The following is a 72089-nucleotide window of genomic DNA, read 5'->3' on the forward strand; positions in this document are numbered from 1 at the left end:
GACATAAAAAAAACTACGAATCAAGTGTAAACAAAGAAAAAAGAATCGAAATCACAAGACTCTCAACAAACACCATGACTCAAAAGCCATGGTTCTCAGTGCTTCCAAAGAAAAGATGAACCTGAGCCTTCTTCAGAATTTCATGGCACTCTCTTTGCCATGCAATACCCTACATCATATTGCCATAAACACATAGATGTAAGTGCATAAATAAACATAAAAATACATTAGTTACCTTACCTTTTTGTGCTAAGCAAGTTACTTGCAACTGAACACATCCATGCCATCTCTCAAGGGACTCCAATCATTTAACGAATCTATAAATGACTAGAATCAACTGTTATACCTGTCAAATAAATATTTATGAATATAACACATATCCTCATAATGTCAGAAAAATTCAATGTTAAGAAGACTTCCTTCATGCAAAGCACTGATTCGTTTGGAATTGCGGCTTCCAAACATAGCCAAAGGAAATTTCACCCAATTCCTTTCCTTCACCTTTTCTTTGCTGCAATTGAGTCTTATTATGCATTGTCACATCACCCAACTGTTAGTTATATAGAAACATCAACTATTACCTTGTGAAGCTAATACCAAGCATGTTTCCCTGCAGCTTCTCACACATGTTAGTCTTGTTGGAAATACTGAGAGGGGGGTGAATCAATATTTCCTTTTCTCACTATTGTTTTACTAGTTAAAACATATATGTTCAGAAACAAAAAATTAACAGCAGGAATAAATGCTTTTATTAATATAACTGTGTAGTAAAATAAATACAATAAATAGATTGTCACAATTGGTTGCCAAGCTCCAACTTGGACTTTGGTGAGGCTCCAACCTCCTGAGCACCAACTCTATTTTGCCAAGACACCAATCTTGGACTTAGGAGCACCAACTCCCAAGGACTTCAATCCTATTCAATTCTGAGGCTCCAACCTCTTTGGTATACACTGGTGTGCTGCTGCGCTCTTTTCAGCTTCCACTGCTTCTGCTGCCCCCTTTTCTTCTGCTGCTTCCACTATCTCATGCTCAGGTTATACCGTCCCCGAACAACAACAACTACATTCACTGTTTTTTGTTGTTTTTTTTTTCATATGCTCCATGCCTCTGTCCCTTCATTTCTTCTTTCTTATTGGCTCTTTGACTTCCTTTCTTCATAGGCTCTTAGCTTCCTTACTCCGTAGGCTCTTCGGTTTCCTCAGCGCTTGCTTGCCCTGTCAGTTACCTCTGTTTATCCAAACGTTCCAATAATCACAGGATACATACATCAAAATTATAACAACACTCCTGTTTTTCTCATGATCACAGGCATACACTGGAGCCACTTGACACTTTGGCTTCCATTTCTTTTTTTTTCCTTTTTTTTTTGTCTTATAGGCTTTATCAGTGCTTTTAATCACCCATCGGAAGCCACCACCCGAGCGTTTTAATCAACCATCGGAAGCCACCACCTGAGCACTTTAAATCAACCATCGGAAGCCTTATATCATATGCAATATATGGCCAACACTATAAAAACCCCGCATCCACATATATTTTAACACACAGGAAAATAACGTAATTCCTGTTCTCATTCAACAGATGCGGATCTCAATTCTTATCCGTCCACCTTTATAATTATCGGTGGATCCGGATTTCGGCGATCGCTACAAAACTGTTAAGGCCTGACCTCCGACGAGGTGCGGACTTGACACACGTTTAGGCTGCCTTTTATTATGATTTCGGTCCCAATGGATTTCAGCGACTTCCCTTCTGGCAGTTTCAAAGTCTAACGAACCTTGCGGACCCGACGACCCATTAAGCCATCCTCAATATAATACTTCAGCTCTGAATTTCGGAGCTCGTCACTTAACCGCGCTGAGGTTCCTTTCGGACCCGAAAAGGTTTAGATGCCACGCTATATATATTTTGGCGGGTCCGCTTATCGGCGGTCGCCACAGACAATAACACTCCCTCCTCTGAACACGACGAACCCGACGCTTTATAGGGAGCGTTGAATAATATTTCGGCTCCGATATATATCAGAGCTTTCACATGATAGTTCCAAGCCACTCCTCTGATGCGATATTTGGGTTCGGACCCGATATGGATCTGGACCAATCTGAGTAAGAATTCACGTCCGCTCTCATCCCTAAGGGTTCCGGGGTCTGGACCAATCTGAATAAGAATTCGCGTCCGCTCTCATCCCTAAGGGTTCCGATACGATATCGCTGCGATTTGCCTCCACTCTCGATAATTGTTAATACATGCATGTGTGGGTTTTCATTGCCCGAACAACGCCCGATAGTATTAATAAAGGCATATATGGCTCCTCTTGCGCTGGCACTCCTCCAATATGGCTCCTCTTGCTCTGATATATGTGGCTCCTCCGATTTGGTTCCTTTGGCTCCTTTTGATCCTCTTGGCTCCGATATGCTCTGTCTCCTCTTAAATATTGCCATATTGACATCAATGACAATCTGTTTCCAACAATCTCCCCCTTTGTTATTGATGGCAATATTCTTCTACTTTCTCCCCCTTTGACATCAATGGCAAAGGCATTCATACGAACTCCCCCTGTCAAGTTGCTCCCCCTGTCCTGCTGCATCTTTATGAATAAACTTGAGTGATGATAAAGAATAACCCCCATCTTTTGTCGCAGATGTTCGAATGCTTCCCGAGGAAGAGGTTTTGTGAAAATATCAGCTATCTGCTCCTTAGTGCTGATATATTCCAGAGCGATGTTTTGTTCAGCTACTTGCTCACGGAGGAAATGATACTTGATTGGTATGTGTTTGGTTCTTGAGTGTATCACTGGATTTTTGCTGAGACTGATAGCACTAGTGTTGTCACAATAAACGGTAATTGGTTGATCTGTACATATGTCAACATCTTTTAGCGCTTCCTTCATCCATAGTATCTGAGTACAACAGTCTGCTGCAGCAATATACTCGGCTTCAGTTGTGGATAATGATATGGATGACTGTTTTTTGCTGAGCTAGGATACCAAACAGTCTCCTAGGAAGAATGCATTTCCACTAGTACTTTTCCAATCATCTATATTTCCAGCCCATTTAGCATCGGTGTATGCAGTTACAGTCAGTGTTGAGTTCCTTGGGTACCAAAGACCGAAATCAGAAGTTCCCTTCGAATATCTGAGGATTCTTTTTACAGCTAATAAATGGGATTGTTTGGGAGCCGATTGTAATCTTCCCACCATTCCTACTGCTTGCATTATGTCTGGTCGTGTAGCTGTTAAGTATAGAAGGGCTCCAATCATTGACCTGTAATGAGTTGCATCTACTAGAGGGGAGTCATCATCTTTGCTCAGTTTGCAGTTTATGGTCATGGGAGTGCTCATGGGTGCACAGTCCTCCATTCCATATTTTTTGAGCATGTCTTTTAGATATTTGGCTTGAGATATACACAATCCTGCTCTGGTTTGAGATACTTGAAGTCCAAGGAAGTGGGACAGTTCTCCTATCATTGACATCTCAAATTCTTTTGCCATGCTTTGAGAAAATTCATGGCTCATTTCATCATTATTACTAGCAAAAATCAGATCATCGACATAAACAAGAGCAACTAGTAACTTACCTTGATTTGTCTTTATGTATAGATTGCTTCCAGCCACTCCCTTTTTGAAGCCTTGTTGTTGGAGATAGTTATCCAGTCTTGCATACCAAGCTCTAGGAGCTTGTTTCAACCCATACAAAGCCTTTTTCAACTTACAGACTAGGTCCTTTCCTGCTGTCAGATCAAAACCTTCTGGCTGCTCCATGTAGACTTCCTCCTTGAGTTCCCCATTTAGAAATGCTGATTTCACGTCCATTTGATAGATTTTGAATCCTTTCGAGCAAGAAAATGCTAAGAACATCCTGATAGCTTCCATACGGGCCACTGGTGCAAATGTCTCTTCAAAGTCAACTCCTTCAATTTTGAATAGCCTTTGCAGACAAGTCTTGCCTTGTTTCTGATAACCTATCCTTCCTCATTCATTTTATTTTTGAACACCCATTTGGTTTTTATTATGTTTTTGTCCTTTGGTTGAGATACCAGCTCCCATGTCTTGTTCTTCTCAATTTGGGACATTTCTTCTTCCATTGCTTTTACCCAATGAGGATCCTTACTTGCTTCTATGAATGTTTCTGGTTCTATCATAGATAGGAGGGCAATGGCTTTTCTCTTGGGTGAGGTTGTTGTCCTTCTTCTGGTCTGCACACCTTCATCTCTATCGCCAATGATTTGTTCTTCTGGATGGTATCTTGCTACATACTTCATCTTTGAAGGGGTATGAGGTGGTTCTCTTTCCTCTTCTTCTTCTTCATCATCTATCTCTTCTTCTTTAGGTTCTTGTTATTCAATGAGAAAGTCATCTTCCTGTTCTTCAATTTCCTTTTCTGGAAGATCTTCATCAACCTTTACATCGATGCTTTCCACTATTTTCTTCAGTCGAAAATTGTAGCACTTGTAAGCCTTGCTCCGTGGAGAGTATCCAAGAAATATCCCCTCATCAACCCGAGAATCAAATTTTCCAGGTGAACCATCATTTATTTTTATGAAGCACTTGCTTCCAAATATTTTGAAATACTTCACTGAAGCAGGTCTCCCTTTCCATAGCTCATAAGGAGTTTTGTCACAATTTGGTCTTAATTGAGTCTGATTCAATGTATAGACAGCGGTCCCTACTGCTTCCCTCCAGAATTCAGGTTGTAGGTCTGCTGCTAACAGTATGGTTCTTGCCATTTCTTGGATAGTTTGGTTTCGTCTTTCAACTACCCCATTTTGCTGAGGTGTTCTGGCAACCGAGTATTCCCTTTTAATTCCATGAATATTGCAGAACTCTCTGAACTCGTTTGATGTGAATTCTCCTCCTGTGTCTGTTCTGAGACACTTAATTTTTGAATCTTTTTCATTTTCTACAAGGGCTTTTAGATTCTTAAAACACTCAAAAGTTTCAGATTTATAATTTATGAAATATATCCACATCATTCTAGTATAATCATCAACAAATAATACAAAGTACCTTTCTCCTTGGAGTGCTTGATTTCTAGTTGGCCCACACACATCAGCATGTATGATCTCCAAGGGCTTTGATGTATAGTGTTCCTTTGTCTTGTGGCTGGTTCTGGTCTGTTTTCCATGTTGACATGGACCACACACTGCTTGCTTTGGTTTGGACAACCTTGGGATGTCTTGTACAGCTTTGATCTTGCTGATATTGACCAGATTTTCGAAGCTGGTATGTCCAAGTCTCTTGTGCCACAACCAACTCTCATCTGCCTGACTCAAGTAGCATTTGTTTTCCTGAATCTTGTTCAGAACGTAAATATTGTCTGGTGTTCTCACTCCTTTTGCCACAAGTTTCCCTGAGGCAGAGTTCCTTATTTCACAGTCTTTGGTGCTGAAAACAACCTTATGTCCTTGATCACAAATTTGGCTGACACTCAGAAGGTTGTGTTTGAGTCCATCAACCAGCAGAGCATCTTGAGATTTTCCTTTTCCATTGATCAGAGTAACTGTTCCTCTTCCTGCAATTTTGCCAGTTCTGCTTCCAAAGGACACATTCCCTTCCTTTTTGCTTAGTGAGATAAATTTCCTTCTATCTCCTGTCATGTGTCTGGAGCACCCACTATCCACAAACCACTTGTTTCCATTATTTTGCGCAAATAGAGCTAGGCCACATTTTTCCATTGCAGAGATCTTGCTACTCGTCTTTCTTACTTTGAGTGGGCAGTTTTGTTCATAGTGTCCATTATTGTAGCAAAAAGAGCAAGTCAGATCAAATTTAGTCAAGGGATCGAATGAATTGAAGGTTTTGATTTGTCCCTGTCTTTTGGGAGCATATGAGTTGATTACTCGGTCCTTTTGCGTTGTCTTTTCACTTCTGCGAGCCATACAGTGTCTAGCTTGGTGACCGAAGTTTTTACAGTGAAAACAGTGTCCAAGAAATATGGTTTTGAAGCAACCATGGTTTAATTCACTTTCCTTTCTGAGAATTACTCCTCCCTCGTCCTTTGGATTTTTGATGGGCCCTTGGTGGAGTACAGGTTTTTATTTGCTGTAGTGTCCATGATTCGACTCCACATTCTTCTTTGGAGTAACTCTTTCTTTATTCTTGGAATCTGGGATGCACTTTTGATAAGATACTTCTTCATCTTTTGGGTTGCAGGAAAGTGCATCAGCATAGCTTTTCACACTATTCTTAGTGCTTGAGGATTCTCCCTTGAAACCTATTCTAGACTTATCATGTTGAGGTTTTTGATTTTTCATAATAGTATCAAGTATTTGAGAGCTTTTACAACCCTTTTTAATTTGCTCCAACTCCTTTCTCAGAGATACTACTTCGGCCTCACGTTCTTCACAAGTCTCTTCTTTTTCCTTAAGATTTGTTTCCAAGAGATCTTCTCTCCTTCTTATTTCCTCGTTTTCCACTTTGAGAGAGATAATTTTGTTCCGTAGTTTCTCGTTCTCTTCAATGGCACTTATTAACAGTTCATCCACATTTCCTCCTGGCCTCGAGTCATCATCATCTATGAGTGCCATGAATAATGCTTCTTGGCTTTCATCATGATTGCTTTCCTCATCTGATTTCTTTTTGATGACCATAAACTCATCCTCATCAGACTCACCTTGCTTGGAGAGAAGGTTTTTCTTATTGAACCCTTTCTTTTTGTATGTCATTCTTTTAGAATTTCTTTCATCATCACTGTCATGTTTATGAGGACATTTTGCTGCATAATGACCTATTTTACCACATTTAAAACAGATAAGAGGATAATTGCCTTTAAGCTTAGATCCTCTCTTCAGCTTTCATACATATTGAGCCAATTCGGATTCCACATCTGACTCATCACTACAGTCATTCCTTTCTTTCCCTTTCTTTGACTTTGAGGCCTTGAATGCTGCATCTTTGGAGCTAGGTCCACCTTTCCTCATTTCATAGGCGGTGAGAATTCCATGGAGTTCATCCATTTTGAGGGTGTCAAGACCCTTTGATTCTTCTATAGCACTTATTTTGGAGTCAAATTTGTCTGGAAGAGACCTTAATACCTTTTGTACACTAGTACTTTCTTCAACTTTTTCGTCCAATATTTTCAGGGAATTTACCACTTCAGCTACTCGGAGGAGGTATGCTGCAATGTCTTCTTCCTCTTCCATCTTCAAACTTTCAAATTGTCTTCTGTGAGTTTGAAGCTTTGCCTTTTTGACTTTTGAGTCTCCATCGTACAAGCCGACTAGCTTCTCCCACATTTCTCTGGCAGAGTTACAGTGCATGATTTTTGTAAACTCGGAATCAGTGATTCCACTAGTGATAGAGTTCATGGCTTTTGCATTTGCAATGTAGGCTTTCCTCTCGTCTTGGTCTGTTGGAAGAGTGGAAGTCGCTCGGTATTCAGTTTGACAAAAATTCCAGACTTCAGGTCCAAGGGACATTAAATAGTAAGTCATTCTTTTCTTCCAAAACCCAAAGTTAGTGCCATCGAACAGAGGAGGCTTTCCTGATGCTTCATGATTTCTCATCATGGTTGCTGATCCTTCTTCAAGCTATTAGGCTAGAATGAAGAAACCTGCTCTGATACCAATTGTTGGAAATACTGAGAGGGGGGTGAATCAGTATTTCTTTTTCTCACTATTGTTTTATTAGTTAAAACATATATGTTCAGAAACACAAAATGAATAGCAGGAATAAACGCTTTTATTAATATAACTGTGCAGTAAAATAAATACAATAAATAGATTGTCACAATTGGTTGCCAAGCTCCAACTTGGACTTTGGTGAGGCTCCAACCTCCTGAGCACCAACTCTATTTTGCCAAGACACCAATCTTGGACTTAGGAGCACCAACTCCCAAGGACTTCAATCCTGTTCAATTCTGAGGCTCCAACCTCTTTGGCATACACTGGTGTGCTGTTGCGCTCTTTTCAGCTTCCACTGCTTCTGCTGCCCCCTTTTCTTCTGCTGCTTCCACTATCTCATGCTCAGGTTATACCGTCCCTGAACAACAACAACTACATTCACTGTTTTCTGCTGTTTTTTTTTTTCATATGCTCCATGCCTCTGTCCCTTCATTTCTTCTTCCTCATTGGCTCTTTGACTTCCTTTCTTCACAGGCTCTTCAGCTTCCTTACTCCGTAGGCTCTTCGGTTTCCTCAGCGCTTGCTTGCCCTGTCAGTTACCTCTATTTATCCAACCGTTCTAATAATCACAGGATACATACATCAAAATTATAACAACACTCCTGTTTTGCTCATGATTGCAGGCATACACTGGAGCTGCTTGACACTTTGGCTTCCATTTCTTTTTTTTCTTTTTTTTTTGTCTTACAGGCTTTATCGGTGCTTTTAATCACCCATCAGAAGCCACCACCCGAGCGTTTTAATCAACCATCGGAAGCCACCACCCGAGCACTTTAAATCAACCATCAGAAGCCTTATATCATATGCAATATATAGCCAACACTATAAAAACCCCGCAGCCACATATATTTTAACACACAGGAAAATAACGTAATTCTTGTTCTCATTCAACAGACGCAGATCTCAATTCTTATCCGTCCGCCTTTATAATTATCGGTGGATCTGAATTTCGGTGATCACTACAAAACTATTAAGGCCTGACCTTCGACGAGGTGCGGACTCGACACACCTTTAGGCTTCCTTTTATTATGATTTCGGTCCCGATGGATTTCAACGACTTCCCTCCTGGCAGTTTCAAAGTCTAACGGACCTCGTGGACCTGACGACCCATTAAGCCATCCTCAATATAATACTTCGGCTCCGAATTTCGAAGCTCGTCACTTAACCGCGCTGAGGTTCCTTTCGGACCCGAAAAGGTTTAGATGCCACGTTATATATATTTCGGCGGGTCCGCTTATCGGCGGTCGCCACAGACAATAACACTCCCTCCTCTGAACACGACGGACCCGACGCTTTATAGCGAGCGTTGAATAATATTTCGGCTCCGATATATATCAGAGCTTTCACATGATAGTTCCAAGCCACTCCTTCGATGCGATATTTGGGTTCGGACCCGATATGGGTCTGGACCAATCTGAGTAAGAATTCACGTCCACTCTCATCCCTAAGGGTTCCGGGGTCTGGACCAATCTGAATAAGAATTCGCGTCCGCTCTCATCCCTAAGGGTTCCGATACGATATCGCTGCAATTTTCCTCCACTCCCGATAATTGTTAATACATGCATATGTGGGTTTTCATTGCCCGAACAACGCCTGATAGTATTAATAAAGGCATATATGGCTCCTCTTGCACTGGCACTCCTCCGATATGGCTCCTCTTGCTCTGATATATGTGGCTCCTCCGATTTGGTTCCTCTGGCTCCTTTTGATCCTCTCGGCTCCGATATGCTCTGTCTCCTCCTCTTGAATATTGCCATATTGACATCAATGACAATCTGTGTCCAACAAGTCTCACGTTCCAACGATCAAGGCATCATGTATATTAATTTGGAATCAACATTTACCAAGTCTAACAACCATGTCATAATCCATACTCAACTCATAGTCATTAGACATAATGCTACAACTGTCACCTACTGACACTCAAGTACATATCAATTGTCTCATCACATATGTATTGGTACAACCATCTTAAAACAATATCATTTCGGCAAGACATATTATAGATGCATAGTCATATCATTTAAACAATCATACATTTAAAGAACATAATAGACACCAAACACTCAGACACAAAATAAACAACATAATCAAATATTCAAGCACCAAGTAGACGACATAAGAAAACTCATACCTTAATGTATCACATGAGAGGCTATCTTATTTTCACATTCAATCTAGATTAGCATGGTATAACTTCACAACATATCAACTCAAGCATGAATAAGATCATGATATCTATAACAGTAACTAGCTAACATGTTCACATAATAATCTCATAAATAATTACCATTCATACATAATAAACACATATGCACAATCAATCTAGATTAGTATGACATAATATCACAACATATTAGCTCATACATGAACGTCATAACCCTAACCATTTGCATAGACAAATCAAAATTAGTATGGTACATATAACATCAAGAACTTAATGCAATAACCCTAATCATTAACTAACTTATATCAACAACAAGTTAACATATAACATGCCAATCAACAACATATAACATAATCATCAAGTTGACTATCATAAAACAATAATAACAATGCACACAACCATAGGTTACTATCATTCATGACTATCTGACACATCTGCATATGACTACACTAATCAACTACAATTTATCAAACACGTAACCATAACAATAATAAAATGACAAGTATATAAGTAATGATAATTCTTATAACAACCATTAACCACATACCTGCATGCCCACTATATAAACCTATATGACGGTCTTCTCTTACGCCGAAGTTTTGTGCTACAATCTCACTCTGGTGATCTGCATCTCTTGCTCTATCTCAACCAACACATCAGCATCATAACAACCAACAACATCATCATGACCTAAAATGCATATAATGACCTCACAATGCATGTTTGAACTAATATACATGCATAACTATAACCATGACAATGCATGCATAATAAGATATGGACATTGACATGCATAACAAATGCATATACAACTGACATGCATTCATGACAAAAGCATCCCAACAACAAAATCACCAAACTTCACATGGTGATATCACCAACCCCACGATCAACAACATGCAAATGCAACAAGCACATGGACAACAAGGATAAGGAACACATATGCAACGGACATGAATTCATGACCAACACACCTCCAGGGAAAATTTTAGGGGTTAATATTCGCCCATGGGCTAATTTTCTATTCCTTTTCCAAAAAAAAGATTCGCTAATTTTGATTTTTTTGTAAAAATGATTCGCCCAAATTTTATAGAATGAAATTATTTTACCCTAAAAATCACTAAAAAATTATATATAGACTATATAAAAATATTTCCAAACATTTTATAGATTTCATATTATGGACTAGTGGGATTGGCCAAGGTGTCTCAACTTTAAGATAAATTTCCATCGCTAAAATTTTCCCTGCACACCGTCCATCTAGTTTGAGGGGTGAAACCATTCTTTGATACCACTCTGTGGTATCAGATATCACACAAAGAGAATGAAAACCAAAAACCACCCAAAGAGAATGGAACCCTGCTCTGATACCACTCTGTGACACACTCACTCCATATTTACCCAAGTAACAGTCCAACCAGGGTAAATATGCAATGAGAGACTAGTATAATGGGATTCAACCTCCTAGGTTACCTTAAGGAAGTAGAATTGATGAAAACACACCACACAAACCTTCCACATCAACAACAAAACTCTTAGGAGCCATCCCAACCACTCACGTAACCAACCCCTAAGACCAAATGAAGTTTTAGACCATTAAGCCTATAGGTGCTCCCTTGATATGGACATGCATGTGTCTAGGAGGCTCTGGACGCCCCTGTAACATGGGTATGCATGCACATGCGGACTTTTCTCCTTAGACCTGTGCCTGTGTCTCCAGGATTTGTGCCACTTTTTTAGGCGTAGAGACCAGATCACTTCCCAGAAATCAATGAAACTTTTAGAACTGAAATATAACAACTGAATAAGATATAAATGGAAATACTTGAACAAGGACTTGGCTGGACCTCTACTAGCCATGATAGGAAATTCATCAAACATGTCACAAATATGTAATCTATAGATTTAAATGACAGATCTGAGCATATGGATTTCACACTTATATGAGAATCACTAAGAATCATTGTTCCCATCTACCACTAGTTAGATTATCATCTATTAGGTCATAGATACATTTTTCATTCATTTACACACCAAAACATGAGGGCAGCCATTAATCGTCACTCTCATAGTACATGCTTATAACAAGCATAATAACAACATAAATATGAAGGATACATTAGTGATATAATCCACATATAAACAAATACATTTACACATAAGATGCCAAGGAAAGAAACTCCCATTAATGAATGTGAATGTCAACCTAGTATGGAACTAACACATTCTACCCAATCATAGATTGGCTAAGCCAAATCTCTCTTCTTCCAATCATCCCCGTGCCATACTCCAAGCATGAATGAGGTACTCAAACCAAAAGAACCAACCAAGGCATCCCAAAGCTAAACCACCTCACCCACATTAATAGAAATTAGGCTTTACCGCAATCCACACTAGATCACTAGGCCAAAGTAATAAACATGTAATAACATTATTTACCATGCTATCGAAGGGAAAATTTTAGGGGCTAATATTCGCACGTGGGCTAATTTTCCATTCTTTTTCCAAAAAATAGATTCACCAATTTCCATTTTTTTCTAAAATGATTCACCCAAATTTTATAGTACACCATTATTTTACCTTAAAAATCACCGAAATATTATAACAAATAATATAAAATCATTGCAAATATAAATATTTCTACAAAAATGTCAATATATTTTATTTTTAAATTTGCATATTAGGGACTGGTAAGTTTCGCAAGGCTTCTAAACTTTAAGATAAACTTCCATCCTTAAAATTTTCCCTGATGCTCTCCACCAGAGCATTAGAGTTAAAAAAACACGGATGCCATCGGATTTCTCCACATACACCATGAGGAATTTTCATGTCTCCCTATCTCCCTAGATTTACTGCAATCGAGAGTCTGATCCAAGGATCCGTAGACCCTAAACCAAGACTCCACCCTTTAAGCTTTATCGTATATCCCTCCATTCACCGACAAGGATTCCTAGGCCTAATAAAGGAAAACCACCTCTAGGGTTTACCATATATCCCGCCATTAACCGGTCCAAGATTACTTGGCCCATCGAGGCACACAATACCTTTCTTTACCACAACCCATGGTCTAGTTTAGGGGTCACTAAACTAGTCAGTTTACCATGATCCATATTCGAGTTCATGGATCACTAAACCATGTGTTATTTTATTAAGATATCCACCTCACTCAGCTTCGTATCCATCCGACATTCCAGCTCAACCAAAACATGAGAACCCCATCACATCATGGCTATCGGGAAATGGAAAGGCTAGGTTGAAAACATTGTGACACCTAGAAAAACCCATGCCATAACAACAAAGAACCACATGAAACACCATGCATACCAAATTGAGCAAGGAAGACACACATGAAAATTGATACCTGCAAAGAATCTTGATGTAGCTTCTTGATCCTGCTCTTCCTTGCTTGATTCTTCCTTCCTCTTGACTTCTTTGCCATTATTGACCCATTGCCAAAGCACTCCAAGAAAACTCTAAGTGTCCAAGAGTGAGAGAGAGAGAGAGAATAATGAGAGAGTTGAAAATCTCAGCAAAATCTTGAGCAAAAATCTTACCAACTAATCCTCAAAAGACTTTTTATTAATGAGGCCTCTATTGTGTTCATTTTCCATTATTTTCCTTCATTTTCCTCCTCATATGCAACCTATGACTTTTCACCTTTCTTTTTTCCTAATTTCCCTTATTTTCATAAATAAAATGCCAATTAATGCCACTTTCCCTTTACAAAGCCTTTTCCATTTCCTTCGCCAATTTTCTTATCCATAATAACTGAAATGAACACCCACTAGGATGTGTTTCCACCATTCAGCTTGGAATACGTGTCTAATGACCATGGTTGTATATTTTTTTACATGGATTTTTAACTAGGGTTGTTACAAGGAACACACATTTACCCATGGTACTTCAGCTAAGAGAGGCCTACTTCGGAAGAGGAAATAAATATTTTATGTGTGAGGCATATTCTAGCAATTTTAAAGTCCAGTAAACACCGAAGATGGTGTTTTCTTTAGGGGGAAGGATGTAATACCCCTTGGTTAAAAGTAAATATTTAATTTACTTTTAATGTAGAGACTTGGTAAATCGCCGGATACGAGGAACTGAGAAGCTTTAATGTTTATAGTTTTATTTTAATTTATTTAAAAAAAAATTATGACAAGTCTTGGAATTCATGAGAAAATACACTCGATGAAATTTTCAATTACTATATAGTAGAGGCAACTACTTCCTCTCTCTCTCCCTATAGATAAAACATCTTAGTGGGAAAAGAAGCCAAGGAACACAAGAGGAGAAGGATGGAGACATATTAGAGAAAAGAGATGAGTGGAAATCCTAAATGGGACACTGTGAAGGTGAAGAAACATGATGCCAATGGTGTATTCTTGAGTTGGACTGAGAGCCAGTGGAAACCCAAGAAAAAATCCTTAGTATATGAGTTCTAGGCTAGACTCAGTGGTCTTGACGCTTGAGAATATATCTTGAAAGGTCATTGTCTATCTACTGTTCTAGAATTCAAAAGGCTGGGGGGTAATTGTACATAGTTTACAATCTCATTGGATGGGAGGAGAGGTCTTTACCCATATAAAATTCCTTGATCGTTACCTGAAAAAATAATTGTAATATTGTTCGATGTGATGTATGTAGTCACTGTTATTTCTGTGACTATTATGGACTAAGAATTCTCCCTTTTAGAAAGATTTGTCATAATATAGAGAGACATAAAGTTAAAGTATTTACGAGTATAAATATTTTTGTTGAAATATTTGTTAATTGTTAGTAACTGTAAACGAAGGTTAAGACTTGGCAACATGCTTGTAACTCTATGCTGTGCATATAAATTAAGGAAATGAAATGCTATACCACAAAGACACAAATCTGTGAAATTTTATAATAGAAAATAAATTGGTTTCTTGTACCTTGAAACTACTCATTGAAAATCTAATATTGCATGTCCAAAGAATATTTCCAGTTCAGTTTAATAAAGGGCCAAGTAAGTAAAAGGTAATCTTGGAAGGAACAAATGGGAAATCTAGGAGTAGTTGAAATAAGAGTTAAAATATTAGCAATAATGATTTGAAGAACAAGTTTGTTCCAAACTTACGAATTAGATTTCGTAAAGGGACGATCCTTGTGCTGAATAATACTTGTAAATAAGTCCAATGGGAAAACACTAGTCCTACGATAAAAACCCAGGTTTTGTCCAACCCTAGAATAATCAAACAAATAATAATAATAATAATAATAATAATAATGATGAATAATTAAGCAAGTTTCATGACTAACTACAAGTTATTCCTATTAAAGGAATAGTGAAAAGATTAAATGAACACACCTATCTATCATCAATATGTTATTAAAAAAAACCAATATCATCATTGAAAAGTAAGTCTCTTATAACAGTATGAGCTTTCAACTCAAGAGGAGTATAAAAAGAAAATTCTTGAAGGTTATTATGCACAAATTTATAAGAAATCAAACAATCACTTAAAAATGCTTATGGTTGGCTTAGTTCCAAGCTAGCTGGTGAGAGTAGCCTAGAAGCCTAGAACAATTACCGAGTGAGGAATTAAATAAAAAATAAATACATAAAGTTGCACCTATGTAGGCTCCTCTTTACCCCATACATGAACCAGTTAACTAAGTCATGAATTAAGCACAAATTCTTCTCATGTTGACTAATAAACATAAAGAAAGCACAAATACAATTGTATTTTAACAAAAAATAATATAACTAGCACAAAAAAATCCCAAATAGAAAAGATATATATATATATATATATATATATATATATATATATATATAACAAAGGATACACCATTAGCCTTTTGAACAGTAATACTGGAAATAACACTATGCTTGGGTGTCTATGATCGAAAGGCCTAAAAAAAGAGTTATATAGTAACAATTATGGTATTATTTTTAACCCCCCTTATTAATTTTCTTAACAATATTTATTCTCTTAACATCTATTTTATAACTAAATTTAGAATTTTAAGTAATTTATAACTAAATTTAGAATATTAAATAATTTATAACTAATCTACCTTTTTAAAATTTTATTTACTTGTTTGACTAATCTCCAACGGCTAGTTTCAATCATTGCCCTTGGACAATGATGTATCCTTACTATTTATTCATGAAGATTGTATGATTTTTTCACCTTGTCCTGAGAATGAACTGGGATGAACCATCCTCACATTGGTTGGTTCGAAACATCAACGAAATCCTAATGATGTGATTAATCTGAAAGACATTTATCTACAATATGGGTCACATTGCTTGGTTCGAAACGTCGACCAAATCTTAATAATGTAAATGTGATTAATCAGAAAGAGATTTATCTACAATATGAGATCTCATATTGTGATAAATTCTTCGCAATTCATAAATATGCAAATATGTATAGAAAGATCACAAAGATAAGGATGAAACCCTTAGTCCAATCTCACAATATACACTTAGTTGTGACTAATTTATTCTCATGGACAATTTTTTAAAAGAACCCTTCCATAACAATTAACAGCGTAAAGTTATGCAGGCCGATGTTCGACCATAGAGAATAGGTTTGCCCAAGAACCTATAGGAAGAAAGTAATGAATTAAAAACCTCGAAGTATGTGAAACATAGCCAATCATAACTTCAAATTCGATATTGCCCCTAAATTCCTCACATGTGGACAAAAGGATTGGGACTTAGGTTAAAGAATTGGAACCGAAAAGTTCATACAAGGGAAATGAACTCAGAAAGGCTTGATAAAAGGAAAATTACCTTTCGAACCTTGTTCTACTATAGCGTTGGTGAATTCCACCTTCGTTCAAGTACCAACTATCAGTGGGAGAAATCGATAGATAGGAACACTTCTGAAATTACACTAGGAAAAATTTGTATATTGCTCTTGAGGGTTCTCCCAGAACATCACAAAAATAGAAGCTTGTATTCCACTGGAAAACGCTTGTGTACGAGAGTGTCGTCAGGAGGAAAACAAAAGGAATATATTTGTAAACACTAGAATAGAAGAAAGAAAACTATTCAATGAGATCATAGCGGCAACAATTACCATATATGAGTAGGAAACTTACCCATATGGAATTTAGATAATCAAAGAACTTATGGTTTTCAGAGGGTTGCAGAGCTCTCTCGTCAAACTAGCGAGGAGAAAATAACCGAAATGACCAGTGAGGATGTGGAGGTGGTTACCCTAACCAGTCTGTGCAAGGTATGAATCGTCAGACTAAGACATCCAGATCGACGCTGTGAGGCGAGACACCTAAACCCTGTCAATCTATCTCTGAACCCTCACCCTAATGACAGCTGGAGGGTGAAACAAATTCGAGAAATATAACTTAGAGATAATTAAATCATTTTGACCCCGTTCATTCATTTCCACCAAAACCCTATGGCGGAACCGGTAATGAAATAACGGAAATGACCAGCGAGGATGTGGAGGTGGTTACGCTAACCAGTCCGTGCAAGGCATGAACCGTCAGATTAAGACATCCAGATCGACGCTGTGAGGCGAGACACCTAAACCCCGTCAATCTATCTCTGAACCCTCACCCTTATGACAGCTGGAGGGTGAAACAAATTCGATAAACATAACTTAGAGATAATTAAATCATTTTGACCCCGTTCATTCATTTCCACCAAAACCCTATGGCGGAACCGGTAATTAACATATCCTTGTACATACAGTCATCCAAGCATAACCCAAAGAATATAAAATGTGCCACTAATCGAATATAACCAAGGTTAAATACAGTACTTATAAATTAAAGAAATTTCATACTACACAATGCTTGCTGTTGTTAGGTTATGGTAAAAGTGGATAATTGGTATTCAATCATAATAATTAAAAAAAAATTCTAATATGTGTTACACTTTATATATAAAATACAAATTTTATAGTTTTTTCAAGTTGATAGTAAAATTAACATATAAATATTTGTTATATTAAATTAATATTTTCCATATATATATATATATATATATATATATATATATATATATATATATATTATTATTTCAATAATAACAATAAATAATAACCATAAAAAAAATATCTATATAACATAAACCTATTTTACCATCGTATCCATTGAGTGAATAAGGATTAAATTGTAAAAGGAAAGTTAATGTTAAAAAATCTTGAAAAAGAGTTTACATTTTGTTAAATTTGATCTAAATACACATAGTAAGATGTCATACGAGTAGATAAGAGAACATATACTAAAAATATCTATATAACATAAATCTATTTTAACATCGTATCCATTGAGTGAATAAGGATTAAATTGTAAAAGGAAAGTTAATGTTAAAAAATCTTGAAAAAGAGTTTACATTTTGTTAAATTTGATCTAAATACACATAGTAAGATGTTATACGAGTAGATAAGAGAACATATACTGAGAAGTATTTTCTATTCAGTAGTTTTTTATTATTAAAATATAGAGTTTCTTATTTTTAAAATATAGAGTTTTTTACTTTATGGTTTCTATATTTAAATGATATAGATTAACTTAACGATTTACTTATTTATTTATGAAGAATGTTTTTTCTTCTAAATATTATTTTACAAAATAAAATACAAAATATAATAAATTTATTTAAACGATTTTAATTATCATAAATAACTTAAATAAAAAATATAATATTATAATATTCTAGTAATATTATGTTATTAAAATATTTGTCACAGTAACAAATTTTTGACTTTTTAATTTTACAAAGTTGTGGTTATCTCTCACTTTTTTTTTTTAAATTGAAAGAAAATGTTTAAAAATTGTCATCAATCTCTATTATTAAATTCAAATAAATCATATAAATCGTACTAAATTTTAATAATAATAACAATTATCGCCATCAATATTAAAAAATCTTAAAAATAATATATAATTAATACAGAAAAATTCCATTATAAATTTCAACTAACAGTGGTGAACAGTATAATGGATCATTACCGGTGATGCTGGTAAGAAATAAAACACCAGCCCACAATTGTGCAACAAATATCAAAGATGGGCGAAATGTACATTGAGATCATCTACACGATGGCACCATGTCAGAAAACCTTATTTCCAACAGAAGTATGGGAACCTCGAGCTCCCTAGGCAGCTTCAAAATATGAAAATAAAAACAATTCAAATATAAGATTTATATGGGTGTGATGTAATTTATTGAAATTGTGTATTGCAAATAAAAATGTATTAGAAGAATTTACATGGTATTGGAACAATGGTGATTGGTTATTAGTCCCTGCCTGGGACTCTTAGCGATCGATTGTGCGTTGACGGCGTATTAATCTCTTGTTTGACCAAAAAATATTGTTGTGCATCACAACTTTAACCAAAGTTTTCATATTAGAAAATAATATAAAATTTATTATGTAATTTTTGATTGGTCAACAAACTTGGGAGTCTTATTGTGGGCTTCGTAGCTTTCAAGACATTATGTTCGGGGTAAAAATAAGATAGCCAAAGTTTTCAGAGATGAAAAGTTTTTGTTATCCAAAGTTTCCTCATATTGCCGCGCTGAACATTTTATCAACGTGTCCTGCATGCAGTGTCCTGCATCCTGCAAGTGCCAGCTATTTGCATATGTAGAGGCATCCACGGTGGTGTTCAAATGCCTTGTCCATTCAGAGCAACGAGTGTCGAGCAACTAATTCTCCGGAGTAAGTTCAGAGCAAAGAGTGTGGAGCAGCTAGTTTGAGGAGCAGAGGAGCAGAGAGCGTCGAACGGAGCTTCACCTTTACAACTTGTAAGTTCCATTTTACAATGACTTGATATTACTTTCCACGATTACAGAAGTTCCACAATTACAGTAGTTGTTTTTGTTCATGCTATTTCTTTGGTTTGGCTTCGGCCAGTTTTTGTGCAGCTAGTAGACACTTTTTCCATGAGCATGAAGGCAAGAAAAGTTGTTTTAGGACTGGTAGGAGCTCTTACCTTCCTTATCTGTCGCTACTGACTTCGTTGCCCCCGAAAAGGGTCCTTGCCTTGAAACCGCAATTGTATGCTGCCAGTCGCGGTTGACCCATCATCGCAGGCCGAAGTATACTGCCCGGGAAGCTCTAAATGCCTTAGCCCCGTATTATCAGGACAGATGCTTCGAACCTTTAGCTTGGTTGGAAGGAAGGATCGAGCTTGCCCCATTAGCTCGCTTGGATAGCTACAACAGCTTTCCCCCTGTTTCCCCGCTACAGACAATTTACCCTGGCAATTACCCCGCTTCAATCCCCTTGTTGCCAAAGCTCCGTGTCATCTATATGCGAGCAGTCCCGTGAATTTCTTTAGGTGAACGAGTACATTTCTTTAGGCGAAGGGTAGATTTCCAGTCTCGGAACATACACACGTTTAAGTTTAAAACAAGTCTCTTAAAAAAGAATTAAAAAAATATTCTAACAAATTATTATTATATCCTTTAAACTTTTCCGAAAATACATAGATTATGATCTTAAACATTCTATTGAGATTTGCGTCTGCCGGGACTCGAATCCGGGTCTATCGCGGGTCCTGATTGGTTGTAATAATCACTGTCTGTAATCGTAGGTTTAGCCTAAATCTGGCAGGGTCTATTCTTTGGAAGGCAATTATCCTCGCCATTTTATTGAATTTTTTTTCCAGAAATTTTAGAAATGATCCTAAACGTTCAATTGAGATTTGCGTCTACCCGGAGTCAAACCCGAGTCTAAGGTTTATAGCCAGGAAGGCACTGATGCTCACCGTAACTAAAAATACAGTGTGTCTGCCCGGATTCGAACTCGGGGCTAAGGTTTATAGCCAGGAAGGTACTTATGTTCAGGGATGGAATTTGATAGCAAATTGGCCGTTACAAGGTGATTTGCCCAAAATTATTTTTTTGATAAAAGCTAAAACGATTATTAATCCAAAGAAATAAATATTCAAGAAATCTATTTCAGCTGTGTCTTGCATCCGTATTTTAATTTTAATGCTTATTTTTCTCTCTTAAATTAATTGGCCAAGTTTTTTACAAAGAGCTTTTACTAAAATCAGTTTAGTTGACTTGAAACTGGGAAAAAAATTAAACTTAACAGGACTGGAATGTATTAATGTATCGAACAAAGATTAAAAGTAGTAAACACTGTTAAATGAACACACATAATCTACAATCTGCAGTATAACAACAAGAAGATCCATAAGCAAGAATTTTCCATACGCATGCCGAGTAGCCTCCCCTTGTCTGTAATAGACCTCGAGTTAGGTCAACCCTCCCCCAACCGCCCCGTAAATGCAATTTCTCGGTCATCTGGCGCATTCCCGGGTTCAGGGTTAAGCCTTGTAATATCCAGTGGTGAACCCGGAACTCCTGCACATTCAAAAGAGATAGAGGTAAAGACGTTGGGTATGCATGAAGGACGAGAGGCAGGCAGCTGGTAAAATTGTGGGCCCCACGGTAGTTTACGTGTGTGAAATATGTTTTTGTATTATACATTTCTTTTTGCATGTGTGACAAGTGTCTATTTAAAAGATTTGTCTTTAACTTGTTTAAAAGCTCTATCTTTACTTTGTTACAGTTTACCTTGTTACGATACAGTTTGTCTTTGCTTTTATACATTACGGTTTCAGACCAGTGAATTGCTACAGCGGTTGAGGTCCAGTTCAATTTGACAGCGTTTGCACTTCAATTGGTGATCTGTTGCAAACGCACTTCAATTGGCGATCTGTTGCAAACCGCAGTATTCTGGTATGTGTTATTCTTTCACAATATTCAGATATGAAGTGCCAGGGTGAAAGGCCTTCATAAAATCAACACAGAAGCAGTATAGCTTCAAATGATTCTGTCTAGCCTCCTAAATGCTAGCTCAAACAATGAATATGTGATGCATTGTCTGGTGCTCAATTAGCCTGTCTAATCTTTCCTTTCTTAAGTAGACTTGATTGAATACACTCTTTTGATGTTCCCTTGTCTCCTTTCTAGCCTTCCATCATTGGTTTATCTAAACATATATTGAGGTGTGTGTTTGATCCACTTCTAACTGGTTTATCAACTAAGCATATTTTTTATTTATGTTTCGAACTGTTATTTTAGTTTGAAATCATTGGTATTCTGAATTGCCGTTGCGTATAGTGCTGTTTACCAAGTTAAATCACACCCACCATTGATAACTTTGGTTTTGATTGTATTGTGGACAACACATTGATTCATCCTACGAAATGAAATCAGTTTGCTGTGATACCGTTTATCAGTCAGCAAGAAGGATGGGTAATGTACACTCTTCAATATCGAAGAATACACTTACTCAACATAGTAGCTCTGACTTCTGTTAGGTTGTTATTGCATGCTAAATTCATTGCCATTGTTAGGAAAAAATAAATGATACATAGAGGAACCTGAGGTTTTCTCAAGAGAGAGGTGACACTATACTTGCTTATTCTCGAGCGTTTGTATTTTTGTTCTGGAATGTTCTACATACATCTAAGAGAGAGGGGACGGTAGAATGTTGTATCCAGGAGAATGTGATCTGTATACTTTTTGCATGCATGAAATTTTTTAAGGGATTTTATTCTACTTTCAGTAATATATTCTGAACTTTTAGAGTGCGAGCATGACTTAAATCCTACTCCGAAGGATGTGGTCCCAATTTTTTGAGAGATTGCTTGCATCTCATAGATTGAGTTATTAAGACATATAATGTTTCTTAGACAGAGAAGTTAGATACTGCCTATGCTGAGAACAGAGGAAAGTAATTTTGTAGGGAGTTTTCAGGTTGCATTACATTATTAGTGGATGTTCAATGAACTAAGTTCGAGTTTCTAAACCATGTGGACAAGGTATTTTTGAAAGTGCCGAGTATGATATTGCCTACGTGGTAGCTTTAACCATAATGAAGCTTATTTTGTTGCCTGAAGGTAACATTCTCAAAATTATAGACAGCAGAGCCATGAACTCGCTCGAGGTAATTTCATTCTTATTCTGTCACACTTAATTGAGTTTATAGAGGGGTTTCTGTGTTTGCAGAATGAATAAGTCATGCCCAAGATTTTAGTGTTTTATTATACTTACATGAGATAAGAAATCATTGAGATTTATCCTTCAATACTTATTGTAGATCCATACATGGAATAAAAATCCATTGTGATCTGCGCAAGTCTGATGACTACCTAACAGAGAGAGGGGATGGTAGAATGTTGTATCCAGGAGAATGTGATCTGTATACTTTTTGCATCCATGAAATTTTTTAAGGGATTTTATTCTACTTTCAGTAAGATATTCTGAACTTTTGGAGTGTGAGCATGACTTAAATCCTACTCTGAAGGATGTGGTCCCATTTTTTTGAGAGATTGCTTGCATCTCATAGATTGAGTTATTAAGACATATAATGTTTCTTAGACAGAGAAGTTACATACTGCCTATGCTGAGAACAGAGGAAAGTAATTTTGTAGGGCGTTTTCAAGTTGCATTACATTATTAGTGGATGTTAACTTTGTAGTGCAAGTGGGCATGATAGTGTTTAACCAATGTTTCCTCACTATTTAATTGGGCAAGAAGAATGCACCTCTTATTGCAGCCTCTTTTTACATTAAGTGATCAGTGCATTAACTTTACCACTTTAACCAAAGTTCTAGCTTTAAATTTATTATATAAATTTTGGAAGATCATATCCTAAGTTTTATTTTGAGGCCAACAGTTTTTCTTGAGGCACACATTTATTTTGAGGCCATCTGTGTTTTTGCATGTAGTCACATTCATAGAGGCATCCACCTGTGGGTTGCAACAAATTGTATATAATATCATTACGAGGTAGGTGGTGACAGTTTGTGAGTGTTTTTGCATGACGAGGTAGGTGGTGACTGTCTGTGAGTGTTTTTCATGTAGTCACATTGATAATAGAGGCGTCGTCGTGTGGCTTTCAACAAATTGTATACAACCTGTTCAATTCACATCAGAGCTAGAAGTGAAGCCGAGAGCCTACTTGCACTTCTTCGTTGATCCACTGTTTGACTGAACACTTCCTTAGTTAATTGGCACTTCTTCATTGATCCGCCGCTTCACCCAAAGCTTATCTTATCTGGTTAATTTGTGCCAGGAGATACAATTTCGAAATTCAATTAATTTTTTTTGTCAGCATAAAAAACCATCAACTTTTCATTATAAAAATAATTACAGTAGCTTGTTTCTGTTATGCTTCTCCAAAAAACAATTTTGAATTTTGAAATTCATTTAAATTGTAATTTCTTAATGATATCGCAATTTCTTAATTACTTAATTCACATGGACTTACCAAAATGAGGTATGAAAAGAGGAGTAAGTCGTCTTTAGGGACTTATGGAAACCTGTTACTCGGAACGGGTATATGTTACCTAGGACTATGCCCCGTTTCTGATTGTCTGCCGAAGCTTGCAATACATTCGTGAGTATTCATTGATTTAAAACAGGGAGTGTGCTATTGCTTTACCAATTGACGTCCATAATTAAGTTATGCCTCAATGTGTGGGTTGCGTGGCCAATTTAGGACACATCATTTATATTTTCAATGACCGTCGGATGTGGCCACAACCAGCTCAGGGCGGATATAGTCTTTGGTCTTTTTCTTGCTTCATTCATTCATTGATTCATCAACTGAACTATTATTTAATTTAATTTAGAATAAATTAATATTGGATGATTGTAAGATGATAGCGATCAATTTTAGCAAAATATTTTTACATTTTAACATGTTCTTTGTGTTTTTTTATTTATTTCATTCATTGATTGCTCAACTTCACCTTTGTGTTTTTTTTTACTTCATTCATTCATTGGTTAAGCAACTTCATATTTGTTAATTTATAATAGTATAAATTAATATTTGGAAAGTGTACCATGACAGTTGAGAAATTGTTATATAGGTAAATTCAGGATTGAAATTTTGGTTAAAAGAGTCAATGATTAATCATCATTTACATAGATAAATAAAATGTTATTTGAATATAAAATAAATTGTTATATAGGTAAATTCATGATTGAAATTTTGGTTAAAAGAGTCGATGATTAATCATCATTTACCATAGATAAATGTTATTTGAATATAAAAAGTTTTGGATTGATTTAAAATTTAACAATATGTGAATTTTATAATAAATAAAATGATTTAAATGAATTTAAAAAAATGAATATCAACATTGCATATTACTGATAATACAACAATTATAACAATTTACATGACAATATTACTGTAATACAACAATTTACGATTCATAACCAACGTTGTATATCATGTGAAATTAATTAATATTTCTACCTGATTCATAACAATCATGTGCAATTAATTAATGTTTTTATAAATACATCTTTCCTGATTCATAACAAATTTATTAATATTTTTGCAAATAACAAATTTATTAATATTTTTACAAATAACAAATTTATTAATATTTTTACAAATACATCTTTCCTGATTCATAACAAGCGTTATATATGTTAAATTAATTAATATTTTTAGAGATACATATTTCATTTGTTTTTCACATACAAATAAATGGTAACAACACAATAACCTTGCATAGGCAAGTAGGAAACCTCATAAAATTTCCGTGTAATTCCCAGATATATACAATTTCCAATTACTTCATTTAAATGCAGTCTGCTAGTGTAGTCCATAATTTCCAAAGTACATGTTAGCCCATTTACTGCACGTAGAACACAACCCACTCAGCAATATATTGCAATCCAATCTAGGAAATACAAAACAAACCACTATTGCTGAAAACTTTTATTTCCAATACCTTTTATTTGCATGGTATCTTTAGAACTGTGTCACCATTTGTGGATGTGCATTAATCCTTGCAATAGATAGCAGATGTTAATCCTTATTGGGCGAGTATGATATTGCCTACGTGGTAGCTTTAACCATAATGAAGCTAATTTTGTTTCCTGAAGGTAACATTCTCAAAATTATAGACAGTAGAGCCATGAACTCGCTCGAGGTAATTTCATTCTTATTCTGTCACATTTAATTGAGTTTATAGAGGGGTTTCTATGTTTGCAGAATGAATAAGTCATGCCCAAGATTTTAGTGTTTTATTATACTTACATGAGATAAGAAATCATTGAGATTTATCCTTCAATACTTATTGTAGATCCATACATGGAATAAAAATCCATTGTGATCTGCGTAAGTCTGATGACTACCTAACTGGATTGAGCTTGATAATGTTGTCTCCGCCGTGGTTGCTTGCTTTGTTTTTCATCTTGCAGGGAAAATATAGAACAATATTGTATCTATCTAGAAAATACAAATCTTCGATTTTGGATTTCCTGTGAAGAAGACTAATGTATCGATTCGTTGGCTGTGTAATGATTTGATCTCCAAATTCATTCTTAAGAAATTATGACTGTAAGTTGAACTATCCACTTGGTTTTATCTAATAAGTAACATCTACTCGTTAATATGCAATTTGTACAAACCCGGTAAAACTCAGATTTTTTGTGAAATTTTCTGGATCTCCTGTCAAATCGGCTACTTTTGCGACTTCATATTTGCACCACTGTTTGTAATTAAGGCATTACCACCAACTCACTTAGCTCATATTTCATGATTCCATCCAAGATTCCCATACATCAGTTCTTACCGGATGCAGTTTGTTTCCTTGGGTTAATAAATGGGGTGGGTCATGGGGTGGCTAGTTTATGGCTTTTCTAGCTGCTTTCTATATAATCTAGTATAGGAGGAGAACGCATTTTTTCTAATTTCAAGAAGATATTCTGAACTTTTGGAGTGCGAGCATGACTTAAATCCTACTCTGAAGGATGTGGTGCCAATTTTTTGAGAGATTGCTTGCATCTCATAGATTGAGTTGTTAAGACATATAATGTTTCTTAGACAGAGAAGTTAGAACATGAAGCGTGTCTAACTAGTATCAAACCCTGCTTGACAGTTTCATGCCCAATTCATTGTTGGTAAGTTAAAAACTGAATTTAAATTTGCTAAGGAGTAGAAGCCTGACTAAAGGCCAGTTTATATTTTATTTCCAAATAGGCTGCATGTTCAGCTATCACATCTTGCAGCACTTGGTTATGCAGGAATACTTTTGTTGTACTCTCTCATTGGTTAGAGGACTTTTGGGCTAAGCAGTGTCCACAGGTTTGTTGTCCTGTAAGGGAAAAAACTCCTGCCCTGATCATGCAATTTAGTTCATTCCTTTATATCAAAATTATCTGGGCAGCTGAATCTGCCATGAACCTAGAAGGTTCTCAAAACCTCCTCCTCAAGGGATTCCAATCAACGATAAGGGATTCTTCCTGTATTTAAAATGAGAAATTTGGAACCATATTTAAATACCTGAGGCATCTTCACAGTCATTTTGTTAGGTAAGCGTTTAGACAAAAGCTTCATTGCCTTTGGAGCTTCTTTGTTACTCCCTGCCTCCCAAAGTTATGCTGCATTTTTCCATTATGTCTTTCCACTGCTTCCTCAATTTGACAGCGTTTGCACTTCAATTGGCGATCTGTTGCAAACTGCAGTATTCTGGTATGCGTTATTCTTTGACAATATTCACATATAAAGAGGAAGGGTGAAAGGAATTCATAAAATAAACACAGAAGCAATACAACTTCAAGTGATTCGGTCTAGCCTCCTAAATGCTAGCTCAAACAATGAATATGTGATGCACTTTCTAGTGCTCAATTAGCCCGTCTAATCTTTTCTTTCTTAAGTAGATTTGATTGACTACACTCTTTTGATGTTTCCTCGTCTCGTTTCTAGCTTTCCATCATTGGTCTATCTAAACATATATTGACGTTTGCGTTTGATCCACTTCTAACTATTTTATCAACTAAGCATATCTTTATAAACATTTAGTAATATTTAGTAAACATATTATTTCAATTGTCTGAATCATGGTGCCTATTTCTTTCACGGTTGCATATATATCCAGAACTAAATTCGTTTAATCATTGTAGTTAGGGTCACTTCTGATATTCCAGTTTAAACCAAAATAGAATATGGTATTTAAGAGACTTCCAAACACAACTATTCTTTAATATAAGTTATTTAATTTAGTCTAACATTTTTTAGGGGTAAATAAAACAATTCAAATTTACTAGACAAGTTTGCAAATTATTCACCAAAAGGGGCATAGATTCTAGAGTGCAGCCTAGCCTGGAGTCTCCTAGGACCTGAAGTATCCATATCAACATAGATTTCCCTTCAATCTCTTCTCGAATTGGATCGGTGTTTAGTGGGTTTTCATGCTAGTAGGCATTACGCTTTTGATAGATTAATGTGCCCCATATTGTCCATGCCAAGATGCTTGAGTATGTGATAAAAAACAATGTTGATGTCCATTGAGATATTTTCCATTGAGATAAGCCATGATCGTATCTCACCTTTCATATTCTTTGGCTTTGGTTAATGGCTTGTCTTCCAACAGTGGACTTCATCAACACAAAAATCATATATTTAACCATAAAGAACTCTCTTTGTCTCTGTTGGTAGACAACTCTACATTCATTGACATGTTGAATGTTTGGTGGGAGGAAGATAGAAGGAGTTTCATTTTTATCAATATTTTATTGTTTTCATACCTACTCCCCCTTTTCAAGACTAACATGGTTTAAACAAAAAGACAAACAGGGCCAGTCCTCTGCACCAATAATGTTTTCATGGCTTGCAAAACAATTTGTAGCTAAGTAAACTACTGCAAAAGAAGCCATGTACATACACGTTAAGAGGATTCTAAATAAAATAAAATCATAGAATTCATACAGATATTGCTTTGAAGATGCAAAGTGAAAAGAATTTAGTAAGACAACATACATGCTCACAGAGTTTTGATCCCGTAGTAACCATTAATGACATCTTACCTACTTGTGGTCTGGCATAATTAGTCAATAGGGGTCCCTGTCGACCATCCAATACCTGCAAGCATTGTATGACTATTCAAATTAAGGACTGCAACAAGGAAACAACAATTTCTTAATGAATTAAAATTGTTTTTTTTCCTAAACAATTTTAGATGCACTCTAAAAATTAAATAAATTGGTAGTATATGAACAGTTGTTATTCCTTACAGCATTGGCATATTTCTTATTCCAGTGAAGCTTCTAGAGTTGTATTTGAACCGTACAAGGGCCAATTTCTACAGCGTGTTTTGTTTGTTATAGACCCAATTGCATATACAAGAATATTCCTAAAACCAGATGTTGAGAAGTTAATGAATAAACCTAAGCACAAAATCAATGGATTGCGTGGGGATGAGGTGAGGTACTGTGTAGGCACTGGAAGTCCTGTCACACATAACAGATGATTCTTGTCTTCTTTTCAAGGGATACCCACCCAAATCATAATGATAAAAACCACAACAGAGTATAAACCTTGTAATCATTTCATCAATGTTGTATTCAAGGTAAATATAATGTAAAAGAGATCCCCTTATTTCAAGGGGAGCAAGTTGGTCTCCTTGCATAGCTTGGTGATTAGAAAAGGAGGCTAAAATTTCAAAAACGGATTAAATAAAGTGGGAATGGCCAGATGACAAAGTTGGTATTAGTTGTTTGTTTCCACCTACTGCCAACCGAAGCCTGAAAGGAAGGCACCTGAGGTTTTCTCAAGAGAGAGGTGACACTAGCCTCATACATCTAATGATTTATGTGAGATATTATATAAGGATAATGCCATATCGTTTTTGGAAGAAACACAAAAAGCCCTCTTCTCTTTCATGAAAATGGATATTACCTTTTACATATTTATAAAAAAAGGATTGTGATGATAAAGTAGTTTCAATGAACACTCGTCAACATCCAAGAATACACTTACTCAACATAGTAGCTCTAAAGTTGTGCTACTCTCTGAAATAGTTACTGAAGGCCAAGGTATTTTTGAAAGTGGCGAGTATGATATTGCCTACTCTGAGAATAGAGGAAAGTAATTTTGTAGGGTGTTTTCAAGTGAACTTTCAAGAGGCCACCTATAACCAACATCTCTTTAGTTTTCCAAGTTGCATTACATTATTAGTAGGCTTGTCATGTTGGTTCAGATGTCAATAGCTAACTACAGAGGAAGGTAGAATGTTGTAGAAAAAATAGAAAGAATCATATTCTCATATATATGCCCTTCATCAACCATTGTGTGTCTATGAAGCAGAGTGAATGTTTTTATACATATTTTTTCTGTCTAAATTAATTAAAAAAACAGATGGAGATCCATGTCAATCAGATCGTTCCATTCCATCCTGTTACATCAATTTTCTAAAAGATAACAAAAATTAGGCATAAGTTCATTTAATAAGCTATGTGGCAAGTGTTGATTGAGTCATCATATTTTTTTAGTTTCCTATCTTCTATTTTTACTCATCTTCATGACAAAATATGATTGTTTATTGTCTTTCCAATTCATGGGAAACAATTTCTCGGTTCACTGATACCTTGGAATACTTGTCATAGAATTATAGCATAATTTCTCAAGAGTTGCAACAAAAACCATGGGGGGAGTTGTAGCATCCCTACTGAGGCAAGATCCACGTCATAGTGAGGTGGGAGTTGTTGCAAACAAATTTGTATCAATGATGGCAACAAATCAAAGTTGTAGCAATTATGTCCATAACTCAAATAAATTTGTATAAAATACACTCAAGAATTGAAACACCTATACTGAAGTAGAGTTGGAAATACTACACATAGGAGTTGCAATAACTATTTAGCAAGTTTCAACACTTATTCTACCATTGTTAAAAATATAAGCATTTCATAAGAATAAACACTGAAATGGAATTTTAATAGGATAATCATAGATTGACCAAAAATGAATCATTGTGTATGAACAAGGTATTAATATGAGATGGAAATGAGAAAAATATCGACAAAAATGTATTGGACAAGTGCTAAAAATATGAAAATTTGGGCACTAGCAATCTCCCGCTAACTAAATTCATTACATGTATGTATGCAACCAATATTCAAACTGATTTTGAGAAGGTGATGCTCCTATGGACGTTGTTGAGTTTGTAATCAGTCTAATGTATGTCATGTGCATGTGAATATCCTCATCTTTCTTGAATTTCCTTCTATTGGTCTAATTATTCTCTTTTAGGCAACTTGTACTCCTTCATGTATTCCTTGGTTAGAAGCTAGATCATTGGATAGTGAAAATTTAGACCTATCAATCCATATCCATAGTTTTTAATGCACTTATTATACCTATGCACTCTCTACTTTCAATAAGATATTCTGAACTTTTGGAGTGCGAGCATGACTTAAATCCTACTCCGAAGGATGTGGTCCCAATTTTTTGAGAGATTGCTTGCATCTCATAGATTGAGTTGTTAAGACATATAATGTTTCTTAGACAAAGAATTTAGAACATGACCTGAAGTTGCAAGTCTCTTTATAGTTTAGTATATTAGCCTTAATGAGCCATCAAACAATAAATAATTAGTTATATAATATTAGATTGCACATCAAATTTAAAATTCCACCCTCTAAAACATGTATATCAAGCATGTTATCAAGTAATTCAAAAATCTCAATATCATAGCCTATCATTATCAATTATTAAACGCTTATTGAAAATGATAGCATTGACGCCTATTTCAACTCTGGAAACTACCATTCCTCACTAACCAATAGATGAATTTACATTGTTATAAGTCGATGTCATCATTTATACTATAATAGTTAATATTTCCTAGTGGGTACACCTCATATTTACCTTATCATAAGAGTAACCCTAACTCTATCAGAATTATAATATAGATATAGGTTGTCAAATTATCAAGCTAAGTATCAAGGATGAATTTCAATAACATAATTTCTGCATGTGTGTAATTTCACTGTGTCCATAGCTCTCTTCACTTAATATATATAATTTATATTGTGGCTGCTTGAAACAAATATAATGTAAAAGAGATCCCCTTAATTCAAGGGGAGCCAGTTGGTCTCCTTGCACAACTTGGTGATTAGAAAAGCAGGCTAAAATTTCAAAAACGGATTAAATATAGTGGGAATGGCCAGATGACAAAGTTGGCATTAGTTGTTTGTTTCCACCTACTGCCAACCGAAGCCTGAAAGGAAGGCACTCGAGGTTTTCTCAAGAGAGAGGTGACACTAGCCTCATAGATCTAATGATTTATGTGAGATATTATATAAGGATAATTCCATATCTTCTTTGGAAGAAACACAAAAAGCCTTCTTCTCTTTCATGAAAATGGATATTACCTTTTACATATTTATAAAAAAAGGATTGTGATGATAAAGTAGTTTCAGTGAACACTCGTCAACATCCAAGAATACACTTACTCAACATAGTAGCTCTAAAGTTGTGCTACTCTCTGAAATAGTTACTGAAGGCCAAGGTATTTTTGAAACTGGCGAGTATGATATTGCCTACTCTGAGAACAGAGGAAAGTAATTTTGTAGGGCGTTTTCAAGTGAACTTTCAAGAGGCCACCTATAACCAACATCTCTTTAGTTTTCCAAGTTGCATTACATTATTAGTAGGCTTGTCATGTTGGTTGAGATGTCAATAGCTAACTACAGAGGACAGTAGAATGTTGTATCCAGGAGAATGTGATCTGTATATAGTAGAATGTTGTATCCAGGAGAATGTGATCTGTATACTTTTTGTATGCATGAAATTTTTTAAGGGATTTTATTCTACTTTCAATAAGATATTCTGAACTTTTGGAGTGCGAGCATGACTTAAATCCTACTCCGAAGGATGTGGTCCCAATTTTTTGAGAGATTGCTTGCATGTCATAGATTGAGTTGTTAAGACATATAATGTTTCTTAGACAGAGAAGTTAGAACATGACCTGAAGTTGCAAGTCTCTTTATAGTTTAGTAGATTAGCCTTAATGAGCCATCAAACAATAAATAATTAGTTATATAATATTAGATTGCACATCAAATTTAAAATTCCACCCTATGAAACATGTATATCGAGCATGTTATCAAGTAATTCAAAAATGTCTATATCATAGCCTATCATTATTAATTATTAAACATTTATTGAAAATGATAGCATTTACGCCTATTTCAACTCTGGAAACTACCATTCCTCACTCATAAGAGTAACCCTAACTCTATCAGAATTATAATATAAATATAGGTTGTCAAATTATCAAGCTAAGTATCAAGGGTGAATTTCAATAACATAATTGCCGCATGTGTGTAATTTCACTGTGTCCAAAGCTCTCTTCGCTTAATATATATAATTTAGATTGTGGCTCCTTGAAACTACAAATGAATGGTTTATTGCATCGATGCATTGTTATGGTCATATAATAATAAAAGAAAATGAAATACGAGTAACTTAGAAGGCCAAAGTGATAGACATTGGACATACTATAAAGAAACCCTTTGACTTTTTTCCTTTATCTCCAATGGTAATGTAAAGGCCTGGGTAGGTGTATTTTCTATTATAACTCCTAGGAGGATGTTTCACATCTTTTCATATTCTGCCCTATGTTTATGGAGGTTTTGAGTAGCTTAATGTAACATGTTCAGGGTTTTAAGCACCTTTGATTCATTGGATTCCTTATTCAAGTGGTGGTTTGATCGAAAAAGTAGATATAAAGCATTACCTTTATTTGTAGTATGGGATAGGCAGAAGGCTCGAAATCTTGAAATATTTGAAAATAAACCTCCAATTGTCCATAATATTTGTTCACAATCATTAGTATTATTATGTGAGAGGGCTCTCCCCAAGTGGATTGTTCAAGAGGCTCTGCGGGCTAATCGCACTACGGCCAAGGTGACCCAATCCACCTTCAATGTCACAACCTGCCATGTTTCAAAACCCCTTTCCAATGCAAGGCTATGTAGCCACTCTAGGATCCACTTATTCTAGTCAAACTGTTACTCCCACAGTCATGCCTCATGGGACCTTTTAGATCCTTTACATGAACGAAGTGGACGTTCATCTCCAAACCCAAAACCTTCCGTATGACATACCTCCTGTTTATTGTTCATATGAATATGAATGATTGAAATTATATAAGATAGATTTATGTTGATTATTTATGCATACTTATTGTTTGGTAAATTTTGTTCTATGGCCTTCATTTTTTGAATAAAAGAAGGATGGAAACAAAAGCATGATTATGGACAATAGGACAAAGTCATAAAATGTGAAGTAATATATAATCATATAATAGATTAAACTAAAAAGTTTCCCATCAACCTAGAAGGTTCTCAAAACCTCCTCCTCAAGGGATTCCAAGCAACGATTAAGGATTCTTCCTGTATTTAAAATGAGAAATTTGGAAGAATATTTAAATATCTGAGGCATCTTCACAGTCATTTTGTTAGGTAAGAGTTTAGACAAAAGCTTCATTGCCTTTGGAGCTTCTTTGTCACTCCCTGCCTCCCAAAGTTATGCTGCATTTTTTCATTATGTCTTTCCACTGCTTCCTTTTGTCAAGTTATATTGTTCTGCAAAGCAATTTCCCCATTTCCAATTCCTTATTTATTTATAAATATGACTTGTTGCTAGAAATTTGGTATTTTTCTGGCAACATAATGCAAAAGCCTATTGTTTTAATATATATATATTGTTCAAAACAATCATCTTCACTTTTTGCTAATTTGATCAATATTTTTTGCAAAGCTGTAGAAGACAATTGCAGAAGGCAAGTCTGGTAAGCAATTGCAAATGATGGAAGAAATAATAGATGTTGACAGTTACAAATTCAGATTACAATGCATTTTGCCTGACAGCATTGATACTGTCTTAAAAAGAAATGGTCTTTTTAGACTAAATGCATTTTCATATACTGTAGGAGATTGTCTATTTGACTCATTCGAAATGCTTCTACATTTTCGTTATACTTCAAATGAACTACGAAATGGGTTAATAGAACATTTTCTTTTTTGCTTAAACAATAATGATGTTGAAGCAATAGAGTCATATGAGTATGAACTAGCACTTGACTTCCTATATGAGTTACATGGAATTAATGATATTGGTACATATCTTCATAGAATGCATTGTTATGCATCTACAAATATAAAGGAGTCTGATCGAGGTTTATGGGGCGATACCTTTTTCATACGTTGGTTAGCTAAATGGCTAGATGTAGAAATTGCAGTTTGGTCATTGACAAGAAAAACAAGATATTTTCTTTTTAATCAACATGAAAATACAATTCCATATTGCATTCTCTTTCATGATGCAAATCCTGTTAGTGGTCATTATGAACCATTGCTTTACCAAAAGTTTCCAATATGCATTTGCAGCCAGTCTAATATCTACCTGTCATATATTTGCAAAGATATTGAAAGCCATTGGATGCATATTGCAGATAATATGCTTTTAAATGAATTAACGATCGCAAAGCAAATGACATCTAATTGTGGTGAAAGTCTCTTTAATACAATTTTCTATTTAGTGGCAACAGAATTCGATGCACAGTGTTTGCGACTTTACATTGTCCAATCTTTTTGCAATGCACTTATGGATAAGAATCGAGATGCATTACATTGTTTAGAACAATACCTAGTACTTGATGTGATACACTATGCAAATAACAACTGGCAACAATATCTCATAAATATGGCAATGCCATATGGGAAAGGAGAGGTAGAAGGTGGACCATTCTGCTTGCAATGGATATCTGTGATATTCAAAGTCAATATCTAGGTATGGTCCTCTGTTGCTAATAACTTTGTCAGTTACAGTTCTGCTTATTCGACATGCAATCATATTGTTAACATCATGTCATTCAGGACAGATACATCACATATTCACTACCACGCAATGATACAAAAATATGTTCATAATTCTCAACAAGTGTACATGGAAGCAAAAGAGGATTGTAATCAATTGCATCATAAGCATATATACTAGGAAAACAACAATGTATATCTCAAGTACATTTTAACAATAATATTGCATTTGAGATAGCATCTCATTTAGAACAAATGCAGCCAACTAAGCATCGTAGGCTCAATTATCACAAACTAAAGCAATTCATACGTACAAAACGCAAATGCACCAATGTACATAACAATGATAACATCTTTTGTCATAAGCATGTACTCCAAAATCAACAATCTAGTCCTCGGATACATCTCAATAACAAGATTGAATATGAAATAGCATCTTGCTTACAAAAATTGCCCAGGTGTCATAAGCTTAGTAATCACCAAATGAAGCAATTCATACGTACAAGAAGCAAATGCAATGACATATGAAAAAAAGCATCTTCTAATAAGAAGTCAAGAATGACAAGAAAGAAAGATGCAGTATAGATTTATATGGAACAAGTCGAGGACACACCTAGGAATACATGTGCAGTTTGTACCAGATTGCATTTTGCAAAAAATATCAGATTCTTCACTATAGAGTTGCAAAAAAAGCATATGAATTTGACATTGAACAATAGGACCTTCAGCAATGAAAACATATGTGTTGCTTGCAAAAAAGCACTCAAGAATGGAAAGCTTCCACAATTTGCAACACCTGAACAAATAAGACGTAACATTCCATTTCCAACTATAAATACACTTTCAAATCTAGAAGAAAGACTTGTGTCATTGAGAATTGCATTTGCACAAATCAGATAATGGGGATATAGGCAATCACAAATTGGCTTAACAGGATCAATTATCAATGTACCAGTTCATATGGACGTTGTGCAAAAAGCATCGCCACAATATCTAAGTGATAAAATGACAATTGCAGTTGCATTAAAAAGACGATTGCAATACAAAAATGCATACCAAACAGGTAAAGTACGTCCAATTATTGTCATGAAAGCATTGAATGAACTATGCTCTAGAAGTCTTTATAAAGCTGAGAACTATTGTATAAATGAGAATTGAGCCCATGTTTTACAAGAGAATAATGAATACATTGTACAAAATTCAAATAGGGACAATGAAAGTGATACAGACAGTGATGCAAATAACGAAGCACCTACTGAAACATTGGTGCATGGATTAATAGAGTCACAACGCATCTACGATTTGCAAGATAAGATTATTGAACTAGCACCTGCTAAAGGACAACGACCACTGGGGATTTTCAAGGACAAATATGCAGAAGAAATGAACTTTCCAACATTATTTTATGGCGATGCACGTGATCATGACATCACAAACATGTTTAGCTACCAAAAAATTGTACAATGGGAATTGTTACGAGCAAGTGGTGACTTCTCATATCATACAACAAATTTGTTTTTCAAGGCAATGCGAATAATAATTGATAAAGTGCTTTCTTGCATATGGGTATGAATAAGAAAAGGACAACTAAAAGGCAGGAAAATATTAGCAAAAGATGTCAAGTATCGAGCAAATTTTGAAAAGTTATTGAAATCTGATATTGGATACATAGATTTCAAAAACATTCGCATATCTTCTGATCATTTGGAACAAATTAAGAAAAACATATTTGCAATGATACGACATTTGGGACCTACAAATTTCTTTGTGACATTTACAAGTGCAGAACATCGATGGAAACCATTAGTAGATACACTGGTCACATTGTTTAGAAATAAATCAAGTAAAAATGCTATTGATATATTAGAAGATGATGACATTGACTACCTTATAAGAAAATATCCAGTCAGATGTAGCCAGTACTATAGACATAGAATTAATGCTGTAAAGCGAATGATATGTCAAGATACTACATTCTTTGAAAAAATATCTGATTACTATTTCGTAACAGAATTTCAAAATAGAGGAAATGAACATGAACATGGACTGTTATGGATAGAGAATGCTCCAATTTATGGAAAACAAAGCAATTCAGAAATTGAGAAGTTTCTTGACAATTACATAACTTGTAATACAGATCATTTGGAGCCAGATGTTGCTAAATTGCATAAACATCACCATACAAGAAGTTGTAAGAAGCGAAAAAATTCAAACTGCAGATACAACTTCCCCATGCCACCAATGAAATCAACAATGATCATCGAGCCAACCAATGCACAAAATAAAAAAATCGTCGAGAAATCAATATCACTTTTGGCATTCTTGGAGCAAACAAACTACAATGATTCAATAACCCATGACAATTTCCTCTTGGAAATAGGACTAACAGAAAGTGAGTACATAGAACTATTACAACATACAATAAAGCAACCAACAATTTTCCTGAAATGAAAACCTTCACACATTTGGAATAACAGTTTTGCAAAGGCTATGCCTACTTTATGGAATGAAAATACAGATGCACAATTTGTGCTAAATGCATATGCCGCAGCATCATATTGTAGTTCATATATCACCAAAATTGACAAGTCTATGACAAATGCATTTAGAAGAATATGCAAAGAGCATCAGAAAAATGAAATTGATGTTATCTAAATGATTCGTAAACTTGGAAATACATTACTCAATCTGTAACAAATGTCAGCTCAACAAGCAGTGCATATAGCACTTTCATTGCCATTGAGTTGTATTTCAAGGGAATGTATATTCATAAACACATCTCCAGTTGATGAACGCACATTTATGCTTAAACCGCCTATTCTTTTGAAACAAGAACTTGATGATTCAGAAGATGTTATGTGCCATTCCATTATTGACTACTACATTGGACGCCCAAGTTCCATTAGCAAAATCTGCCTTGCAGAATTTGTATCAAATTACAGGAAAGATGGCACACCCATATCTAAAAGGAAAAAACCAAATGTTATACGATTTGTCAAATATAACAAACACAATGATATTGAAAACTTATATCGAGAGAAATTATTATTATATATGCCATTTGAAAATTGTGAAAATACATTGAAACAAGAATTGCCTACGTGGCTCTCTGCATATACATTACATGAAAAAACAATTCAAGCCAATGAAGCCAAATTTACATATAACATCAATCCAACATAGGGTGATTTAGAGACTGCAACAAATGAGCAAATTAGTTCTTTGAATACTAACCAAATGAATATGCGAAACCAAGAGAACAGTTTCCATTATGAAGAATATGATTTGCAATTGGACTTGCAATTTCCAAAACAGTTTGAAATGAAGAAAAAAATCAATCTTGGATTTCAAATTACTGCCCATCCATTTTTAATGGAGAACAATGAGTATAACAAACTTACAAGAATGTTGAACAAAGAGCAACAAGCAATTGTAAAAGACGTTGCAATTAAAAAAAAAAACCCCCAAGGAACCAATTTACCTTTTTATTACAGGTGGAGCAGGCGTAGGTAAAACAGTCACAGCAAAAGCAATTTTCCAAATGCTTATACGAATTTATGATTCACAAAACACAACTGATCCTATGAAACCAAAAGGTCTAATATTAGCATACACAGGAAAGGCTGCATATAATGCAGGTGGAACAACAATCCATTCTGCATTGCTAATGCCTTTTAACAAGTCTCATCTGTTCCCACTCATCAAAGAAGTATTGGAGAACTTATCAAAGCTATATCAAGAATTGCAGCTAGCTTTCATAGATGAGGTATCAATGATTGGTAGTCGGTTCTTATATTCTATTGACAGTAGATTCAGAAACATAAAACATGTCCAAACCAAATACTTTGGCAACATTGACATCATATTTTGTGGTGATTTCTATCAAGCACAACCTATTCAAGACTCTTATTTTTTTAACAACCAATAATCAACAATCAAACAATAACACATGATTTCTAGAAGGATAATGTCAAGTGCTTCTAATTGCATATGACTATGTGACAAACAAATGAGAGATTCATATCCGTTTTAAATAGAATGCGAACAAATTGTCAAACATATGATGATATAACATATATGAATTCAAGTTGCATGCGCCCTGTACCAAATGATCCGACATTTCCCTATTTATTTTACAAAAACAAAGATGTTGCAATGCATAACAAGAAAATGCTAATGCTCATGTCTGGCAAAGAAATTTTAATTAATGCAATTGATGAAAATGAGGAGAATAATGACAATTTCCCAACACATCAACATACAGCTATTTTTCCTTTGCAACTTCTGATAAAGTTGAACATGTTAGTTGAAATGTATGCTTGCAATTATGATGCACCAGATGGGCTAGTAAATGGTGCAGATGGAATAATTAAATCATATACCCATACAGATAAGGTCGATGTTCTATGGATTAAGTTCCACGACCCTAATATTGGTCATCGACAATCTAGAAAAATGGCTTATTTGTATACTTCAGACATAGCACATAATTGGACACCAATACTGCAAATATCAAAAGCAATGCCTATCACATCAAAGATGGCCCAGTTGAAAATACGGAAACAATTTCCAATTCAACTTGCATGTGCATTCACAATACATAGATCACAAGGCTTAACCTTGGATAGGCTTGCATTCGACCCTACTGGAATACAAGTGCATGGCCTAGTATACACAACACTATCACGTGTCAGAAACATAGAATCATTGTATTTGCTTAATCCTCTTAAAGACAATAATTTTAAGGTTAAGCAAAAAGTAAATTGTGAAATGCAACGTTTGGAAACCACTGCAAAATGGCCATTAGAATATGACTCTTCATCAATACAATCATTGCGATCCATCCTTATTCTTTCATTGAACACTCGTAATCTTCATGCACATCTTACTGACGTATGCAATGATTATGACACAATGCAATCTTATATCTTATGCTTACAAGAAACACATATGTCATTGTGTATGCAAAATGAATATTTCAAAAATTTCAATTGCATCTCAAGTTGCATTAAGCATGGAGTAATGATATTGATAAAGAAAAATATCATTATCCTTGAACATACCCATTTTGAAGAGCAACTTGTAGAAGCATTGCTCGCAAAAATAAAAGTTCACGGATTACAAATTGCAGTGCTCAATATATATGCATCGCCACATGCAAATGTAAACAATATTTTGAATGTCATTGCAAAATCTTTATGCCACTTAGATCTAAACAATATCATAATTATATTAGGGGACTTCAATATTGATATGCTACATTGCAATCAAAAAACAAAGAAGCTAGAAACCTACATGAAAAACTACAATCTTCATTTCCTTATTGACAAAACTAATATCATGCATAAATCATTCATTGACCATGTTTGGGCAAATCTAGCTAATATAAAATATAGAATTTTCATATTGGATACATATTGGTCTGATCATGATACAATATCTCTTGTCCTTCAGCTATGATATACACATGAAACAGTTTACAAAATTGCAAATTTTGACATTTTTGCAATACCTCATTGTTTTTACCATTTCTATTTTACTAAAGCATATTACAATATTCTTTTTGTACTAAACCAAATAATAACACTATACATACTATGCATTCTATCGTACATTTACATATATGACCTCATATATTCATCAATGCAAATTATGCCAATGAAACCCTTTTCAATTAAGCAACACAAGCATCCTATCATAAATTTCCAGATATGACCTCATCTATTTATGAATGCAGATTGTACCAGTAAAACCTTTTTCAATTGAACAAAACGACCAAGAAAAAAGAACAACAACATGGAACATAAACAAACAGAGTATATTCTTCTTGCCTTTCCTTTCCTATGGATCTTATGTTCTTGTTCACTTTTTACTTTTATATGTTCTTTTAATTTGCACTGAATATATCTTACTATTCTATAACATAGCATAAATCTTGAAAGAGGAAAAGAAACAATTGAAGAAATAGAATGCATAACCCAATTAGAAAGGGCAAGCCAACCGCTTGTTTTGCGAAGGTATGTCTATGACAACTATACATATATGCTAATTTGTATTTAGAATATTAATGGTTACTATATATGCATTCTATTTTTTCATATGTATGGTTCTATGGTTTTAATGTTCTTGTTGACTTTTTACTTCTATATGCTCTTTCAAATTGAACTAAATATATGTTGCTATTCTATAACATAGCATAAATTCTGAAAAAGGAAAAGAAACAATTGAAGAAATAGAGGGCATAGCTCAAATAGAAAAGGCAAGCCAACCGCTTGTTTTGAAAAGGTATGTCTATGACAACTATACAAATATGCTATTTTCTATTTAGAATATTAATGTTTATTATATATGCATTCTCTTTTTACATATGTATATTTAAATCTATATAAATTAGAAAATGTTGGACGAGTGGAGAAAGCACTTGTAGTAAGTCCCCCCAGACAATGCAGCAAGAAGACATGTACAGGTTAGATATCATAATTTGTTTATTGATTGCTTATCACAAAATACATGTGATAATAGCCAAATCATATTGAAATGTGCATTTACTTGTGTTAGTCCAACTGAAACAATCACAACAAAACTTGATTCAACAAATGTACAAAATGATACATCAAAAAGGTATGCATATGAAACACAACATTGTAATCTATTTATACTTATTCAGTTTTTAGGAGAAACATAGCATTGTAGAAATGTTTATAGCAGTATCTAACTAAGCAATTTTTATAGGCAAAAATAGATACTGCCAATTAAAGTATCAATTGAAGATCTCAATAGTCGTAGAATTGGGCAGCTATTTTTTGGAGACATAATGGTTGTCTATTCTGCATTCCTTGATAAAGCAAACAAATCACGTCAAATATTACGAGCTGATTTGACAGATGCTCAAGGAATGATGACTATAACGTTAACTGTACCTGCACATTTAGAGGAGCGACATGAACAGAAAATTTTGCAAGGCAATAGCATCTCAATTACAAATTTCAGGATATTGCCTAAAACTGTTTATGATCGCGGTGACTGTGACAAAATAATTTTGCTTAATGAATCAAGTATCATAGAAACTGTACCTGAAGTTTTCAAAGAATATCGCTTCATTCCCAGTACATCCATTAGGCAATTTGCAAACAAAAAAGAAATGTACCCAATTGGCACAATCGCTGCAGCCGTTACACTTGCCAAACGGGTTGGATTGCATTACATACTCCATACCAAAGATGGAGATTCTGAAAATGAAAATGCAACTATATGTATTTGCATGTCACTTATTCCTAATTTTCAGTAGATAACATGCATCACTTCAATATAAAGTTATTGTAATTTGTCTATAGTTATTGTAATTTCTCTCTTGCACTTGCAATTTTTCAACACATACAAACAATGTACTTGCATATTACTTTGTACTTGCATATTACTTTTCGTACTTGCATATTACTTTTCGTATTTTTCAATAGATAACAATTTCTCTCTTGCAGTTGCAATTGTTTGACATGTATGAACAATTTTTCCTTTCAATGGAAAAACAACTACAGAAAGGAGACTTCCCCCTCATCCTTTTCAAAAATTTAACAAAAAATGTAAACACAAAAGAAATAATATTCAGAGCATCAAAGTCAACGTTCATGACTGAACTTAACATAGATGCAGTAAACAATCTCAGAAAACTAGCTACATCTACCTATGCTGTAAGTATAACAATAATGGTGTTTTTACTAGCTTTGCATTTCCCATGTAATAATGTAGATTAACGTTTGAATATTTTATAAACAGGTCGAAGGTATTCTGATGGCAACAAATCCATATTCAACTCCTTTCGAACCTGTTTGTGCAATTTGTAACTCCCCAGTCAATTCATCCATAGCGATAACCAATGGGACAATTTTCTGTTCACAATGCAATGATAATTGCCCTTTCATCTACAAGCATTGTATAAATGTCGTAATAGAATCCATTACAACTAACTTTGTACAGTGCATTATTAGGCAGCCCTTATTACATGACTTACTTCCTCATTTAAAAGCAATGTCACATGAGGCATATTTGCAATAGAAAGCTACCATTGTATACGTGTTACGTGACTTCAAAATTCACAGTAAGTTCACACTCAATGAAGATAGTGAACTATTACATGTCGGCTAACAAATGGAAGGTACATCAACATATGCCTCAACATATTTTGTCTCAAATATGTCCTCTCTTCAATTCACAATGTTATCATTTTATTATAACTAACTATTTGTTATACACATTACAAAATCGAGGAACATGGCAGCCTTCACGTACACAGCAAATGCAAAAGTGATATGAATATGTTTCTTCAGATTATGGTCTTACTGTAATAGAACTATTTAACTTGCAATTTCCACTCATTTACCAAGAAAATGTACTTTCAATATTTTAAATTCCATTGCTACTTCAAATCGCTAAGAGAAGATTTTAAATTTCTGTTGTCGCTTCAAATTTTAGTCATAATGAGCTTGTTGTAAGCCATCTTGTTTTGTTAGTGTTTGTTTCTTGGGTAATGTGTGTAAGGGTTCAGGAAAGAACGCTGGAAAGTCTTTATGCATGTGTGTTTGTACTGTTTCTATTTCTGTCCTGTATTTCAAATGAAAGGCATCCTGCAACATGGTTGAAGCTTGACAATCAGACATTTTCTTGTCCGCCTTTTGATAGCGATCAATCTTAGCAAAATATTTTTACATTTTAACATGTTCTTTGTGTTTTTTTACATTACATATTACTGTAATACAACAATTTACATGAAAATATTACTGTAATACAACAGTTTACATGAATGAGATTCATAACCAGCGTTGTATATCATGTGAAATTAATTAGCAAAATATTTTTGAATGAGATTCATAATCAGCGTTGTATATCATGTGAAATTAATTAGCAAAATATTTTTACATTTTAACATGTTCTTTGTGTTTTTTTACATTACATATTACTGTAATACAACAATTTACATGAATGAGATTCATAACCAGCGTTGTATATCATGTGAAATTTATTAATATTTTTACAAATACATCATCTTTCCTGATTCATAACAATCATGTGAAATTAATTAATATTTTTATAAATACATCTTTCCTAATTCATAACAAATTAATTAATATTTTTACAAATACATCTTTCCTGATTCATAACAATCATGTGAAATTAATCAATACTTTTATCAATTTATCTGTCCTGATTCATAACAAATTAATTAATATTTTTACAAATACATCTTTCCTGATTCATAACAAATTAACTAATATTTTTACAAATACATCTTTCCTGATTCATAGCAAGCGTTATATATGTTAAATTAATTAATATGGCAAGATAGGAAACCTCATAAAATTTCTGTGTAATTCTCAGATATATACAATTTCCAATTACTTCATTTAAATGCAGTCTGGTAGTGTCGTCCATAATTTCCAAAGTACATGTTAGCTCATTTACTGCACGTAGAACACAACCCACTCAGCAATATATTGCAATCCAATCTAGGAAATACAAAACAAACCACTATTGCTGAAAACTTATATTGCCGATACCTTTTATTTGCATGATATCTTTAGAACTGTGTCACCATCTGTGGATGTGCATTAATCCTTGCAACAGATAGCAGATGTTAATCCTTATTGGGCAGGTATACCGTCCACAACCTTATATACATTGGGTTGGATTATAGGGAATTGCAATTATGGCATAGTGCTATACAAAATCTACTGATAACTAGCTATGATGAGAGAGCTTTCCTAATCAATGGACAGTGTCCGTTATTAATTTCTGGCTCCCGCATTATTGTTAACATCATTATTAGATAAGCTTATGTAATAATAATAAAAAATTAATAATAATAAAATATAAATAATTTTATGTGTATATATATTAACATAATTTGTTTGGTAGAGTTTGATGTTGCATAGGAGTTGTTCACCAAAAAAATGAAATATACATACCTACTTATACACAAAACACACATGAAAATTGATACCTCTATATGCATAAATGAGCATCTAAATACTTTAGTCCTTTGAGGTATGCATTTTACATCTAGATTAAACATACTACATTTTGAGTTTGAAATTGATAGATTATTTTACTTTTTAATGTTGATTTCAGTTTAAAAGATTATATGTATTTTTAAAATTAAACCAATTGTCAAACAATTGATCGCCTTATTTTTCATTAAATTCTAAAATATTTTTAAAATTTGCAAAGCTATCGTCTAAAAATATTGATTAATCGAGCAAATCATTTCTTAGTTGTTCAAATAGAACTTCAAATATTACATAGACTTAACCATAAATATATATTTATGGAATTTTGATGTAAAATTGGAAAGTTCCACTGACATTAATAAAGTGCACATTTAAAAATTTATTTTAATATTTAAAAAAAAAAAAAAACACTCTTATAAATTATTCAATAATTTCTAATTAAATAGTTTTATGTGATTGTACCCTTCGAAGATGAATATTTCTTTCAGAGTGAAATGTGGTGGATAAACAAGTACCCATATATGAAATGGACGCGTTATATAATACGTGTCATGCTGCATGTCGTTCGAATACTAAAGCTTATCCAATAGAACATACCTCAAAGTACCAGAGGAACCTATATATATATATATATATATATATATATATATATATATATATATATATATATATATATATATATATATATATATATATATATATATATATATATATATATATATATATATATATATATATATATATATATATATATATATATAATATATATATACGTCATTGTCTCAATGGAGCACATCATGTTGCAGATTGTTCGGAATAGAATAGAGATATCAACCAGTGAAAAGGGTGATCCCAGAGTAATAGGTAGTTAATTATCTGGTAGGAAAAGTGAGTTCGGATGACACTCCAATGTCAGAAGAAGCTCAAATGAAGCTCAAACGTGGAGCCATGAAAGGAGGGCTCAGCACCGCAGAGGTTTGTATTGCATTTGGTATTATTTTACCTATGTTTCTGTTTATTGTTAACTGTACAATTTGCTTAAATTTTTTTCATGCTATTAAACAGATGTGATCCAATCTTATTGCCAGGTCTAAAGACTGGGCAATAAATGTTATTCAGACATATGTCTCTTGCAATGGGCATGAGCCAAAGCAACATCAGGTAATAACCATTTAAAATATTTTAACAATCTTGAAATATATGTTTTACTTTGAACTGAAATTTTTGTAACGAATTACACATTGACTTTGCAACGCCATCCAAACAGCAAGATATTTCAAGGAAGATAGCAAGTTTGTTCGGCAAAGGCAGATTGAAGCTTTGTTGTTCGGTTTAGTTTAGCGAAACAGAATGGGTCTTCCTCAGAGGTCAGTTGCTTTTCCTTTCTCCAAACCTGCACTTTCTACATATTTTTATCATAAATTACATCTGGTATCTGTGGACAACAGCAAGGTTGTCCTTATTTCAACATATCTCTTGCTCTTGGTTTAAACAATCAATTATCAGATGTCATTCCTATGCATCAAAAGGTAACTCGTTAGTTAATCACTGTATCCATCTTGATATGCATATTCTTTTTCACTGAAAGTAAAGCTTTTTTCAGTGTAGCTTTAAGATATTAGAACAGCAGCAAGGTTGTCCTTATTTTAACATATTCTTAAATGGTAACTCAAGAATATCTCTTGCTCTTGGTTTAAACAATCAATTATCAGATGTCATTCCTGTGCATCAAAAGGTAACTCGTTAGTTAATCACTGTATCCGTCTTGATATGCATATTCTTTTTCACTCAAAGTAAAGCATTTTTCAGTGTAGCTTTAAGATATTAATGTTCAGAAGCTACTTCATGCAAAAAACTTATATATAGGACTTTCGATATAATATATATATATATATATTTCCATTTTCGACGTTGTGTACACACAAACTGTACCAATGGTAATGTCTCATATTGTTGATTCATAATTTGACCACAAATCACGATTGTTGTATTTATGACAATATTATGGCTATCTGTAATTTTTATAATGGTTCCTAGGGTTTCATACCTGCCAATATCTTAAATCACGGTTACCTATTATATATTATTTCTAACTGCAATTGAATAAACGATTAACTATGATTTTATATGATTAATTATAATTAACTATATTTAATTATATTTTTTTATTAATTATATAAATATGTATAACAATAATTTGTAAATATTATAAATAATCCCTACCGGATTGGTATGACTCCCTTGCATTGAGAAATTAAGTCTAATTAGTAAAAACCAACCTCAGTAGTACTAGCTAGAGATTCATTAAAGAACTACCAGGGTTTCACTCTTGACTTTTTCTGTGATCTCAATCATTAAAATATGCTCTTTAGTTTGTGTATCAACAGTTTCAAGACCTATGCTACCCGATGGTGAGAGTGAGCTCGGCTCGTGCAGATCTCACTTGGACTTGGATTTGCCTACGTTGCTAGTTCTGAGTTGCTATGATGTTATAATAGTACAATTTTCAATTTTCAAAATCCATAGGTTTCGAATAGAACCCTATGTCTATGCAACGAGAAATTGCAGCCTGTCACACTCAACTGCCAAAACCTCACTTGCAATCTAACACCAAGATTTTATTTAAGATTTGCCTCCGATGTCAGATAGACCACTTAATTGCACTGATTGCTCACTTAACTGCACCAATTGCATATCAAATTCCGCACATCACCGTCGATTTGACAGCTCTAGGTGAACTATTTCAGTTCCATTTCAAATCAGACAGTATATGTATTTATGAGTTGCTCCAATTGCATATCAAATTCCGCACATCATCGTCGATTTGACAGCTCTAGGTGAACTATTTCAGTTCCATTTCAAATCGGACAGTATATGTATTTATGAGTTGCATGCCATACCAGAAATCAGAGAGTGGAACTATGGAACTATGGGTATTTTTGTTTTATGGCGATCATTAAACACTGGTTTGCTCCAATAAATGCTCTTCATATTGGATTATATCCTCTCCCATCTGATCTTGAAGTATTTCAGCTCCATTTCAAATCAGTCCGTATATGTATTTATTACTGCACCTGTCAGAAATTTATCCCGCATTGAAGTGTTGCGATCTTGCACGCATTTCCCTATCTGGTTGTACAGGACTTCTCGGCTGCATCTCTTTTAGCGCATAGGTTCTTTCAATATTTTCAAATGATTACCTCTTGCCTGCAGTAAAATATTCCCAAAAACTCAGTTCCATTCACATTTAAAACCAGCTTGCAAACACGTTGACCTCTTTTATAAATTGGCAAAAGCAATACCTAATTTCTCCTACATATTGACATATATCTCTCTGCTTCACATAACATGGAATCCATTAGCATCAGCCAACTTACTCAACTGGCAGCATTGTTTCTCTTAGCACTTGTTCTCATGACTCTTCTGATTATGGACATCCTAAAAGTAGAAGCACAAAGAAAAAAGAAACCAAGAAACAGCCACTAACAATAACATCTCCAACCAGGAGCATAGGAATCTATGGCAATCTATAACAAGTACATTATGGAGTATATTTGAGTTACAGCCACATTTTTGAGGACACATTGTCAAAATTCTGAATATCAGGCCTATTTCTGCATTATTTTACGGCTTGTCTCTGTTCTGATTTTTAGCCCAATCCAAGTATCTATCACATTTTAGAATTGTGGCAATATTTAGGCCGATAGGCCTTCCTATGCATCAACATTTTCGTCAACACTTTTATCCTGCTCCGTTTGATCAAGTGAGACACTTTCAACTGTTGATTTGAAGTGTAACTGCTTTTTCCAGCATGTCAAGATATTTTTACTGCTTTTTCCCATTCTTTTATGTTACTCTTGAAGATATTTTTACTACTTTTTCCGTTTCTTTGGTTTGCCAGTTGTTGTCGCTGTTCTTCCTTCCTGACTTTTGGCAAGCACTGACTTTTGGCAAGCACTAATTAGTATTAAATTATATACCTCATACACCCATTAAAACTACCTGCCGCCAACTCTTTAGACTTAATCCCCAAACCCCAAAGCCGTGGTTTGAAGCTCTGTAAAGAGCTTTTCGAAATTTGACTTCCCTTCTCTGATTGCTCTAATGTGTTCCGTTCGCTGGTGTGGTTTGTTCTGGGCGCAGTTTTGCGTTTATGTTGAGCTCACTATATTCCTCCGAGACCCATCTGACTTTACAGAATTTTGTTGTTGTTCGAGGGGTTCTACACTGGCCCCTCAACCCATGTCAGCTTCCATCTTCTCCTACGATAGAAATCTCGGCTCGATCTGCAGGCCATTACCCGACAGGTGCTTATTTTCCTTCAAATTGTCATAAACACGTGTTTTTGTTCTCTAGATAAGAGTTGTTAAATGGTGTTTTTTTTCTCTATTTCTTTCTACAAATGGTAACTGAATTCATGTTTTTGGACTGCAGGGGTATTGTTTCACCTACACGCAGGTTCTGGTAGTCAGAAGGCTCAGGATTTCACCAAAAGTTTTGGTTGTTCAGCTCTCGGGTTGATTCCAACTCAATATATCGATTCTTACCAAGAGTTTCTTCCTTAAACTGGTATGGATACCCATTATTCTAATTGGGTTCGCTCTTCGCTGGATACCTTGAAATTCTCTAATGGGTTCTGCTCGCTGTTGTGGTTTGTTCTGTGCACAGTTTGTTCTTGGCAATTCTTTTGACGATCTCGAAAGAAAGGAAGTGAATTTGAACCCTCCGGTACTGCATGTTGGTCCGTTGCTTCCCTCTGGTTTTTTGAACGGTGAACATTCCAAGGACATGAGAGTTGGAACGAGCATTTGGACAGAATATGACTGTTCCGAGTGGCTGGATGCAAAGCCTAATCGTTCGGTTCTATACGTTTCCTTTGGGAGTATGGTTCATGTGACTAAAGCTCAGCTGGAGGAAATAGCGATGGTTTTGAAGGACAGTGGGCAGTTGTTCCTCTGGGCTCTTCATCCAGACATAGTCTCTTCAACAGTCTCAGACAACTTACCCCACGTCTTTCTCGATGAGATAAAAGGGCAGGGGCTCGTTGTTCCATGGTGCAATCAGCTGCAAGTGTTATCCCATCCATCCGTTGCGGGAATCGTTACTCATTGCAGATGGAACTCAATGCTTGAAAGCATAGTTGGTGGAGTTCCCATGGTACGGCTTCCATTTTGGGTGGATCAATTCACCAACAGCAAGCTCATGGTCGATGAATGGAAAATTGGATACAGATTGAGTGGTGGGAAAGGACTGATACTAAAGAAAGAGATATCCAGAACTATCAGAAAATTGTTCAGTTACGAAGGGACGGAGGTAAAGAAAAATGTGGAGCCTCTAAGAGACAATGTGAGGAATGCGGTGCGAAGAGGAGGATCTTCAGATATAAACATTGAGTGAGAGCTTCCTAGAAGGTTTGAAGGGGAACCATATCGGCAAATAACTGCATGATGGTGAACCTTTTCACACATGTTTATCACTCGTATGACGCATGATGTTTGAGCTGAGTTTATAAATGTTTTAGTTGAATTTATAAAAAATTATTCGTATAAATTGGAAGTTATTTAAATTCGGAAGGGAAAAAAATTGAAATTGAGCGCTATTTGATCGTGTCTTTATATCTAAAATGTGTGGTTTCAAAACAATAAAACGACTTTAATTTAATTTCGTGGTATTCTAATATGTGCTCCATTCCCTTTAATTTAATTTCGTGGTATTCTAATATGTGCTTCGTTCCCTTTCTATTTAAGTAGAGGATGATTTAATCGATTACGCTGAATTTTACCAGTGAATCATTATAACTATTTTTGTTTATCATAAGCGTAAAGTTTTATAACTATTTTTGTTTATCATAAGCGTAAAGTTTTATAACTATTTTCGTTTATAATAAGCATAAAGTTTTATATAATTTTTGTTTTTTATTTTTTTAATAATGATGGCGGTTATTCACATCATTAAAATAAATAAATAAATGAATATTTATTTATTTTACAATTTTAGTTTTCTATTTACAAAATTTAATAGAAGTGTTTTAAAGAAGTATATTTTGTTATGAGTTAAAAAGTTAAATAAAGACATTAAGAGAAAATGTTTTCCCAAAAACTTCATGGGTCCCCTTAACAGTTGGATTTAGCAACCATTACTCCTCCATTGAGGTTTAGCCAAAAAGGACATCAAAAAATATATGGAAATTGTTTAATTATGTAGCCATTGACAATTACTTGCATTGATGCTTGGTGGGAATTCTAACCAAAAAATGTTCATATATAGAATTCTAAGACATATGGATCACCATAGAACATAAGAGAACTAAACATAGCAGATACAAAAGTGAGTGACCAAGTGACATAATAGACTATTAGTCTAATATTATGACTTGAAAATGAGCATTGGAGTTGCATTGGTTTCGAGTTGACGGTGCAAAGCCACTGAATAGAGAAAGTGAAGTCTTCGTTTGCGAAACTTCCTAGGCTCGGGAGTCCACCTGAAGATGTTTCCAATGATTTCACTATCAAAGAAATATGGTCTGCCACCAAATTCCCTTGTTCCCTGTTGAAGGATATTGTTCCTCACTTTAGGTGGAATAGATTCAAAATGGTAAGTGACAGAGTTCTAGCCAAATAAACACCGACATCAAGAAGTGGATGCTCTTGTCACACCACCCCGAAAACTACCTTGACACAGCCTCAGAGCCATGAAAGGACTTATAATAACCAAAGATGACCAAACTAGTGTATGACTAGACATAATTGGTGTTACCCACAATGGAACATGTGGTTTATAATAATGGCGAGGTGAAAATATAGGTAGATAGGTATTGGAATTTGAGTGAATAGGCCATGTTAGAAAGGCGTTGTCAACCACTAAAAGGATGATTGGCCTTAGATATTGTTGTAGGTATTCTTCTTGTAGAGACTGGTGTTGCTGGTGGGGAAGGCATATAGAGATGTGCAAAATATTGTTAGGAAGATTAGGCACGTGATTTTTTCAGAACCAAATGGAAAATGTGCCTCGATACTGGACACCACATAGTTCATGCTTTTGAAATTTTACTCAGAGAAAAGAAAAGATGGATTTGGTATTGCATATGAATGAGATGTATTCTTCGTATATGCTTGGCCATCTATAGAGGTTTCTTGATTTTGGGTAATTAACTTACTCTAAAATGAAATAAGACATTCAATGTGTTCTTTGTAATATAGATATAAACAAAACATCTAAAGAAAAGTAATTGCACAATGATCCAGTCCAAGAAAACAAGGTTTTCCACAAATCAATTAACTCTTCTATAAAAATTCAACAATTCCAATTTAATAATCATATCGGCCTCTCTTTGTACCTTTTGGGACAATTGCTAGTAATATTTCTATGGGAGAATTTATGTCGCAGTTTCATTTTCTAAGTTGTTGCTGAGTTGTTCTTCTGTTTAATGTCAGAAAGCATATGACTATCTATCATAACTAATACATATTATGCACCATGCAGGCAACAAGATCTTTCAGGGAACGTACCAAGTTTCTTCAACGAAGGCAGGTTGAAACTTTGTTCTTCTGTTTAATGTCAGAAGTCAGGTTTTTGATATCAACCGGAACCACTTCACTTCTTGGGCAATATTCCAGAGGAACCTTCTCTTCTTCAACTTATCATCTACCTACCGTTCTCAGTAATTATGCTTTTCATTACTACTAGCACCAACAAGAAACTGACTCCTGATAAATATTATTTTTGACAGTTATTTCATGATACTTTGGCTGTGTGTGTAAAGGAGTGTTTCACGATACATTATGGAGTATATTTGAGTTACAGCCACATTTTTGAGGACACATTGTCAAAATTCTGAATATCAGGCCTATTTCTGCATTATTTTACGGCTTGTCTCTGTTCTGATTTTTAGCCCAATCCAAGTATCTATCGCATTAATATTTCTGTGGGAGAATTTATGCCGCAGTTTCGTTTTCTAAGTTGTTGTTGAGTTGTTCTTCTGTTCAATGTCAGAAAGCATATGACTATCTATCATAACTAATACATATTATGCACCATGCAGGCAGCAAGATCTTTCAGGGAACGTACCAAGTTTCTTCGAAGAAGGCAGGTTGAAACTTTGTTTTTCTGTTTAATGTCAGAAGTCAGGTTTTTGATATCAACCGGAACCACTTCACTTCTTGGGCAATATGCCAGAGGAACCTTCTCTTCTTCAACTTATCATCTGCCTACTGTTCTCAGTAATTATGCTTTTCATTACTACTAGCACCAACAAGAAACTGACTCCTGATAAATATTATTGTTGACAGTTATTTCGTGATACTTTGGCTGTGTGTGTAAAGGAGTGTTTCACGATGGCTATCAAGTAGCTTTTTCCTGTTATAAATTTATTTGCTCTTTCTTCTCACTTATGGTTTGAAGACGCCTAATAAAAGGTCCATTTGGTTTTATTTTTTAACCTCACCTTGTTCAATAGCTCTTGTCGGTTGATGAAATCGATAGCACTTCATGACTGTTATTTAGCAACTGGTTACTTGATTTCTACTATACATTTAAATATTATGTTGACCAGGGTTTCACTCTTCACTTTTTCTGTGATCTCAATCATTAAAATGTGCTCTTTAGTTTGTGTATCAACAGTTTCAAGACCTATGCTAGCCGATGGTGAGAGTGAGCTCCACTTGACTTTTCCTCAATATACACACTCAATTACAAGTTACTTTTGGTGTCGGTTCTGAAGCATTACTCCATGCCAGCGTTTTTGCTATGACTAAGGAATTATTGTTTTTGATCCCGAATGCTTCAATTCTGGATCATTCCTTGCCCGGCCATTACTGTATTCAGGTCTGTTTGTAATAGTACAATTTTCAATTTTCAAAAAATGGGTGCTATATCCTTTCGTGCATGATTTCCAAAAATGGTCACCACTTCTTTTCAATAAGCAACCCTATGCTTATATTGCAGTACATGGATATTGTAAACTTTCATATTAATTAGATAAGACCATGTAAATAAGTTAACGGAAATACAATCTGTGACCGCAAAAGAAAAAGGAAAAGGAAAAACTGCACGCTTCATAAGCTCCGTTTCAGCTAATCAGTACGTCTAACTAAAACAAAATCCATAGGTTTCAAATAAAACCCAATTGCATATCAAAATCCACACATCACCATCCATTTGACAGCTCTAAGATAAATGCTGAATCACAACAGCAACAACAACAAATTTTCCAAGTTCTGCAATTCAGTCCCCTGCAGACCCCGGTAGGGATTACCGCCACGGCAGTGGCTCCTTGTTCTGTTAAGACACATTCTTTAATATGAAATCTGTAATTCAATTCCCAGCACCGTGACATATTAAACAAGATAATAATGTAATCTCACCAAAACTTAAAAAAAAACTGTTTGAAAGACACAAATAACTTATACTGCCTTTCTATGGAATTACAAACTATAAATAGAGATGATGCGGTGCTGACTCTAACACCACCTGTATTGAAGTTTTAATTAATAAAAGTCTATTCGAATAGACACATATCTTCACAACATAATATATTTTATATAAAAGTAACATTTTATTAATAAAATAGAAATATTAATTAATAAATACAATCAATTATCCTAGTAGGGGAATATTATATCAAAAATATATATTTAATATTAATTATATTTTAAAAAATATCAACTTAAATAAATTTCGTTCCCATAATACAAAATTATATTTCATTTTCCACCAAATTTTGTGGCCATAAAGACTTAGAATCCGTTTCACAGCAAGAATAAGTACTTCTTAGTTTGTTTCTATTATAATACCTTACGACTTTAAGATTTCTGCAATAAATCTACGTTCCAAACATTTTCTAGATAATCCTTTCCATTCTGTGCTGGAACTTGCTCACAATCTTTTTGAATGCCATCGAAAGTGAAAGATGTCTTCTACATCATCCATAACCATTGTCTCTGCGCTTCCTTTTTAGTTTTCCTTGAAACGGTCAATTATGCAAAATCCAAAGTCAAATTTTCGTTTAAACAAACCCGAATAAAATCTTCAAAATTTGGATAAAAGAGAAAATAGTTTTGAAGTATTACATATCCGAGCTAGCTTCCAATCTGAGCAAGTTCTATTTCAATTATGAAATATAGTCTTATTAAAAATCAACGCTATTCAAATGGTAAAATCCAATTTTCATTTTATCTATATATATATTTCAAATAGTAAAATCCAAATATATATATACATATTACAGGTGTATGTATATAACCTTAAGATATTTCATTAAAATGTATTAATCTAACACTATTTAAATATATATCATAGTTAGAGTTTAAGTATTCCATGCATCACATTTTCATTGAATCTTTTTATCTCTACAACTGTCAACAAGATTAATGCTCATCAAAATTTCTTAATGTTTTATATACAAGATTGTGAGTGACAATGACTTCCATATTACTCCTCAACATTGCGACATGCATTTGCTAAATCTTCAGGTTAAAAAAAAGTGGTTCTCTTTTCATGCACCAAGAGATCATATAGTTCTTTTGATATCCAATATTGATAGGACAAGTAACTTTTAAAAAGATGATGGACACCCAAAAATATTTTTATACCCTAATTTATTATTTATCTTAATTAAATATTTTTATTATATATCTATATATATATATATATATATAAATTTAATTTTTCTATATAAATTATTTATATAAATGAGTCTATATTCATTTTAATTTGGGATCGATTAAGTGTTGAGAGAGATCAGAGATCAAATCTCTTTTCACTTTTAAAGAGGCTTGTATCTCAATTTATTTGATCTTTTTTGGCATTTCATAGATCAAGAATTAAGATGGATTTAGACTCGTAGATATTGAGGTCATAGATACACCTTTAATTTATTTTATTTTATTTTTATCGAGTCAAAATATTAGAGACCAACCTAGATCCATCTTAACTCCAGATCTATCAAGTGCCAAGAGGGATCAAATCCTTTGAGGTGCAAACCTTTTTTTGAGTGAAAAACCTGAGGAAAGTTTTGCACCTCAAGAGATTTGATTCCTCTTGACACTTGATAGATCCGGAGTTAAGATGGATCTACATAGGTTTCAGTCATGTGCATCCAAAAAAAATATAATGAACATATGATTAATTTTATCAATAATATGTAAATTCATCTAATATTTATAGAATCATTTTAACTATGCTAAATATTAATTTTTCATTTTAATTTTAAAATATGCTTAGTTGTCTGCCTTGGGTATCTCAAGTGACGGTGGCCATGGAATGAAGTCTCTCTTTCTTTGTCTATCTATCTCAACCACTGTAACACACATGCTCTCTCACTCCATATCTATTAATCTCTTTGTCCCTACCTCCCTCTCTTCATATCTCTCTTATTCTTTCTCTTTACTTTCCATCTATATCTCTATCTCCCTTTGTCTCTCTATATCACCCCTAAAACTCACACTCTTTCTCTCCAATCTATCTATCTATCCCTCCCTCCTCCTCTCCCTCTCTTTGTCTCTCTCTACGCATTCTCTCCCTCTCACTCGCTTCTATCTCTCTTCCCTCCTATTGTCCTCTCTCCCTCTATCTCTTTCCACCGTTCTCTCTCTATTTCTTTATTCTCACCTTCCTCTATCTCCGTCTCCAACTCCATCTCTTCTTCCCTCCATCTCTCCACTCTCTCGAATCCTCTCTCTCTTCCTTCATCTCTCCCCCTTTCTCTCCTACCTCTCTCTCTCTCCAACTCTGCTACTATATCCCTCCCTCTCTCCTCTCTCCCTCTCTCCCTCTCTCCCCGATTCTCTCCATCTCTCCTTCTTTGTTTCTGTATATCACCCCCAAACATACACACACTCTCTCCACCTCTCCCTTGTCACTTTCTCTCTCTCCCCACTTATCACTCTCTATGTATTTGTTCTTCTCTCCCTTCCCCCCTTCAGCTCCATCTCCCTATCCCTACCTCTCTTCTCTTGCCTCCCTCCCTCTATCCTAATCTCTCTCAAGTATGCTCTCTCTTACTTCCTCTCTCTCCCTTTCTCTCCTAGGTGCCTCTCTCTTCCCCATCTCTCTCTCTCTTTCTCTCCCTCTTTACCCTCCAATCCTCTCTCTTACCCGATCACTCTCATCCTCTCTCTCGTTCTTCCTCTCTCTCTCTCTCTCTCTCTCTCTCTCTCTCCAACTATGTTACTATACCCCTCCCACTCTCCTTCTCTCTCCTTCTTTGTGTCTTTATCTCACACCTAAATATAAACACTCTCTCTCTCCATCCCTCCCTCATCATTCCCTCTCTATCTCCACTTCTCACTCTTTATGTATTTCTTCTTCCCTCCCTCTCCCCCTGCAACTCCATTTCTCTATCCCTCCCTCTATTCTCCTCTCTCGCAAGTCCTCTCTCTCCCTTTCTCTCCTACCTTCCTCTCTCTTCCACATCTCTCTCTCTCTCTCTCTCTCTCTCTCTCTCTCTCTCTCTCCAATCCTCTCACTATCTCCCTCTCTCTCTCCTTATCCCTCTCCCACTTCCATATTTGTGTCTCCCTCTCCTTCTCTAACCCTTCCCTACCTGTCTCACTTCTCTCCCCCATGTTTCTTCATGTTTAGTAAACCCGCTAAACATATTAAACCCTAAGAATAGTCTTTTCGAACAAAATCACATAGGATAAAACCTATTAAAACAAATAAACTTCGGTCAACCTGGTAAACCAATATTGTTAACCTAGTCAACCTAGTAAACTTATGTAAAACTTTTTGACTTTGGTTGCTTATAGTTGTCCCAGTAAACATAAGTCAATCTAGTAAACCCAATATATCTATTAAACATAGGTTAACTTAGTAAACCAAAGTCGACATAATTAACCTTTGTCAACCTAGCAAACCTTATAAACTTAGTAAAACTAGTCAACCTAGGTCGACCTAGTAAACTTTGTAAACCTAGGTCGCTTAATAAACCTAGGAAAATCTAGTAAACTTAGTTAACCTACTAATCCTTGTAAACCTAGGTAATCCTACCAAACCTATGTCAAGTTAATAAATATAATAAATCTAATAAACTAATAAATCTAGTAAATCTAGTAAATGTAAGTCAACCTAGTAAATCTAGTAAACGTACTAAATTTGTTCAACCTAATAAACTTAGATTCATCTAGTAAATATTGTAAACCTAATAAAACTTGGTCAACTTAGTAAACATACATCAAGCTAGTAAATCTAGTAAACCTAGTTCAAACTAGTAGAGCTAGTAAACCTAGGTCAAGCTAGCAAATCTAGGTTAACCTTGTAAATCTAGTAAACTTCATAAATGTAGGGCAACCCAATAGGGCAACCCAAGTGACCTAGGTTAACCTAGTAAACTTAATAAACCTAATAATATTTGGTCAATCAATTAAACATAGGTCAACCTAGACAACCTAACAAATTTAGGAAACATAGGTCAATGTATTAATGTTAGGTCAGCATAACAAACCTATTAAACATAATCAGCGTCATGAACCTATGTCAACCTAGTAAACCTAGTAAACATAAGTCGACCTAGCAAACCTAGGTCAACTTTGTAAACGTAGTAAACTTGGGTCAACCTAATAAAAGTAGGCTAACCTAGCGAACCTAGGTAAAACTAGTTAACCTAGGTCATCCTATTAAACATAACTTAAGTTAGTAAATCTAATTAAGCTACGTCAACTTATTAAACCTAGAAAACCTCATAAACCTATTAAACTTAGGCCAACCTAACAAAACTAGGCTAACTTAGTAAACTTAGGTCAACCTAGTAATCCCAATGAGCCTAGGTCAACCAAGGTGACTATGGTTGACCATGGTTGATTATGGTTAACTTAGTGAACCCACGTCAACCTAATAAATACTCACATTAATAAATATTGTTGACATGTGTTGATGGACACACCTTTTCACCCTTAATATGCCAATTGGCTTATACCAACCATGTTTGTGAATGTGGTTGTGATAGTTGAGGGCTGGTGTATGTGGGGAGGATTAGTAGACCATGATTGACCTTTGTTAACTATGTCTATATATGTTAAATTTATGGTTAAGGAGGGTTTCTTATGGTTAACATATAGTTGACAATGAATGATCATGGTTGTCGACAACTAACTATAGTTGACTATAGATGAGTATGGTTGATTGTGGTCAACCATGATTGACTATAGTTGAATATGGTCAAATAAGGTTGTCTATTGTTGAATAACGTTGACTAACATCAGCTATTGTTGACTATTATCAACCATGGTTGACTATAGTTGAATATGGTCAATTAAGGTTGACCGAAGCTGACTATTGTTGAAAAAGGTTGTCTATGGTCGACTAAGGTTGACCATGGTGAACTATTTAAATAGAGTGACATGATTTTTTTATTGTCATACAGAAATGTGGATTTTAGTTTGTCATACTGTGATGTTCATTTTTTGTTTCTTATATTTGTGATGTTTATTTTTTACTTTTCATATTATGATGTTCAATTTTTTTTCATAATGCAACATCGATTTCTTTTTGTCCATCAAAATGCAATGCAATTTTTTTGTTTCTCATGTTGTGACATTACTTTTTGTTTATCACAGTGTGATGTGAGCTTTTTGTTCATCACATGTGATGTCAATATTTGTTCATCATATTATGACGTTTATTTTTGTTCATTAGATTGTGATATTAATTTTTGTTTAATACATTGTGAAGTCAACATTTTATTGTGATATTGCAATGTCAATATCTGAAAATTATTGTCTATGGTCAAATATCATTAACTAAGAGTGACCATTGCTAACCACGGTTGTCAATATTTCACTATAGATGAATATAAGTAACAATATTCAGTATTGTTGACCATGTTAACCATGGATGACTATGATAACCATGGTAAACAATAGCTGAGCTAGTGTGACCATGGTTGAATATGGTTGCACTATTGAAAAAGGTTATAAAAGTACTAATAGTGATATCACTATTACTATTAAACCTTCACTATGGTCAACTATGGTTGACAGTGGTTGACTACAGTCAACTATTGTTAAGTATCGTTGAATAAGGTCGACTAAGGTTTACCAAGGTTGAATATGGTTGAATTAGTTTGCTAAGGTCGACTATGGTTGACATATGGTTTGCTAAGATTAACTAAGATTGACTATCTAAACATTTACTATAAAGGTTGACTACAAAGGTGGACTATGTTTTCCATGGTTTCAAATCATGCCTATGGTTTCACTATTGTCATGAGTGTTAAAATGTACATATACTTGAATAAAGGCACCATCTAATTCATGGTACTTTCAAGTGAGAGTGTAAGGAAGTTTACCTTTGGGTGTAGGTGACTCAGCTAAATAAAACCAAATGCCTTGTAGTTGAGTGAATAGTTTAGTAATGAATGTGAATGTAGTGGAAGAAAATTAAAGTAAAAACAACTTGCAATAATCACTTGAATCTAGTGGCATTTGCTATAAACTATTGCCCATTTCTTAATTCTACCACTAATATTATGACATTGGGATGTTAATTAAATTAAAATTTATGCATGGTTATTACATTTAGACTTCTTTGTACATGTTATTTTGAAAATTTGAATAGCTTAAAATGTAATTAGTCTAATGTCTAATTAAAACTTAAACAATTTTTCCCATGGGGTGTAGAGAAGAGAGTGATAAGGTGTTATGTTAACGCACTCCGTGGTGTAAATATTATTGGCTTGAAGTATTGTTGGCAAAATTCCACCCATGCTAAGGGCTGGTGTGGCTCACGTTTGGTGCGATCCCCGAGTGATTTTGATGGATTAGATTTCCTTGGACCATGCTTACTCAAGCCACATATTAGATGTGTTAGTCATCTGAAGACTCACATTACCTAACAAAAAAATATTTTTAAACAAATTTAAAAATATAATTCTATTTTAGTATGTATAACTTAAGTAAAATAATTTTTAATTATAATATATACTCATAATCTACTAACTCTAAAATAGTTTATTTAGTGGCAAATATTAGATATTTTAAATTTCTATATATTAAACACATATTCTAAATATTAGATATTGAACTCTTGAATATCAAAATCTCTTCCATATGAAATGATAAGAAATGAAAATCTATACATAATTTCGTACAATTATATGATAAATTATTAAAAACCATATTAATATAAATAATTGTCAATAAACTAAAAAATAAATCTAATTACGATAATTGTAATATCCTAATTTAATATATGTGCAAATATATTCATTCTTTTAGAATTATGAACAATCTTCTTTCTTCGGCCACAAATATGTTATAACATTGAAAATTATATATTAGCTTTGTTTTTTTATCTTCAAATAGATATATTATAATACATTTATCTATTTATTGCAAATGATAATATATTTATAATTAAATGAATACTTGTCTTCACATTTTATAGATATACTTGAGAATTAATATAATTAGTTCAAGAAACCATCAAACTACAAGTCTTACTAAAAGAATTACCTAATCCACTGTGAAATTACATTCACTACATAAAAACTGACCTAACTAGAGTATACCCTATATTGCTGGTAGCATCCAAACATGCTACTTAAATCCGCTTAGTTTCAAATTAATGATTTTGAAGTCGCAGATTACTCTGATAATTAATGGAAGGGAAAATGTTTGTTTTGTGTGGGTTTGGTTGTCACGGAATCCATATCTGCGGATTCTTCCTCGAAACTGGTATGTTAAAACGAGGAGTGAAAAAAAAAAGAATGATCTGTGTGAAACTAGACATCTGAAACCATGAAGTCCAAAAAGTATGTGAAATGGATCCTCCTCAAAACTAGAGGAATGTTGAAAGTAGAGCACAAAAGATTATAAATAAAGTTCTTTAACCAATGGCAGTGGCTGTAATTAGTCGGGAAAAAAAAAACTTCAACCACTTAACAAAGTGCATTAACAAATGGTTTTATTTAGTCAGACAAAAGCCATTAATAGCTGCCTGTATTTATACTTCATCTTTGATGAGAGACAGAGACTGTATTCATCAGCTGACTGAGCTCTTGTACCTTAACAAATGGTTGTATTTAGTCAGACAAAAGCCATTAATAGCTGCCTATATTCATACTTCTTTATCTTTGATGAGAGACAGAGACTATATTCATCAGCTGACTGAGCTCTTGTATGCGATTCAAGGAAAATAGAAAATCTTTTTAGGATGAATAGCCAGATTGGAAAGGAGAAGTTCACTTTCTGCTTTTACAATGGCTGGTGCAGAACCGTGTAAGTCCCTTTCTAGAGCAGTCTAGTGATCTCTTTCTAGAGAAGTCTAGTGGTGGAGAGGATATATGACCCGTTACTTTAGTTATATTGGTGGAGAGGATAATTGATGCAATAAATTTTTTACCGGTTAATATTCGTTCTAATTTTTCATACTTTCACAGATTTCTATTATTATTTTTTAAATAATTCACTTAAATTTATGGTATAAAATTGTGGGCTATATTTAAATATTTTTACCAAAATTTTTATAATTTATATACTAAAAACAAACAAAATTCACCAAAGTTTTTAAACTATAAAATAAATTTATATCTCTTCCTTACAATCTTTATTTTTACAAAAATATTACCAAAATTTATTTATATATCAAGAACAAACAAAATTCACCAAAATTTTTAAGTTTTGATTTTTAAACTATAAAATTAATTTCTGTCCTCTCCTTACATTCTTTTTTTATCCTCTCCACTACCAAAAATTTTATAATTTATATAATAAAAACAAACAAAATTCACCAAAGTTTTTAAACTATAAAATAAATTTATGTCTTTCCCTTACAATCTTTATTTTTACAAAAATATTACCAAAATTTATTTATATACCAGGAACAAACAAAATTCACCAAAATTTTAAATTTTTAGTTTTAAACAATTCACCAAAATTTTTAAATTTTTTTTTTTAAACTATAAAATTAATTTCTGTCCTTGCTTACATTCTTTTTTTATCCTCTCCTTACAATCTTCTTTTATCCAGTAACTTATACAAAAGATCCTCCAATCTTCTTTTATACACTAACTTATATGAGAGATCCTCGCAATATCTTTTATCCACTAACTTATACAAGATAGATCCTCCAATCTTCTTTATACACTAACTTATACGAGAGATCCTCCAATCTTCTTTTATACACTAACTTATACAGCACTAACTTATACGAGAGATCCTCGAAATACATGGAGTTTGGAATCATTAATAGACTTATACAAGAGAGATCCTCCAATCTTCTTTTATACAAGAGATCCTCCAATCTTCTTTTATACACTAACTTATACAGCACTAACTTATACGAGAGATCCTCGAAATACATGGAGTTTGGAATCATCAATAGACTTATACAAGAGAGATCCTCCAATCTTCTTTTATACACTAAAGTATATGGAGTTTGGAGTCACCAATAGACTTTTATACACTAACTTATACGAGAGATCCTCGAAATACATGGAGTTTGGAATCATCAATAGACTTATACAAGAGAGATCCTCCAATCTTCTTTTATACACTAAAGTATATGGAGTTTGGAGTCACCAATAGACTTATACCAGATAGATCCTCAAATCGTATGGAGTTTGGAATCATCAATAGACTTATACAAGAGAGACCCTCCAATCTTCTTTTATACACTAAAGTATATGGAGTTTGGAGTCACCAATAGACTTATACCAAAGAGATCCTCCAATCTTCTTTTATACGCTAACTTATATGAGAGATCCTCCAAATATATGGAGTTTGCAATCACCAATAGACTCATATGAGAGATCCTCGAAATACATAGAGTTTGGAATCATCAATAGACTTATACAAGAGAGATCCTCCAATCTTCTTTTGTACACTAAAGTATATGGAGTTTGGAGTCACCAATAGACTTTTATACACTAACTTATACGGCACTAACTTATACGAGAGATCCTCGAAATACATGGAGTTTGGAATCATCAATAGACTTATACAAGAGAGATCCTCCAATCTTCTTTTATACACTAAAGTATATGGAGTTTGGAGTCACCAATAGACTTATACTAGAGAGATCCTCCAATCTTCTTTTATACGCTAACTTATATGAGAGATCCTCCAAATATATGGAGTTTGGAATCACCAATAGACTTATACAAGAGAAATCCTCCAATCTTGTTTTATACGTTAACTTATATGAGAGACCCTCCAAATATATGGAGTTTGGAATCACCAATAGACTTATACAAGAGAAATCCTCCAATCTTCTTTTATACACTAACTTATAACAGTTTGAAATCACCAATAGACTTATACAAGAGAAATCCTCCAATCTTCTTTTATACGCTAACAATAGACTTATACTAAGAGAAATCCTCCAATCGACTTATACAAGAGAAATCCCCCAATCTTCTTTTATACGTTAACTTATATGAAAGATCCTCCAAACATGTGGAGTTTGGAATCACCAACAGACTTATACAAGAGAAATCCTCCAATCTTCTTTTATACGCTAACTTATATGAGATATCCTCCAAATATATGGAGTTTGGAATCACTCTTATACACTAACAATAGATTTATACAAGAGAAATCGTCCAATCTTATTTTATACGCTCCAATCTTCTTTTATACGCAAACTTATACGAGAGATCCTCCAAATATATGGAGTTTGGAATCACTTTTATACGCTAACAATAGACTTATACAAGAGAAATCCTCCAATCTTCTTTTATACGCTAACTTATACGAGAGATCCTCCAAATATATGGAGTTTGGAATCACTTTTATACGCTAACAAGAGAAATCCTCCAATCTTCCTTTATACGCTAACTTATACGAGAGATCCTCCTCCAATCAAATATATGGAGTTTGGAATATACAAGAGAAATCCTCCAATCTTCTTTTATACGCTAACTTATACGAGAGATTCTCCTCCAATCAAATATATGGAGTTTGGAATATACAAGAGAAATCCTCCAATCTTCTTTTATACTTTAACTTATACGAGAGATCCTCCAAATATATGGAGTTTGGAATCACTTTTATACGCTAACAAGAGAAATCCTCCAATCTTCCTCCAATCTTCTTTTATACTCTAACTTATACGAGAGATCCTCCAAATATATGGAGTTTGGAATCACTTTTATACGCTAACAAGAGAAATCCTCCAATCTTCCTTTATACGCTAACTTATACGAGAGATCCTCCTCCAATCAAATATATGGAGTTTGGAATCACTTTTATACGCTAACAATAGACTTATACAAGAGAAATCCTCCAATCTTCTTTTATACGCTATCTATATGGAGTTTGGAATCACTTTTATATGGAGTTTGGAATCACTTTTATACGCTAACAATAGACTTATACAAGAGAAATCCTCTATACGCTATCTTTTATACGCTATCTTATACGAACGAGAGAAATCCTCCAATCTTCTTTTATACGCTATCTTGTATACGCTATCTTATACGAACGAGCAATAGACTTATACAAGAGAAATCCTCCAATCTTCTTTTATACGCTAACTTATACGAACGAGACAATCTTCTTTTATACGTTAACTTATACGAACGAGAGATCCTCTATATGGAGTTTGGAATATACGAACGAGACAATCTTCTTTTATACGTTAACTTATACGAACGAGAGATCCTCTATATGGAGTTTGGAATCACTTTTATACGCTAACAAGAGAAATCCTCCAATCTTCCTTTATACGCTAACTTATACGAGAGATCCTCCAAATATATGGAGTTTAGTATGGAGTTTGGTGATTGATCCTCCAAATATATGGAGTTTGGAATCACCAATAGTGTAGAACTCGAATGCTTTTAGAAGCCTCCAACTTTTTCCTTATATTCTTTGGATAATCCAAAGTCAAGCACCTTAACATGTATTTACTTGTATTTTCACAGACGCTTTTATCTTGGTAAGTACATTATTGAGGTTCCTATGTGGGATATTTTGCATAGATTATATAACCAATGTGATATGCATCGTTCACCCAGTCTTTGGACTAGCCTCGCGCGACCTGCGCCACTCAGACTTCACATGACCATTGTGCCAAATGTTTAAATGGTGGCAACTTGATTTTGAAATATCGATGCTTATGATTCTTTATGGAGAACCCTTGTGCAGAAAGGATTATGGTGACCTCATCTTCCAATAGGTATGCCATTTTTATGACTTATTTTTACTTATTCCCATTTCTGAATTAAATGACAAAGTGTGGATACTAGGTTTTTAACTTTACTCTGTTTCTCTAAGTTACAGTGCAAATAGAGGGTTAGGTTTTAAATATCCAAAGGCATAACTCAAATTTCTTGTTCAGTGGAACCTTTCTCTATCATGGCTCAATCTTTTTGTTTTAGTTTTTCTTTATCGGTTATTTTCCTGTGTATAATTATAGTTCAGTATTAACCTCCAGACTTTTGTTTGTGCCCAGCTTAACTTACGAGACCTTGTCACCCTTATAAGTAATTGATTTTCTCCTTTAACTACTTTTCTTTGTTTGATTTTACAAAAGTATTTCTTGCACGTGGAATTCTAATGCGCGATCATTATATGGGTTTTCAAGTAAAATGGCCATTGTTGCGATTTGTTTCGAAAGAGTCTCCTTTTCTTCTAGCCCAAGGCTTGACTTGTGGGAACGCATTTTGATTTCAGGTCGCTCTCCTACGACACTCGCCTCATTTTCCCTACGTTAGGGTTATGGTATTTTTGGGACTTCATTGTCCAAACCCTACCTAGGGATTCTCTACTGCTTGGACAATTTTTATTGTGATATATAGGGGGTGTCTCTATGCGGGCTTACATGCCCCCTAGTTACTTGATAATGAGGACATTAACTTAGCTTGACCCGTGCTTTTCGGTGCGATTGTATGGACATCACGAGACTATAGACTTCACGAGCATCTATAATTTTTGTTTATCGATGAGTATATATAAATGCACTGGATTCATCACGAGTCTTCAAATTTTTACGTATCTGTGCCTATATGTATAAATTTTTAGTCTTAATGTTAAATATGCTCAATTCTTTTTATTTACATGTGCATTAGAGACTGTCGAATGGATTTTTTCTTACATGCTAGATGATGACAGAGTTTCAACGGTTGACTCCCTCTTTTACTTTCTCACTTATATATTTATATAATGTCAGTGTTTCAGTCATTTCATTTGATCTGAATTTATAAACCTCCAGTGGTTTCTCATTGGACAATACCTATGTAAAATTTTGTAACTTTACATATAAATATAGGCCACCAATCTAATTTTCTTAGTTATACAGATGGTTTCTCTTCGAGCCATTTCCATATTAGTATTTCCTTAGCCACTACGTAATTTTATTACTGATATATGCGTTTTACCAATATTCATAAGTTGGTATATCTTTTGTTGCTAGCATAATAATCGTATATCTCTACATTGCTTTATTAGTTGTAGCTATTATATTCCCCTATAACTCTATTATCGTTTTGATTTTTGTTTCTTGTGTTCTAGATGGATATCCCTTCTTTTATAAAATAATGTAACACGGTTTGTACAGTTATGGAACTAGGTATGTCTAATCGGGTGAATACCAACTTCTTGTTACACACATGTAATTATTTAACTACTTACTTTGATATATATTATTCCTTTAGTTTAACGGAATATATTATGTATTCCATTTTTCCTTGCGAGTTATAAACCTAATATCTGGTATTAAAGTTATTATTCAATTTTATTCAATAACAGTATTTGGTTTTCTAGTTCTTGATCCATAGTAAAATATTATAATTCTGTTATGACCCATAGTATTTCTATATAAAAATTTTTTTTAAAATTATTCTATTTCAATCTACTTTACATTACTTTAGAAAATTTCCATCAGAGGACTTATGTTCCACAAGTTTAAGATAGTTAATACCTAAAGCTATTTTAACGTAAATGTATATCACTATCTTCAATTATGCTTCTTTTTACTACACGTAACTATTCACAATACGAGCTACACTGATGAACATAATAGATCGGTCCTAAATTTCTCTTTAGAATATTTTAAAGATATCATAACTCATTAGTTATTTTTCCTCAACTCAAATTACAAAAACTTTCACTTTATATTTCCTTTAGGAAAGATAGTTTATCAAACTATATAACTAAATAAGGACATATAGTAATACTTCCCATTCATTATACTACAAATACTTCTTCTTGCTTTCTAATCCCATTGATTTCAATAACTTCTTAAGACTGTAACTTACATATGCATGCGTATAATTTTCGGATCCATAGCTTATAATTGAATGCAAATTATTGTAATTGAATGCAATTTATTTTAAGTACGTAACATCTAATCCATCTTCATTTCAATTATCAAATCTATTATAATTCGTACAAATATTTAGTAATAGAAATACATAGTAGCTCGCGCATCATTTATAAATATGAAATCTCTACTAATTAAGAATCAGAAGAACATTTAATTAGGAACATAAATTATTGCTAAATATAATAGATCTTTTGGTGAATATTTAGGAACTGAGCATGTTCCACTCAATCATGAACTTATTCAGCCAGTTCCCCTAGCTAAGATTTCCTTGCCCTCCACAATCAATCCACCTCTTTGATTTGTAGGTGGTTTTATTTTGTAACTTCCTTCCCAACATATTTTTAGCACTGTCCTGCTTTAAGGTATACCAACCTTTTGCTTAGGTCTTTTTGTTTTAGTTTTTTTTCGAAAAATATCATTTTCTCTTTCCTTAAAGCATCATTTTTTCTCCCACAGTGCTTTATTCCACCCCACTTAGTATTTATCTCCAACTAAGTGATTAACATAATCTTTCTCTCTCATTATGTTAATTTTATTCCTTTTAATTATTTTCTCCTAGGGATTTTTAGGATAATATTAGCGAAGGTACATCATGTGAACATGAGCACCAACAACTTTTTCTAATTTGACAATGAGTTTTATAAACTCTAGTGCTCTTTCCTGAATGATTCCAAGAAATTTATTTACTAACATGATTAAAATAAAATAATAATTATATCATCACATAAGTCTCAATAGGGATTTCATAGCCATTTAGAGTAATAATAGTTCAATGTCTAAAATTAATAACTATTCAAAAGCAAATACATAGGGGTGTTATAGGTTTTCTTTGGAAATTTGGTCATTTTCAATGTCCAAATTCTTATACAGTTGTATTTAGTTTAGTTTGGATGGTAAGAGGGTTGCATGATTCTCATTTTGGATTGTGAGTTTGAATTTCTGTGAGCTGGATAATCTCCCGAGTTTTGGGCATCTTCATGGTCATTGGGGGATTACCTTCTTGTATTCAGGCCTTGTCATGAAGGGCTCTCATGTTGTTCTTTGTCTAGTTTCATTAGTCGAGGTATGTCTAGTCATTCGTTTTGTGTGTATTTGTAGCAGTGCTCACACCTCCGAGATAGAGGATGCATAGTCAAAGAGGAGACAACAACAACATTGGGCACAAAAGGGTTCACCCTTTTGCTTATAATAATGTGGCTTCTATTTTTGATGTTGTCCCTCTCGATGCAATGTGGAAGATATTAGTCATTAAGAAGATGGAATTAGGGGGCCATCCTTATTTCTCTAACTCGAAATTGGTGGGTGAGGATGCTAAATGGCTACCAAATTCTAGTGCATTTAGGTGAAGGAGGTTGCATTTCTTGAGTTATTTGGCCCCCAGTCAACACATGAGGACTCTATTGCATGTAATTTTCAAAGATAAACATGCTAAAAATTACAATGTGTTTTCTTCCTTATAAGATATTAAACAAATTATTTTTAATATGAGATTTTTTTTGGATAATGTTGATTCTACTCTAGAAAAGGTGGAGGACTTATTTGTTAGTGATTATACTTCTTGAGATCTTATTGATCCTTGATTTGATGATAGTGTTCAAACTCCTGCCTTGATTTATTCAAACCATGATTAATATGGTGGTATCTACTCTTTTTTACAGTGCCACATGGTTCTCTGGATTTTAGGCGGCACGTTGGAGTGTTGGTTTTGATGCCTTTTATTTAAAGCATGTCCGGGGAACCCCTTTGGGGTGTTTCTTTTAGTGTCTTTTTTGTTCGGTGTGGTGGAATGCTACTTGGCTCTATGGTTTTTGGGTAGCCATTGGGGTGTTTGTTTCAACATTTTCTATCGGATGTGGTGGAATGCTCGTGTCTAGTTTTAATTATTTAAAAGTTGAGGTGACTCTATTCTCCTCTTTGTTGACCGGGAATTTCATGCATATATGCAACTACCTTATGGGGATTTTGTATTAAATCACAGATCTTTGTATCACAATTGTTTTGTATGGGCAATGGTTGTCATGTATTTTTGAATTTTTCATGGTATTTTTTTTTTCTCTGGTAGTAAGCTTGGCATAATGGAAACTTGCTTGGAATCGTGGTTTTGGTCCAAAGCTTGAGTGTTTCTATTTTTGTTGTCTAGAAGTTTGGGTCATTAAAATTTATATGGTTATCTCTAAGCCATGGTTGCTCATGTAATATTCAATTTTTTGCAATAATATATAAAGTATTTATATTTACAAGAAAAAAATGGAAACCAACATAATAAGGCGAGTGATATTAAAGAACAATAAAAATATGTAATAGGGCATTACATGGCATCATGGTTTATCTTATAAGTATAAAAGGTTATGTTATACATTCATCATACTCTCTTTTTTTGCAATTTGATAGAGGTTTATCTTCTAATTAAAGTAATCACATTTTTTATTTATAAATCAGTTAAAGATCATGTCATTTAATTTTATGCAATAGATTACAAAATAAACTAAGAATATCTCCTTACAATAGATGATAACCAATGATAACCACTGCTAGCCAATGTCCATACCATACTTCTTTAAAATCCCTAAAAATGAAAGAACGACAAAGAACCAAGAATGAAAGTAATGGAGATAATAGATAATATATAATATTTTCCTTCTTATTCTCAATCCATCACTTCAAGAAGATTAGATAGAAAATTCTTATAATATCAAAATTCCCCTTATTAGTGTTATAGATTAAAATTATTGCACTTTATTCATAACCCCTACTATAAAAAAGACCTTCAACACTTCCATCCGCATTGGAGAAGTGAATGTATTATGAAATTTCCTTCTAACGTCTATTGGAGATGGTGTTTCATAAATTTTCAATTTTGGACCAATACACTACTACATGTAGGGGGTTTTAAGGCAATATTTGAGTCACTTGTCTTAACATAAGACAAAAAGAAACTTTTGTATTGTCTTAAATATTTTCTTTAAGAAGGTGTATTATTATTGTCTCTATAAAGATAGGAATTATTGTCTCTTAAGAGGCAATTACATTTTTTCCCTTTTAGAGAAAATAGCTGAGATTAAAAACATATTGTCTCTATAGAGACTATATGTCCATAATTCAAACTATTGTGTCTCTAGAGACAATATAAAAAAACATTTAAAAAAAATAAACAAAATCATTATGAATGTTCTTTGAAGGTGGTTTCAACGTTGAAAGTTCCCAAAAAGTGATTTTAATTACCTTAATTATCTGTTGTTTATGGGATACCAACAAAAAAAAGAAAAAAAATCCATTATTTTTAAAGCTAACAACAAAGTCTTTTTAAACGTAAATGAAAAAGCAATTCTAGAAATCAACCTTTAAAATAATAAGGCAACACACTTATATTTGCTAAAACTACATTCATGTCATTTGAACATGCAAGATCCTCAGTGGGAACTTCATTTTAAGACACATT

General features: G+C 34.1%; 1 protein-coding gene across 1 annotated transcript; it reads left to right on the top strand.

The window, feature by feature from the left end:
- The first annotated feature begins 20965 nt into the window (after window positions 1–20965).
- Window positions 20966–50785, top strand: LOC149203201 (UDP-glycosyltransferase 86A1-like). Its single transcript, XM_089401798.1, has 3 exons — window positions 20966–21180; window positions 21419–21491; window positions 50057–50785. Exons 1-3 carry the CDS (start codon window positions 20966–20968, stop codon window positions 50783–50785), a joined length of 1017 nt encoding a protein of 338 aa, XP_089257924.1.
- The last annotated feature ends 21304 nt before the right edge of the window (window positions 50786–72089 follow it).

The sequence above is a fragment of the Pinus tabuliformis genome, chromosome 2_1, assembly GCF_031772625.1.
Source record: "Pinus tabuliformis cultivar Carrire ecotype Pingquan chromosome 2_1, CPIR1, whole genome shotgun sequence".
In the NCBI taxonomy this organism is placed as follows: Eukaryota; Viridiplantae; Streptophyta; class Pinopsida; order Pinales; family Pinaceae; genus Pinus; species Pinus tabuliformis.

Bases quoted from the DNA above. Each gene is read 5' to 3' on its own strand.
- LOC149203201 (XM_089401798.1), top strand. From the start codon at position 20,966: ATGCCGAGTAGCCTCCCCTTGTCTGTAATAGACCTCGAGTTAGGTCAA. The intron at 21,181-21,418 runs GTAAAATTGTGG...TCAATTTGACAG, and splicing joins GGACGAGAGGCAGGCAGCTG to CGTTTGCACTTCAATTGGTG. The intron at 21,492-50,056 runs GTATGTGTTATT...TTCTGTGCACAG, and splicing joins TTGCAAACCGCAGTATTCTG to TTTGTTCTTGGCAATTCTTT.